The following is a 66,657-nucleotide window of genomic DNA, read 5'->3' on the forward strand; positions in this document are numbered from 1 at the left end:
CCTTTGCTACATCTCTTGAATATGCCTCCTTCTCTCCTCTGACACTACTATCATTCCAGTACATGCCCTCATCCTCTAATGCCTAAACTATTGTAATACCCTTCTGGTGTAACTGCCTGTCCCAAGTCTTTTCTCATTCCCACCTATCCTTTATTCAGCCACCAAAGTGATTTTCCTAAAGCACAGGTCACTACTATCACCCCACTCCCACTCAATATACTCCAGTGGCTCCCTGTTGCCTCTAGAACCAAATCCCTCATAACCTGTCCCCTTCCTATGTCTCCAGTTTGCTTACACTTCACTCCCTTCAATATACTCTTCAATCCAGTGATGCTGGGCCTCCTTGCTGTTCCATAAAAAGGCACACTCTACCTCTCCACTTTTGGAATTGTCTCTCTCATGCCTGGAATGTGCTGGCTTCCCTGGCTTCAAGTCTCAACTAAGATCCTATCTTCTAAAAGAAGACTCCACCAAAATCTCTTAAATCCAGTACCCTTCCCTCTGTTATTTTCTAGTTATCCTGTGTCTAGATTGTTTGTGTTTGTTTTCCCCATTAGATTGTGAGCTCCTTGAGGGTAGGGATTGTCTTTTTGTATCCCCACCACAGTACCTGGCACATAGTAGGTGCTTAATAAAAACTGACTGATTGAGAACGGATCTGATTCTTTCTCCCCCACAGCCATGCCTGCCAACCCAGCCCAGTTTCCAATTCAGGAGAGCTATTCTCCCAAAAGAACTTTCATGTTTGTTTTATTGTTTTTTAAAAAAATTCTTCAAAAGCCATCAGACCAACCACATTCAAATTTTGTAATGGCGGGAGAATCCACCAGCCACTTCCCATGCATCCTGGTGGGCAGTGTCTATGCATGGCCTGAGAAGGCCAGGGACCTTAAATTTCTGGGATACTCAAATGAGCATAGCTTCACCAAGGCCTGAAAAATGAGAGGTCAGCTTTTGCCCAAAGGTCTGCCATCTCAGGCCTGCCAAAGACAAATAATTGGCCAACTCTTCTTCTCCAGAAATGGCTTCTGGAAGGTTTTACTCCTAAAGCAACTGGGCCAGCTGGACTGGTTGTCTCTACACTGCAGGAAAAAGATATCCCCCCACTATCTGATTTGTTATCCATGCTAATTAAATGCTCTTACAGATGATAGAGGAAAACTACACCAGGGGATTAGCCTGAACCCAACGGTCTGCCCCTCTGCAGCTGGGCTGGCCCTATGTACAGCTACCTCTCGCCACCCTGTGGTGGCTCGGTGTCAGTGCCCCTAAGCAACAATTGCAGCAGTGAATCCAAGGCCAAACATATTTTTTGGAAAGCAAAACCAAACAGCTGGCACATTGGGAGTACATACATTAGAGAAGCCGAGGAGTGCACGCAGGTAATTCAAGCTAAACGTACATTATCAAAATGGTAAATTAATGCAATTACCCAGATCATTTCAGAGAAGAAGAAAAAAATTGTATTTTGCTCTCAAGCCACTAAATTATTTTGGAAGCATATTTGAGCCCAGGAAACCGCCTCCTGTGCTATTTAAACAAGTGAAAGCCATGTCTTAAGACTAGGACAGCAGCCCAAGTGTGGAGCAGGAGCAGTCAGTATACTTATTTCAGATGAAGTCTAAAAAACCAACCAGCAGATCTCAGCTGAAATGGACCACAACTGAGGCAGAAGCTCCATCAAAAAGTCAAGTGTCATTGCTGACTTCCAAAGAAAAAAGGCCACTGAGGATTGTTTTCTTCTCCAACAAGGAGGGTAATTTGTTCAAGAGCCTCAGGGCTCCAGGGTCTTTCTCTTCCATCCCTCCTCTGTCACTCAAGTAACAAGATGAGGTTCCATCTTCAAAGCTTTCCCCTAAGTCCAGTTTCAACTTCACTGGGACCCACCAAGGCTCTCAGCTTCAGTTCAGCAGTCTCAGGCAGTGTAATGAGTCAGCAGGGGATGGCTGGAAGAAGGGATGTATGCAGAAAGATACAAACACAGGAGGTGGGAGTGGGGAAGGGATAGGGAAAAAACTTTTCTTGAACAAAACCAGTTTTAAAGATAAGCCCCCTTGTTGAGGAAACAGCAGATTAGATGAGGAAAATGATGTCATCAGAGACCATGACCTGGTTATCATCTTGCATCTTGTTCAACGCAGCCTGGACCTCAGCTGGGGAAAAGGGCGATTCGTTGTCCTGGTTGATGGATTCTATAAGACGATTCATACCCACAGACTGGGCATGGGCTGCCCGGAACACTTCCAGGAGGGCAACCTTGAATTCCTTCAACCTGTCCAAGACAGAAGAAACCATTACTGTTGGAATGGGGATGGGTGGCATGGAGGAATGATTAAAGTGGATAGCTAAACTTCCCTCCTTTCTTTCCAGAAGCGGGAGACCAATGAATATGGAAAATTACATCTACTGTCAGACTTGGTAGATGTGCTGGTTATTTTTGATGAACTGCCTTTTTTTCCTCCTCTCTTTCTCATTCTCTGTTCCAAGGGAGAGACGGAGTAGCCTGGACTTGCAGCCAAAAAGGCCTGGGTCCCACCTTTGACACATACTAGCTGCAGGGTGAACACTCTCTCGGTTTCCTAGGCAACTCTAAAATGTAAAATTGGGAGATAAAGTGCTGGCCTGCATTTTCTCAGACAAATCACAGGTCCAGTCCCTATATCTGCAAACTCTCAAAGAAGGAGGGAAAGAGGTTTTGGAAATGAAGGTAATATAAAGACAAAAGAAATCAATAATACATTTTTAAAAAGTGTACAGCAGAGCCTCATTTCAGGAGAGCTGGCGAACTCTGGCTGCAGATTGTGGCATACAGATATAATCATCAGGGACTAGTTTTGCTTAATTGTTTTTCCTTCTTACCATGATAGGAATCACCAAGGACTAGGAGGTAAGGAGGGATTCATCATATCTATAAATGATTTATGATGGAGAGAATTGATTATGATGCAAAAAACAAAAAATAACAACATATTCTAGGGTAGCTTTCAACCCCAAAGGCATCAAAGCCAGATGTAGATCTGAGAGCATTAAGTCTGTTTGTCTCTCTTTGCCCCATCCTTTCTCTCTCTCTCTCTCCACTCATCACACTTGGCTGCCCCTAATAGCTAGGCCCCTAGTCACCTTCCTCTTTTAGGGGTATCTTTTGACTATTTTGTGCTACGATGAGTTTCCTGGTCACCCAGCAGAGCCAGCCCTGGTGAATCATTGGTTATTTCCAGCAGAGAGGGAGTTCTGACCCCAAGCAAGCTCTTCTCCCCACAAGTTGTTCCATCATCTCAAGGTGAAGGAACTAAAAACTTAGGAGACCCCCTGCTTGGACTATAATGACTATGTATCCCCATCTCAGGATGAGTTGGAATCCTTTAACAGCTTACAAAGCATCCAAGTATTCAAAGCTGGAAAAGAAGAACATCTAATCCAACCTCCTTATTTTACAGATGTGGAAACTGAAGCCGAGAGAGGTTAAGAGGCTATCTAGTCCAACGCCATTTTACAGATGAGGAAAAGTGAGGCTCAGAGGTCAAATGATTTGCCCAAGATCATAGTTACAGTAAAAGTCAAGAGGTAGCTCCAATATTTACCGCATGACCTTGAACAAATGCCTTACTCTTGATTTTTCTAACTGCAAAAAGAGGAGGTAAGGTATAGGAAGAATGGTACAGTAAGATAAGAACGCAGGACTTGGGAGACACAGGATTATAGATTTAAGATGGGAGGTCATCTAGACTAAGGAAAGAAGGAAACTGAGGCCTAAAGAGATTAGACACCAGCATCATCATGGAAGATCTGGGTGCAAATCTCACCTCTGATACTTTCTATCTATGTAACCCTAACATAACCTTCGTAATCCTCAGTGTCCTCACCTGGACAATAAAAGGTGGATCAAATGGCCTCCACGGTCCCTTTTCCAAGTCTAAGTCTATGATCCTGACTATAGGATTTGCCACCTTCCTTCTAGGTGTGATTTTCTGATAATCTACAATTCCAAGAAAGGATCATCACCTCAGTGAAATAAAGGATTTATTCACTGACTGACATAGACAACTCAGGAGAAGACATATGTGATGATTCCCTACAATCCCTCTCACCTGGATTCAGCCAACTCTGTCTTCTGGCCCTCTTTGGATTCTTGTGGTTCAGGCATCTTTGGGGTATGCACTGCAGGGGATGTGTAATTGGGGGGAGAGGAAAGATAACAAATTAAAGCCAAATTTATAACCAGGAGTTAAAAAGTCCATTCCACTTTCTCCAAACCCCAACTCATACAGAGGTCCAGCTGAATAGGCAAGAGGCCCCAATGCAGCAGGTATTTCCATGATATATGGCAGAACATAACAAAGGACCAAAGGAAATTCAGCTGAAAGGATGGAACAATGTCCAAGGTAGCAAGGAGGGGAAGATTTCTGCAAGAGGAAATCAAGGAAGACCAGCCAATTCCTGGGGTACTGAAAACAAGAGTCCATCCTGGGGTAAGGGATAGCTAAGGGTTTGCCCACCAGATGCAAGCACCTTGGTAACAAGGCCAAATCCAGACCACTTGGCCTCCACACTGTTGAAGGACACTCACCTTGAGGCATTTCCTCTTCTGTGTCACTGAAGTCATAAGGGTCATACGATTCTCCTTCTTTCACCCCTGAGGCATCGACCTTCCTCCTAGAGAAATGACACAGGTTAAAAGAATCATTTTCCAAAACTCACTAAATCCCCTGAGGAATTTACAGACTTTGATCATCACTCCTTGAAGCTTTTATCTTTTCAAAAAGTAACTGAAATTTCAAAAAGTCATCTCCCTCCAAGTGCAAAGGCACAGACAGTAGGATCTCCGCCCAGCCTGGGCGTGTCACTCCATTTCCTTGATACTCAAGGGATCTCAGCTATGGGCAAAGCTTATCAAAAGGAGTCCTTATTTTTTTCTTTCTCTGGGAAACTTGGCCTGAGATCCTACTGTGAATAGCCAAGCCCAGCTTTCTCCAAACAAAGAGAAGTAACAGGTATGGGAACACTCCCACTTGCCCACCCTTTTCCTCCTCCTATCCTCCCATCTCCTCTGCTCCACTCACTTCTTCTTCTTCTTCCTCCGCTCATGACCATCCTGCATTTGGTCCTCCTCGTCTTCCGTCTCCGACTCATCCTCATTTCGTTTCTTTCGCTTTTTCTCTTTCTCTAGGACCTAGGACCAAACCCAGAAATTAAAAGACAGATCAGATGCATGGATCCTACCAGTAGGAAAACAAAGAACTCGTACCCTACACTGCTCTGACCCTTAAATGGCCAGTCAATTAATCTCTTTGTGTCTCAGGGTCCTACTCTATACACAACAAGATAAAGTATGCTTATACTATGCCTAGCTCACAGAAAAGTTGTAAACAAATAAAATAATGCATATAAAATGCCTGAGAGTCCGCATGGTACAATGGACAGAGATCAAGCCTTAGCATGGAGAAGTCCTGGGTTCTAAGATCAGCTGTGACATTTAATGACTCTGTGATGAGGAATTTCCTACACTAATGAAGTCATATTCTAGCAAAAAACATTATATACACACGTATACAAACTGACATAATATATATATAATATGTATATATTAATATTTCAGGGCACATTGGATAGAATGCTGAGCTTGGAGTCCGGGAAGACCCAAGCTCAAATCCAGCCGTGGTCACTTCCTGACTGCCTGACCCCAGATAAGTAATTTAAACGTTTTGCCCAGTTTCCTCATCCATAAAATTAGAATCTTAACAGTACTTACCTCCAGGGGAGGTTGCTGGGAGGACCAAATGGGATGACAATAGTAAAGCACTTATCACAAGAAAGCACTCTAGAAATGTTTATTATTATTGCTGTTGTTATAATTTATGCAAATAATATACATATGCATGTGAATATGTACATATACACACATACATGTACAAATAATAGCATTTTGTATCACTTTAAAGATTTGCAAAAAGGACTTTGCAAATATCTCATTTGATCCTCACAATTTCTGGTGGTAGGAGCTATTTTTTAATCCTCATTTTACAGATAAGGAAACTGAGGTACAGAGAGGTTAAGTGTCTTGCCTGGGTCACACTGCTATTAAATGCCTGAGGTAGAACTGGAAACTCAGGTCTTCTTAACTCTAGATCTAAGAAGTCACAAAGGCTACGGAGTAGTGTACCAATGAGCTAGTCATATATATGTATGAATCTGTACATATGTATTTATATGTGCATGTGTGTTTAGACATATTTAACATATATTTCTACATGTTTATCATAATATAGTATAACTTTTTGTTTGCATATAGGTAGCTATGTTCGTATATGCAAACAAAAAGATATATAGATATATAGGTATGTGTATATATGCCTATGTGCATATGTATTCTACATGTGGGTGCAAGCATATTGTGGCTGCGTTATTTATTCTATGTGTGTGCATATGTAATCACAGATTCTCTTAAGGTTACAAAGAATTAATTTCACGTAAATTATCATTATAGTAATCATTTTTATGATCACAAATCCCTGACCCTTTGAGGTCAATGCCACGGAAGGCACCTACATGCTGCCCCTTCATGCCATGATTACAGACAGACTGCTCACCTACATGTAATCCCCATAGAGAAGAAAACAAGATCCAAACTCACAGGTGGCTCATGGTAAACAGAGATCAGGCACCAAGAGAAAAGGGTAGAGAGCCTGCCCACTAATAATAACCACACTTATTTCTTTGCCACAGCCCTGTGAAGTGGACAGTACAAGTATTACTGATTGCCACCTTACAAATGAGAAACCAGATGATCAGGGAGTTTAAGTAACTTCCCCATGGTCACACTGCTAGAGTTGGAGCTGAGATTCAAACCCAGGCTTCCCACCAGTAGGTCTGACCATGTTGGAGAAGGACACTGCTCTTCCTCTCAAACTGGATGTTTGACCTTGGGTAAAGTATTTCATTCTCTGGGCCATTTCCTTAGCTGTAAAATGAGGGCAGGCTGGCTCGGGTGATCATAGAATCCCAAAACGTCAGGGCCAGCAGGGTCACGAAAGGAAAAAGATCCCTAATCAATGCCTTGAGTGCTCTGCTCTGGATTGCCTTGCTAACCTTTAGCTATCATCATCAGGATAAGAAATAACTCTGGTTCAGTTAGAACATAGTCCCAGGTTAAAAAAAAAACCAAAACACTGTGTAACCAAACTATGATGTAGGCCCAGGGAAACTGCTGGTTAGTTACCCGAAGAGTGTAACTAAATCATTAGAAAGGGTGTACCTTAAGAATGTGACCGTAATAATCATACCTACGTACAATCTTTATATTAAAGCGATAAAGTAAGAAAACCCTGTAAAGGGTGAATTGAGACATCATGGAAAGAACAAAGTTAGGACAGTTAGGATGTAACGACCGGCAAATGCAATCGTGAATCAGACTCTAGAAGACTTGGGTGCACCATACATGAATCAAGAGACCTATCAATAACTGTGAATTTTGTATCTCGGGGTGTCAGCCACACAGTCAGGGGCTAAGTGCCAATTCCACTTTGTTTCTCTTAATAAAAGTTGGTTTCTTTGTCCAGGAAGGCTTCCTAGTTTCTTTTTTACAGAGTGGCATCTCATATGGGCCAGAGAAGGACCACTGCTTAGACTCTAGCTCCTAGGACTCTCTGGTGAATGCTCCAGGGACTGCAAACTTATTTCCTTCTCCAGCACATCCTGAACCTGGACTCCTCTCGCTCGCTGATCCCTTCCTCCCTGAGCTCAGGTAAACCTCCAGCCTTAGGAGGAACCTTTTTTTCTTTTCTGTTTCTCCTGCTAAGTTTTTCATCTTGATCTCCCTCTGGTTTCCACTTAAAGAAAAAGTTAAAAGCATGTAGAGAAAGAATTTGCAGTACCAGAAACCGGGTAACTGCTACTTCGTATAAGACATGTCCATTGCTCCTTAAAGGGCCTACTTGTGTAAGTCTCTTTCGTGTGCCATCCTTGCTCTGTGCTATTCCATAGCCAACAGATGTTTCACTTACGCCCTTTCTTTTGGCTTAATCAACCAAAAAGAAATAGGCTGTAAAAAACAAATTTTCAAAGTCTTCACAGAAGACAAATCTCTCTTTCCTCTATTTTCAATGCTGGTCACATTGGAAATTGCAGCGATAAAAGACAGATAACAAATATTTTGAGACCAAAATTTGTGATTGGAGATTCTGAAACTGCAATTTTAAAATTCCACATTTTGGTTTTATAATGTCCTTATGCCTTTTCTTTTGGCTTTCAAAAGGGAAAAGAAAATCTTAAAGCATTTCCTAAGATATAAAATTGATTAGAAACTAAATTTGCAAAAATTGAAAAAAATTGAATGTTTCACTCCTTGTTCTGTTTGTCTATCTGCTTTACTTGACTGGTACCAGATTTTCAGATTTCAGATGAGAATTTAGATTAGGATTCCTGAGTAAATCCTGTTGAAAAGGAAATCTTACTGGTCTGTGTAAAGAGACAGACATAGAGAAGTTAGCGCGAGTCTGTGCAGGGTACAACACACAAACAGAGACTGTTGAGGGCAGGTTAAGCCTCCAAAAAAGCCCAGATATAAGCCTCAGGGACCATACTTACAAGGTACTATAAGCTGCCTGGTTATACCTGTGGTTAGGCCAGTTAGTATTTTGTCACAACAGTAAGTAGAATTTAAGAGTAGTGATCTAGTTAGAACCCTCTGTTGTAGGTGAGAGGTGTAGCAAGGAGACTGCCAGACACTAAGCTACAGTAGTAGCTGATAATATCTTGGCATCAAAAGCAGTTGTGCTTCCATAGAGACATAAAGGAGGAGATCCAAAAGAACGTTGTAGAATTGCTAAGCAGTGCTACCATTAGTGCTACAATTTACTCAACTGAGGTAGACAACAGCTTAGTTAGATTGGGGATATTTAGATAGGGTTTTAAAACTGGGATTGACCTTTGTTAATTGTTCTGTGTGTCAAGTTCAGTCAGTCACAAGCTCAAAGCAGTTTAGCTGTCTGCTGAGAGTCGGTAAATGCCAAGAAAGATTTCGTGAAAGGATTTAAGACGTGGGTCCTTGTTTATTGTCTACAGTGTCTGTATGTTTTGTCCTAATTAAAGTTCTTGTTTCTACACTTGTCTTATTCTTTAACTAGATATTCAAACAACGGATTGGTGAAAAAGAACAGTTGGCATAAATAACTTCTGTAAAAAAAGAATAGCTGGTGAATTTATTTCCTCTGTTCTCAATTGTCTGTGATTATATTTTGTACACTAAGAAACTTTTTAGATTATTAGTTGCTTAAGCCAAAAATATATAATAACATTTTTTTTCTACTTAGAAACATTTAGGTTAATAACTAAAGCTGAAAATCTTTTAGAAATCATTCTTAAATGTATTCTCTTTTCTTACCTCCTCAGGTGTTTTTTGATCACAATATTCATCTCTTTGTTCTGTTGTGGTAACAGGATGTCCAAGGAAACTGAACCTATCATCTCTTTCTTTTGTTTGCATGTTAGAGAACTACTTGGATTAGCTACTCAAGTCACAAATTTATTAGAATTAATTAATAATTTTTCTTCTCAAGTACTAAGTGAACTTTCTTCTCAAGGTTTTGAAAAACAGGAAGCTACACTCAGCTTTCCTCCACACCCCTAAACCGGAGAAGACAGGAAACAGCGAGTGAAAAAACAGTCAAGCTGGGGGGACTGCCCACTACCTTCCCTGGAATACAATCTGACCCAGACCCCTAAGCTTTAGGAAAATCTGTACCCTAAACCTTCCTATAGATGAGAATAGACTGGTTTAAGCAAAAGAGGCTCTGAAAGAATTTTAGCAAGTTTTGGGAAATTAGGCAAGAAAAGAAAGAGACCCCAAATCAGTTCCATGACCATCTCTGCAAAGGAGCTAAGTTATGGTAGACTTGATCTGATTAACCATAAGGATGCTCAAATAATTAATACAGCTTTTGTAAATCAGATATCCTCACAAATCAGAGTTTTTCATGAATAATTGCCCTCAGTGGCATCAAAGGCTCAAAGCCCTATTTTTGAAAGGAATAAGGACAAAAAAAAGAGAAACTGAGTAAGCAGGACCCTAAGATTCTTGCAATAACACCTACACTTGAGTCCAAACCAGACAAAAGCAAACCCTTAGATTTTTTTTTTTTTTTACCGTGGGAAAAAGCATCACTGTGGTAGAAATTGTTGAAACAGGTAGATCAGAAGCAGAGAAACCTCAGGACCAGCCCAAGACAGGTTAAGTTTTCACCCAGTCCTGTGCCATGAAGAAACTGCAGTACCTCTCAGAATGAAGTACGTAGGTATTGGTGAGGAAAAGGATGGTCTACAAACATGAAACTGAAAAATGTGGGCTTCCTGATTCTAACTAACTTGTGATCCTTTAATAACAATGTCATTTGCTGCTGTTCATGCCAAACAGTTAACATCACTGAAAGAGATTTGTAGAGATACTACTGACCACTCACCTCATTTTCTCTCTGTATTTACAACAACCCCTATTACTTATGCCACCACTAAGCAGATTCTATTACCTCTGAATTAGCCTGGGCTGCTTTCTCTAATAATGATCTAATAATAAGATCAAGCGCTACCTGCTCCTTTGAGATAAAAGGTGACTCTCCTCCATCTAAACCACGTTTATCTTTAAAATTTTAACTTGGACATTTTAAAAATCATTGTTGTTTAATTGGCAGAGTTAATGATCTTTGTGTAAAATTATTACCATCTACCACTTCTGAAATTATAATTTGGATATTGTCAAAAGTGCTGTTGTTTTCTCTTTTAATGTTCCTTTTATAAAATTATCACCATTAGTTATTACTTCTGTTTTCCATATAAAAGACCCCCATAGTTAAATCAGTAAAGAACTTTCCTCTGGACCTTCTAGGATTGATAAAGAGAATCTAAATCAGCCTGTGATGACACCTCTCTAGTGTTCTCTACGTAAGATCTCCATGCTAGTAAGATCTCCATGCTATTAATTTCTATCCTATTCTGAGGTACCTAATCTGGACACCACTCTCTCCACCACTCCTGATACAGCTAAATTGATTTACATTTACTAAACGATCCTCAGTCTCTTCAGTTTTCCAATCAGTGGATCTGTCCAGTACCTGTTTGCATTCACCTGGAAGGAAACTCAATATAGCCCAAATGAAGACAAAAGAAACACCATACTTGGAGCTGTAAGTTACTGTGGACACTATGTTCCATCCTTTGGTGAAACTGTTAAACCATTAACTGCTCTAACTGAAAACTCTGTTCCAGAACCTCTGCCTCTGTTGCCTGAACATCTGGCAACAGTGTCAAAGATCTCTCTTCTCAGCACCAGCTCTGAGCCTTCCAGATGATAATAAGCCTTTTTCCTCTCTGCCCATGAGAAGAAGTGGGTGGTATCTGAGGTGTTCATCCAGTACCTCAGACCATCCCTTTGGCCCACTGTCTATGACACCTGACACCTGTCAACTAGCTGCTGTCTCCTCCATGCCCTCAAATCACAGCAGCTGCTACTCTCTCTTAGAGGATGAGTTTTGTGGTCTGGTTCTTGGCTTCCAATGTACCATGCTGTGCCCTCATGAGATAGTTGTTAGACTTGTTACACATTAGAAAATGTTGCCATCAAGAAACAAAGACAACTGCAAGAAAGAAACTGAAGTTCCCTGAGAAGATGTGCAATGAGAAACAGGTATCTGGGGTATGGATGGAACTGGTATGGTTCACTGACAATGGTAAGCCATTAAGAGACTTTACCATTAAACTTGCCTTTCAACTCATTAAAAGGAAGCATTTTGGGATCAGTGGTGTAAGTAAGGTGGATTTTACTGTATGTAAGGTGTATTTTTGTTTTTTTCCTTAAGAGTTTAGTTTCCCAGGATCCATGGCCAAAATGATCTCTATTTCCCAGGATAGTGACTTGTACACATCTCCACTATACTTGCGCAGCCTTAAATAATGATTAATAATATAAACATCTGTGCTTAAGTTGTAAATATCTACTGTGACTGTGCAATGAAACAAAATGGTGAGAGAATGTAAGCTTGTGAGGCTATCCCTGGCAACATGCCTTGTCTGTTGCCCTATAAAGCAAGTGGGCAATGGTCAGTGAGTGGTGAACCCCTAAGAGTTGAATACATAGCCAGAATGCTACGTATGCCTTGAGGGACCCCATCAAGGCTTTGGGGAGGAATCTGTGTTTGCCTCAACCAGCCTCCATTGAGGCTTGAGAAGATTTAGGGGAAGGCATAAGCTGTGCCTGTCTCAACTATCCCCAATCAAGATGTAAGGGTAGTTGCCCTTCCCCCTCCCTTCTTGTTGACCCCTGCAAGAAGGGTGATTAGAGAATGCTGCAGGAGTTGGTGCTCCCATTGTTAGCAAACCTTCTCTTGTGAGAAGACTAGACTAGAATAAAGCAAAATTATTAACCCCTCCAAAGCAGTCTTCCTGTCTGATCAGATCAAGAGTGAGCCTGCGCTAGCAGCCCTCCTGTGTGTTAGTGTTTACCTGTCTTACAGGAGGACACAATCAATCAAACATGGGTGGCCCCAGGTATCTCCTCTGTGGCCAATACCTAATTTGGGTATGTTAACAGAGTCAATTGGAGATGTTCAAATGGGGTGTAGGCCATCTGACACCCTCCAAAACAACTTACCTAAAAGCATACTGGTTATAAGACTGACATGTATGACAGGAAAGCACAAAACGAAAACCAAAATACAATTTAAAGAAGAGTTTCCACAACTCCATATGCAGGTTCCAGGTACAGATTGAAGCCCTGAGGACTACATAACTCTTGGTCCTTGCCCCACTCATCTCCATCCCACCCCTGGTTCTCACCTTCTTGAAGTAAGCATACTGGACCAGCTCCACAGCATCTTCTGCATCCTGCAGCTCAACAGTCTTGCTCATCCGGGCCTTGGCATGGGCAGTGGCCAATCGGATGAGAGTCTCCAGTGTCCGGGCTGTGACTGGGGATGTCTGGGAGAAAAAGAGAAAAGGTCACTATGCTCCCGAGATCTGAGCGGGTGGTTATCATTCCCAGTGTACAGCTGTAAGAACGGAGGTGAGTTAATGAAGGTTTGCTTGAAAACCCATGAGAAGCCTGTAGCAGATTCCAACAGAGAATTCAGAATTCTGCATGGGTGAATGAAGGCATCAACATGAGAAAACAAAGTTCACTTAGAAACAAGAGTGGTTTTGGGTGAAGAGAGTCTAAGAAAAAATTAACTAAAAACTGTAACAGTAAGCACCCCAACATACACAGGGGGCCTGCTATCACAGGTTCTTAGATCTGCCTTCATAAAAGGAAAGGCAACTTTCAAGGGATTAACAATCACTTGAATCAAGCACATGAATCATTCCTTTAATCAAGCATATATATTATTCACCTAGTTCAGGGGAGTCAGCACCCTGAACTTCAAAGAAAATACAGAGAAATCAAAGATCAACAGACATGGCTTCCTCTGCCTGAATTCAACAGGAGGTCCATCGTTACCAGAGAGGGAAGCACTGACATCTGGGTTTTCAAAGTCAGGGGCTCCTTAAAGCAGCTTCCCAGAATTCTTGTCTGGTATGGAAACCTTCTTACAAAAACTAAGCCCCGAAATAAAACCTCACCCTCAGAGTATCTGTACACTTTTTAGAGCCAGAGGGCATAACCCTCTGACCCAGGGCCTCAATAGAAAAGACAAAAGGTACTTGGAACCCTCCTACAAAATGGACAGGCCCATCAATGGGTGGGAAAGATATTCTTTAATCACATTATTCAATCAGAGGCACTTTTAGTAAAACAAAAACAGCAAAAGATCCTAATTTGATTGTCATCACAAAAACCTAAGAGTTCCATTGACCTCCATAAAACTGAAGGGTAAACAATACGAGGACCTATTTGTACAAAACTATGTAGTGGCAAAGAATTGGAAACTGAGGAAATTCCCAACAACTGGAGAATGGCTGAATAAGTTGTGGCATATGACTGTGATGGAGTACTATTGTGCTGTAAGAAGTGACAAGGAGGCTGGTTTCAGAAAAACCTAAGAATATTTTTATGACGATGCAAACTCAAGGAAGAACATTGTACACAGTAACTACAATACTGTAACAATGACCAACTATGAAAGATTTAGCTAATCTTACTTATCAAGACAATTCCACATTGTCTTACTATCCTCCTCCTGAGAGAGAATTAGTACAAACTGAAATGTAATTTTTTTCACTTTTTGCAACATATCTAAAATGGAAATGCTTTACATGCTTTCACATATACATGTGAAACTGATATTATATTGCCTGTCTTCTCAATGGTGGGGGAGAGATGGAAGGGAGGAAGAATTTGGAACTCAAAAAAAATTTTAAATGAATGTTAAATAATAAAATTTTAGAAATATTTACTCCAATTTTATGATTTTATGCCACACACACACAAAAAATGGGGGTAGTTAGCCTTAAGTTTTTTTGGAACTCAAAATACCCTGGTTAGAATACGAGAGGTTCCTAAAAGAAGCAAAGTATATTTAGGGATTGCCCTTAGCCTGCCACACTATGTCACTGGTACCAACTCGCTGTGAAAAACTAGGTTAAACAGAACAAGGCTTTGACTCAGGATGCCATTACCCTAAAAAAAGAGAAACAGAAACTATATACTATAACATGAAGTCCTTCAAACCTTCAGGAACAAAAGGCCAGGGAAATAAAAATATTTAGGTTACAGATACCATCCCTAACCCACTTATACCCTCTGCCCCCCAAAGCAGTCCTATCTACTATTCACACACCCCCTCCAAGTGGGCTCACTCACCCTGGCAACATCAGAGCTCATGCTGTCTTGGCTTCGTAGGCGTGAATATTCATCAGCAATGTGGCTGGCTGCCTCCTTCGTCAGGACAGGTTTGATGATTTTGGCCACGTGAATGTACTTCTTCATGAATGCTGCACTCACTGTCTTCTCCCTGGGTCACCACAAAAACATCAATGAGTCAACCCCCACTCTTACTCATGGAGGCCAGAGATTCTTACCTTGGTGGTCCAAGGACCCTTAAAGAGGGTCCATGAAAGTGGTGACCTCGGATGGGGAAAAATACTTATTCCTTTATTTTTATTAACTATGGTTTCCTTTGCCATTTCTATGTACTTTATTTTATGAATTTAAAGCCATATTTGAGGAAGGGACACATAGGCTTCACCAGACTGCCGGCTTCACCAGACTGCCAAGGAGGTCCATGAAACAAAAAAAGATTAAGAATGAACCCTAACTTTGCCTACAAATGCACTTCTCAACCCGTGCCTATTATTCCTCACAATGCTTTAGAAAAGTGCCTTGGTGGCAGATTCACCAACCTCATAAAAGGATCTGACCAGCCAGGATCACTGATCAGAGCACCACCAAGATTCAAGATTACAGATCTCTAGGTTTGGAAAGTATCATGTACCCTCTACTACTCAAATGGACTTGTATGAACTAGACAGCCAAAGGGTCCTACACTTCATCCTTTGAGCCAGGATTTGATTTATGAATGACTTAGAGGTATCTACTTTAGCCCTCAAATGATCTGAGTCCAGTTTGAACATTCACATAAAGCAGAATTCAAAGAATCAATTTGTACTCCAAAGCAGGTTTCTAGTGGAGTGCCCCAAGGATCCATGCTTAACTCAACATACGTAACCCTAGAACAGCAGAGCCTTCCTGGTCCACACAGACAATGGGCCTTAAATATCTGCTGCTTATTTTCCATAGGTTATGCACAACAAATTCAGCACATGGCAAAAACATGCTCTGTACAATCAGTCATATTTGGGCTTCAAGTCTCATAACTCACAAAGAGCTGTTTGGCCATAGTAGACAGCAGTCACAACAGTTAGTCAAAGCAAAAGACCCTAAAATTTGTTTCTAACAACTATGGAAGGTAAGAAGAAATGTAATGTGATCCCCAGATCACATGTGTTCCTGTCAGTACCACACAGTATTCATGTAAATATACAATCCAAAATGGTCTCTGTTCTAGGTAATAAAAGTCAAAGGGCTAGAGGAATCCTTATTTACTTTCCAGGTTGTATGCTCCCTGAAAGTAGAAAATATGGGCTTCCAGGAACAAATCAGAAAAAGGAAGCAAAAAGGAAAAGCAAAGGTATCATCTGTGGCAAGAAAGGGGAGGGTAGAAGGGCGTAGAAGAGAATGGAAAGAGGAAAGATGACTGATAGAGACCAATACAAATTATGAGACTCTGCCTGTAGACCAGGGGTTCTTTTGACCATTTTGGCGTTGGATCAGGAATCTAAGTGAAAAACAAGATAGCATTTGAATGAGGATTAACTTAGGTAGAATGCAAACAAGACACAACACTGTGGTTGAGGTATATTAAAGACCAAAAAAGGAATTAATTAGATGAAGAGTTTTGAAAATACATCACAAATATGGCATGGACTTGTGATTTCATTAGCATAGAAATCTCTCAGGTGAGGAAACCACTTCTCCCAATGCATATTGTGATGGCAATCAAATTAGGATCTTTTGCTGTTTGTATACTACTTATACTAAGAAGTATAATGCATCTATTTGAATATGATTAAAGGAAGATCTTTCCCACCCATTGTTGGGCCTGCACATGGAGCGAAGCTTGATCAGGGAAGCTGTTTTGTAGGAGGGTCCCAAGTACCTTTTGTTTCTTCTATTGAGGCACTGGGTCAGAGGGTCATGCCCTCTGGCTCTGAAAAGTGTATAAATATTCTGAGGGTGAGGTTCTACTTTGGAGCTTAATTTTTGGAAGAAGGTTTGAGTGCCAGATGAGTCTGGGAAGTCGCTAATGTTGACCTGAAAACTTTGTTAGAGAAAAGGCAACATGGCTAAATGCATACATTTTGTGATTTAATTAATTAATTGATCAATTCCCTGTAAAGAAAACAGTTACATAGCACTATGGAGTCAGAGGTGACTCTGACTATCTAGTACAGAAATCATCTGTCTTAAGTACATTTTGCCATGAGAAAGAAACTCTCCTAATTAAGCAAATCATAAATTCAGTAAGACAGGACAATTAACAAAGCAATGTTAGTCAGGCCTTGAGATTCCAAGCTGGGTAAGCATATGTCTCGGTGATAAGGAAAGAAACCCCACCACTAGTAAGTGGCAGGCTTTCTCCCTTAAACAGATAATTGACATAGGAAAGGGTAAACAATGTTCAATAGAAATTATGATCTAAGATGTCTATATTTTCTTTATCATTAATACGCCATGACATAGTATATGTCTATAGATCAAAGGAAAGTCCCATTAGTCATAACATAGTATGTGTCTATAGATAATAAGATTCATCAAAGGAAAGTCTCATTATTCATCAAAGGAAAGTCTTATTATTCAAGATATAGTGTCTTAGGTTAAAGGTCTCCTTAAGGAGTGTAGAGTCGGCCTTGGCTGGCTTTTGCTGACATAGGAAGAGGCACTCTCTGAGTTTACTTCAGAGAGAACAAAGAGATTATTCCAAAATTTTATATTAAACATTATCATTCCCTCCTTTTGGTCAAAGGCAAGCCGAAGGCTTCGCCTGTAGACCAACAAAGATATGAAAAAAACCTCTAAATAACCAGTAGTGTGAGAGTTTACTCTTCATGCAAGTCTGGTCCAGGCTCTTGGGAAAGTTGTCTATGTCTGATGGCATCTTCTTCAGGCCTCTTCAAAATTGGAGGGCACAGTCCACTCAGGAGCAGGGGCAATGGAGGTGACAGATGGATCCAAGAGTCTATACAGAAAACTTGACAGGGTCTCCCAGAAAACATGATTTGATAATTGAAATGAAACAATACAACATAGTTAACATGGCTAAAGGCACTTAGCAATAGTTCAGTTTCCCAGCAATGCAGGGCTAGGTTCAAACAACACAGTGAAGTTTTTTTACAATTCACAAATTATATTTTTACATTAAGTCAGGTACAGATTAAAACTTAGATGGCTCACAATAGACTAGTTTTGAAAGGGAGATTTACATGTCACCAATATAAACAAGAAAATTAAACATGAATCATACAAATCAATGCAATTATTATTTCAATGTTAATTAACATTAAGTTCCTTGTATCCCAGTAATGCATTCTTAATTTTCATTTAAACAAAACTTTTTGAGTCCCAGATTTCTCATGTAGTTATCTGATACCTAGATATCTTTTCTTTGACAATAAGTTTTATTCTTGGGACAGTTCAAAAAAAAGAGAATTCTGCTTTTCTGGTTCAGATCTAGAAGTTCCCAGATACTTCTGACAATATAAATTAGTACAATTACTTAAAATTTGTTCTCCACTTTTGAAATTTCAGAAAATTTCAGTTCACATTATTTACTGTTTCTATCTTTACCTAACTCTTGTACCTGGAATAAGAATCTTTCAAAATGTGAGGGTTCAACTATATAATGAACTCATCTGCCTTTTAACTTATTGGACAGATATTTTAACGGAGAAGAAATAATTTCACTTACTTTTACTACTATCCTATACAAATTTTATGCAAAAATCTAAATTTGAGGTGTTATTATCAAAAGTATGACAAATTTTAGAAGCCAATCATATGCATTTGCATATAATTCTTAGAGGAATCAGGCTGATCCTGTTATTTTTACTCAAAATTTGCTACTCTATTTAATTAGACATTTATCACATTACATCTTTGCCTTATTACCTGATCTAATCATTTCCTTGATGTTATCTCTATATCATATTTATTTATTTGGCCAGGAATATAGGTTAAAGTTGTAAGCTATTCATTCCTGCACCCCATTATAATAATTCAGAGATGCTCCAAATTCCATTTATTATAGAATTAGTATTGTACTTGCAGAACTTCTTAATTATAAAGATTTGCTATAAAAGAGAAAGAGGGACAATGTTAACAGAAGGAAAGGATCTCCTTAGTTCTGGTTGATTCCAGGAATAAGCCATTATCTGACATGTAATCATGAGGTTACCAGGTGCTGAAAGCAGGGCTTAGAGGTAATCAGGTGGGGAATTTCCTTTCTCAGAAAGGAACTAGCACATTTGGGAAATAGAGTTAGGAAGATCCTACCTAGGCCGTGTCCAAGGTGGTCTTCAAAACCTTTCCAAGCATCCACCATTAGCCTGCAGCACATGTCAATTGGCTTTATGATAACTTAGACAAGCATTCCTGTAATCAGAGCTTCAAACAATAGTAAATTGCAGTCCCAGTCTTATATAGCAAATCAATATTGGCTGGTATCCCTCAGATAAAATACTTCCTCACTCTTTAAACCATCTGAAACTGACACAAAAGTATCCAGAACAACTATCTAGGAGCAAGAGGAGTTTGGATAACCCATATTTATTCCCAAATCTTGTCTACTTTTCATAGTTTCAATCAGAACTTAATTTACCTTTCCAAATCTCTCAATCCTATTATCCAGATTATTCCATTTGCTTTTACATTTTAGCCATAAGACAAGATAGCTCCTAAGTTATTACTTTTTACTAGAAAACTGTACTGGAATACTATTCCAGCTTAAACAAAGCAAAGAGGTTAATGACTAAACTTATAGTTTGATGGAATTACGTCTTTGTTTCACAAGTTGTTATTCTTCCCTAATTATACTCACTCGGGAAGAATGAGATACTTCAGGAATTAAATCTTTTACATAATAAATTCAAACGCAAACTTTAACTCTGACTTAGGCCATAGAATGACTACATATTCAGATCAAAACAGCTTAATTTTAATAGTATATTATTTTGAAGTTTTAGTAGGCCTTCTAAGAATCATCCATGATTTTTCAAAACATTTCTTCTAAAAGTATTTCCCTTCTTTAAAAACAGTTTAAAATTTACTCTAATGTTCACTAAACTCTTATGAAGAAAATTAGTTGGAAACTTTTAAAATGCTTGATATCTTTTTTTTTAAGCAAAAATAAACCTTTAAAACTGAAATTCATTAAAGCTGAGTTGTTACAAAAATGTACTTAAGTAATATGAATTTCCAAAGTATTATAACAAACTGAATTCTTAATTATTGCAGTATTCTTAGATATAAATGACTGACTCACAGAAAAACACTGTTGCTTTTAAAATCCTTTTAAACAATGGGAACATCTTAAGATGAGTCTTAAGTAGTTTACATAAACTTCTGCATATATTCTAATTTCAGATAAAAATAATATTAGATTTCCCAGTAAGATTACACAAAAGGCTCACATTTTTGCTGGTCACTTGTTATTGACCACAGAAATCTGCTAAAGAAGGAAAAAGCAGGGACATGTGACATACCAAATATGACAGGATAAGACATCCTTTACTCTGTTTGAATTCAGATAGGAGTGAAATTCTCCAATCATGCAGTATCTGTTTCATAGCCAGACTCAGGAATAGTCAGGTGAAAAACATTCCTTTTTAAAGGAACACAATAGGGAAACTGAGCCGGGGGATCCCATCCTAGATTGAGTTGAGAATTGTCCCCTCAGTGTTTAGTCAGGTGAGAAATATTCCTTTGTGGCATGTGTCTCAGATACTGATTTAATGCAGACAACTATACCCAAATTCAAACTCAAAACAAAAATAATTATGGTCCCAAATGCCTTCTTCCTTAAACAGCAAGTCTCACTAATCACAACTTAGAGTCAGATAACAGTTATTTCCACTCTCTTGGAGTTACAATAAACAATAAAGATTTACCAGGACACACACATAAGGGATTCCATTTAACATCTTTCCTTCTCAAATTTAAAACTTTCCTGATGTAAAAGCCAATTATTAAAAATTTTCTCTATTACAACTTCTGCGCAAGTAATATTCATTGTTTAGAATCTGCATTAACCAACCAAATTCCTTTACTAAGACTGATGATCTTACCCACAGGAATGGGAGGACTGTTCTGAATGAACAGAAGGAATTTAAATAAAGCTTTCCCTCCATTCCCTCCTTTCCATACATAGGAATCATTTAACAGCATTAAAACAGTAATCCCAAATAACTTAGTTAACAATCCTACAACTTCATAGAAGAGAGCCAAATTGTTTAGCTTTAACTTTTTTTTTTTTAATGGATAAAGGTGAAAATAACTGATTTTCCTAAATGGCAATTACAAAACATCATAAGACAAAGTTAGCAGGACTGATAAAGTAACATAACTGGTGTTACACAATTTTCCCAACATCTTTTAGTTTCAACAAAATTCAAATTAAAAATTGCTTTGTCTAACATTATTTTTAGATTACAGTGGTCACACAATTTTCACAATCTAAGAGAAATTCAGAAATACAATCCTAGAAATACAGTTTTAACACAACAATAACTGCAGATGGTATAATTTGCATTTCCAGAAATTATTAATCTTATTACTTTTAGCAATTAAAACCACTTCAAAGTTAACAATTACATTAGAGATAATAATGTTGTATGCAACATATACCAGTCATTACGTTAAGCATTTTACAATCATTTTGATCCCATAACAACAAGCATAATTATTTTTACAAATCAGAAAATGGGTCAAACAGAGATAAGATACTTTTTGCAACTAGAACAAAGAAGTGAAGCTTACCAAGAGCAGAGAAACTGATGTCCCAGTGGTGACTTTCGCAGGCAGAGTTTAGAGAATGCTCACTACAGGCCTGATTCATCCATCTTTTCCAATCCCCCCCCAAAGCAGCAGAATTTACTGAGCCCAAGGCGGTATGCAGCTGCTGGGACAGTGTGGGAGGAATGTCTAGGACATTTCCAAGATTTACCTAGAAAGGTGGACTACTCACAATCTTAGGAGTTATTTCAAATGATCAGTTCCCAAAATATTTCTGATTAACTTCACAACATACAAATCTGCTAAAATGATTTTCCCTAAGATGATCTACCTTTCCATTGTAATTCCAGGTTGGCCAGACCAGAATGACAAGGAAAGGTCTCAAAGTTTTGTTTGTTTATTTCCCTAGCTGCAGCCCTTGAAGTGCGGCTGCTTGCATTTAAATCTTACAAGATAACACACTCATTCACAGCACACATGATACGGACAGGGACATACACCAACAGACAAACTGACAACAGGACAAATACAAATGTAGCTCACAAAAAAAAACAACCCAGAGAGAGAAGGCAATTAGAAGCTTGCTAGAAATCCCCATCATGAATTGGCTATTATCATTCTGAGGAAAGGATGTTGCAAGAATCCAAGGTCTGATAATAAAGGGAAATCCTGTAGCCTTTGCTCAGAGCACCCCTGTGGTCTCTGGAGGGGTGGGGAGCCTTGGTGCCCCAAAGTTTCTGACTGTCTTAAAGAAACAGGCCCCATGGGAATAGGTTCAGGCCTTTAGTTCTTAGGTGGATTGTAACTGTCCTCTTCAGGACCAGAGCCCTTATGGGAAAGCGGGGAAGGGGAATGGGGAGGAGGGAGGCAACGGAGGCTTGAACAGAGGCTGCCTTCCTCAGGTCTAAGGTAGGGGAAGCCGAGGGGGAAAGATTGCATCTAAGTGCTATCAGTTTCCCCAGATCAGAGGCCTTCAAGGGGAAGGGGAGGGAGGAAAGGGGTGAGGAATAGGACGGAGGGAGTGAAGGGAAGGACAGACTGGAGCCCCTGAAGAAGAAAAGATTTTTTTTGCCAGGATACGGCTAGGTGCTGAAGCAGCTCCCAGCCCTATAGGGAAGAGGCTACCTGTCTTTTGTTCTCGTTCAGCCAATTCAGCAAGCCCAGGATGAAACATTCTCGCTGCTGGCTAGTTGTTTTGTTGGCCTTTCTTAATTTGGTTGTAAGATAAAGTAACTTTGACCGGTCCAAAAGAGCCCTGTGGTGGCCAACGTAATTTAGGGCTGTCTTTAGTTGATTGACACTAGTGCTAGCAATACCTGTACTAATTTTCCTGAGATCGATCGCCAGAGGAGACCTAAGTAATACAGAGCGATTTAACGCGACTTGGTCTCCGGTCCCCAGTTTCCTTTAAAGGGAATTTAAAGTGAGAGTTCTTTGGAAGCTGGGAATGGAAGGACTTACCCCGACCCCGTCAAGGCCCAGGACTCTAGGAAAAATAGTTCCTACTGGCGCCGGAGTCCTGGCATTGGCGAGATGAGGCAATGCCCCTTCAGTTCCTCAGTTCCAATCCACGTTTGGGCGCCATAACTGTTGACCTGAAAACTTTGTTAGAGAAAAGGCAACATGGCTAAATGCATACATTTTGTGATTTAATTAATTAATTGATCAATTCCCTGTAAAGAAAACAGTTACATAGCACTATGGAGTCAGAGGTGACTCTGACTATCTAGTACAGAAATCATCTGTCTTAAGTACATTTTGCCATGAGAAAGAAACTCTCCTAATTAAGCAAATCATAAATTCAGTAAGACAGGACAATTAACAAAGCAATGTTAGTCAGGCCTTGAGATTCCAAGCTGGGTAAGCATATGTCTCGGTGATAAGGAAAGAAACCCCACCACTAGTAAGTGGCAGGCTTTCTCCCTTAAACAGATAATTGACATAGGAAAGGGTAAACAATGTTCAATAGAAATTATGATCTAAGATGTCTATATTTTCTTTATCATTAATACGCCATGACATAGTATATGTCTATAGATCAAAGGAAAGTCCCATTAGTCATAACATAGTATGTGTCTATAGATAATAAGATTCATCAAAGGAAAGTCTCATTATTCATCAAAGGAAAGTCTTATTATTCAAGATATAGTGTCTTAGGTTAAAGGTCTCCTTAAGGAGTGTAGAGTCGGCCTTGGCTGGCTTTTGCTGACATAGGAAGAGGCACTCTCTGAGTTTACTTCAGAGAGAACAAAGAGATTATTCCAAAATTTTATATTAAACATTATCACTAAGCAGTGCCCCCAGCTTTGAAAACCCAGATGCTGGTAAAGATGTATATATGCTAATGGTCAGGCAGTTTGGAAGCACTGTCTATTGATTTTTGATTTCTCCTATATTTTGATTTTCTCTGATTAAAGTGATTGTTAACCCCTCAGAAGCTGCCTTTCCTTTGAGAGAAGATCAAAGAAGCTGTGGTAGCAAGCTCCCCGTGTATGTTAGAGTGCTTATTGATACACATATGGGAACCCTCTCTAAAAGTTGTAGTTCTAAAAGAGGTGTTTTAGGCATTGTGGCTTGCCCAGAGTCATCCAGACAATACACGTGAGGGCTTTTAAATTCAGGTCTTGGCTTTGAGGTCAGCTCTCTGTTCTCTGGGTAAGTCACTTAACCTCTGTTTGCCTCAGTTTCCTCATCTGTAACATGGGAATAATAACAGTACCTACCTCCCAGTGCTGTTGTGAATATCAAATGAGATAATTATTATAAAGTACTCAGGACAGTGCCGGACACATACTAAGTACTATATAAATATGTTGGTTATGACTGTTGTTGTTACTGTTATCGTCACCATCATCATCATCATCCTCATCACCATCATTATCATCACTATCATCATCATCACCACCATCACCACCAGCATCATCATCACCATCCTCATCCCCATCATTACCATCATCATCATCATCCTCATCCCCATCATTATCATCACTATCATCATCATCATCATCACCATCAGCATCATCATCACCACCATCACCATCATCATCATCATCACCATCCTCATCCCCATCATTACCATCATCATCATCATCCTCATCCCCATCATTATCATCACTATCATCATCATCATCATCACCATCAGCATCATCATCACCATCCTCATCCCCATCATTACCATCATCATCATCATCCTCATCACCATCACTGTCACCACCACCATCATTGTCATCACCACCATCATCATCACTATCATCACCACCATCACCATCATCATCACCACCATCATCACCATCATCATCGTCATTCTTGTGTTGTTGTTCACTATGCCATGCTGCTTCTGATTACAGTGATGAGGGCTTCAATCACACAGACACCTGATGGCATCCTCTCTCTGCCAAAAGCAGACGGGCTGCTAAGTATAATTTCTCTTAAAAACAATTATGCCCTTTAAAAGGCAGAGGCAGGGAATGAAGGGATTGCTATCTTTGACTTGGATTATGAATAAAAAGAGAGGAAACTGGTTGATGAAGTAGAAATTTCAAAGACTTGGTACGCAAGTGTAAAGTTTCTTGATAGTAGGGACTGTTTCCCTCTTTACATCTGCATTCCCAGCATCTGGCACACAGAAAACACTTAATAAACACTTATTGGTTGGTTGACTTCTTTGTCACCAAAATCGCAATACCAAAAGAGAGGAAAGCCATCAGAGCTGAAGATGAGAGCAAAAATTTAGTTGGACAAATACAACAGCCTAGTACTGTGAGGGAAAATTCAGCCCTAAAAAATGAGAAGCTCTCAAGAATGAAACAGACCTAACGTGAAATGATGAAGATGAGGAGGAAAAAAGATTGATGCTGCACTCACTAACAAATTCACATTGAGAACTATAGATGTCAAGAAACAAAGACACAGTAGAGAGCAAATACAAAAGAGTGATATGGCCCTGTAAGAATCAGAACTCTGAAGCTCAGGGAGCTGAGGCTGAAAGTGGGTGCCAAGGACAAGAAACGACTTCCTTTCTTTAAGGCTCTGTCAGGACTAAGAAGAGAATCAAGGAAAGGGAAAGGGTAATGACCCTGGGGGAAGGGCTGATGATACAGGACAAGACTGGGAAGGCAAAAACACTCAACTCCTTTTCTACTTCTCAGAAGAATGATCTTTAAACTAGGAATGATAGAACAAAACTAGTTATTTAAGCCTTGGATGGCAGTCTGGAGCCAAAAAGATCTATCTCAACAGGCAAGGTTGAATGATAAAGTGAATCATAGATTAAATTTAAGATAGATAACTATAAACAGGGTTAAAAGAGGGTAGAAATAACACTTGGGTTAAACCCTACACCTGAATTTTTTTTAAAAAACCATCTTCTCAAACAGAAGATAAAAAGGAATAATGCCTCAGTAAAAGTTTCTATGAAAAAGATCTGACGGCTTTACTCGAATGAAAGTTCCATGGGTCAACTACAAGACAATGAGGGGTCCAAAAAACTAATGCCATCTTAAGCTTCATTAAGGGAGGTATAGTATCTAGGATGAAGGAGACAAACATGTGATACACTCTGACCTGGTCAGGCCATCTTGAGGGTTGCTGACCACCATATTATAGGAAAGATATAGACAAACTGAAGTATGTCCACCCAGGGAAGCCCAAGGTAGTGAAAGAAGATGCCATATGAGGATCAACTAAAGGAACTGGAGTGGATTAGCCTGAAAAATTTAAATATTAAAATTTTTATATATTTATATATATTATATGTTTACTTATACATTATATACCTAGCATACTGTATTATATATTTGTGTTTACATATAATTAAATATCTTTAAATAATTTACATATACTTTACATATAATTTACATACAAATAGTCTGCATATAATTTAAAACTCTTTAAATATCTGATAAGCTATCATGTAGAAGAGCTTGGCCCCAGGGAGCAATACTAGGGACACTGGGTGCATGGTACAAAGTCAGATTAGGTTTAGCTTAAATAATAGTGTGCTAACAACCAGGGCTATCAGAAAGTAGAATAACCCAGTATATATACGAGGCAGAGTTCCCCTCCCTTGGGTTCTTCAAACAAAGGCTAGAACAGAGGTTCTAAACCCTTTTTGTGTGTGTCATGGACCCCTTGCACAGATGGGTGAAACCTATGGACCCCTTCTCAGAGTCATGTTTTTAAATGTATAAAATAAAATATATAGAATTACAAAGGAAATAAGTTTTCCTTTCTTTCAGAAAGCAAGTTCACAAACCCCAGATTAATGATAAGGACAATAAATACAGCTGGGATTCACAGCAGTTTTAAGGCATGCCAAGCCCTTTACAACTATTACCCTCACAACAACTCTGGGAGAAAGGTTTTTTTATTATTCCCATTTTACAGATGAGGAAATAGAGGCAGACAGAAGAGAAATGTCCTGCCCGGGATCACACAGCTAGTTAACTGTCTGAGGCTAGATTTGAACTTGGAAATTCTTGTTCAGATATGAACTCATTTTTTGAAGCCCATTCCAGGTCTGAGATTCTGTGATTTTCTATCCTCCAGAGGACAGAACATCAGGAGGCCATCCACTCCCAGTTAAATTTTCAGTAGTAGGGATGGTTTCACCTTTAGCCATCCATACTTTTTCCCAACTCCTTTTTTGACTACGGCACATTATCTGTGAGAAGCTGACTAGGAGGAAGAGTATAATCCACAGCCTTTAAAAAGAAAAAAAAAAAAAGCAAATCTAATTGGCCTATAACCACAGCCTCATGAAAATGATGCCCTAACCCAAAGATGTCACCAGCGCCATGCTGGCACCCTAGTAATACTGCAAACATCTCTCTCTCAGGGGACATAACTGAGATAAGGCAGCGAGGTGGTACAGTGAATAGACCACTGGGCCCAGAGTCAAGAATATCTGAGTATAAATCCAGTCTCAGACACCTCCTAGCTATGTAAGCAGAGAAGTCATTTAACCTCTGTTTGCCTCAGTTTCCTCCTCCGTAAAATGGGGATAATAATAGCACCTACTTCCAGGATTGTTCTGAGGACCAAATGAGATATTTGTAGAGTGCTGAGCATGGTGCCCAGCACACAGGTGGCACTATATAAATGCTCGCTATTATTGGTATTGACGCTGTTGGAGTTATTAATCTAGGGAGCAAAGATTAACAATAGCACTCACTTCTTCTTCTTGGTTCCATGCAGGAGGTTGTCATGCTTCTCATAAATCGGGGTCTCCTGCTGGTCCTCCAGGACAAAGTTGGGATCATCTGTGGCAAGAATATCCACAGCACTACCCAAGGGCATGGCTGGAAAATCCAGAAAATGAGTTTAACAATTAGGCAACTATGTCCATAAAGTCACTAAACTGTTCATGCCCTTTGACCCAGCAATCCTAACCCAAGTCAAAAAAAAAAAAAAAAAAGACCTTTATGCACAAAATGATTTAAAGCAGTATTTTATTTCTGTTAAAGTAAAGAACTGGAAACAAAGAAGGTGTCCATCTATTGGGGAATGGTTGAATGAATCATGGAATTTAATTGTAATAGAATATTACTGGGGCACAAGAAAGGATGAAAAGGACATCATTAGAAAAATGCTGGGGTTGGAAGCTCAATTCCATGTGGACAGTCTCGGGTGGGTAAAGGTGGGAACTTCTAAATCTTAGAGTTCTCACGAGACCCCCCAGGAAACGACTGGGAATCGAGGTGAACCGAGCTATCTCGTGTATTTCCGCCTCTTCCCGTGAGAAACGTGATGGGAGAGAGCTCTCCCTGCCCTCGAGATTGTCCCGGATCTGGGCACACCTAACAGGCACGGTATTCAGATGCAAACCATGCGACTGGAGAACTTAAGTAGGATCAGGAAAGCCTGAAAGCTCTTGGGCGGAGGGGCGTGGAGCGTACGGGACACAAGGCTCCGCTTTTCCTCTCTCCCCTCCCCCTCTCTCCCCACTTATACTTCTACTTCCAATCTCTTATTGTAAGATCTTTGCCTCCTTGGGAGATCTTTCTCTTTCCCTCCTAAGGAAGAATTCCCCTGCACTTGTAACCAGACCCTGAAATAAAGCTCAACCCTTGTTCAACTCTGGAACGTCCTTTCTCTCATACAAGCATCCGGTTTGGCCAACCGAAGACCTCCGATAGAGGTAAGGGAAGACTCGGGTAGCCCTGAGGCCTCTAGGCCTGGCAGAAAAACCCTGGAAGATGTGTGTGAACTGATGCAATGAAGTGAACAGAACCAGGAGAACGATTTATACAATAACAACAGCACCGAAAAAGCAAACAGCTTGGGAAGATTTAGGAATTCTCATCATATATGACTGGCAGCAGCAACACAACATGAAGATATGGATGGAAAGGATAGTTTTGGTGCCACAAAAGGAGAAAGGGGGACCTTGCCAGAGACAAAGAGGCTCACTAGGTAATGACATCAGACAGATGAGATCCATGGGTAAGAAGGGCATGAAGCATCTAGGTGGGGCAGTGAATAGATTACAGGCCCTGGAATTCAAATCCAGCCTCACACACTTAACACTTACAAACTATGTGACCTCGGGCAAGTCACTTAACCCCAATTGCCTTGCCTTCCCCCTTCCAAAAAAAACAAACAAAAAATACAAGGAGAAAGGCAGCAACAGAGTAATTTACAACTTCAGTTAAGTAGGAGTAAATTGATTGGTAGACCCTAAGGTCTTAACCATAAGCCTTAGCCAGGAAGGTCCAAGGTGGGAAGGCAGATACCCTCCCTTTCAATTCAACCCCCAAACCACTCACTGACTGTTCCTGGCCTCCCTCATTCCCTAATGTGTAGAAGGAGACAGAAGACAGGGCCCTGACTCACCATCACCATCCTGTTCCCCAGCTGCCCGGTATCGATGCATCCTGAGAACGTGGTCTGAGATCTCCCGGTCCTGCTCAGGGTCCATCTGATCCAGCATGATGAAAAGCAAGTCAAATCGGGAGAGTAAAGAATCCTGCAGTCCGATGTTCTCCATGGGTGTCTTATACTGATCGTACTGGGAAAAAGAAAAACAGGAGAGGAATATGTCACTGGGAGAACCACAGGATCAGACTTAGGAACTAGAAGGGATCTGAGAATCGCATCTAGTCCAATCCTCTTATTTTACAGACGAAGAGACAGAAACCCAGAACTTCAGGGACTTGTCCAAGTTCACAGTTACTAACTAGCAGATGAGGCTTTCAACGTAGGGTCTCTGACTTCAAATTCAGCATATTTTCCACCCTATTATATCATCTCTCAGGGCAACAGGCTCAGATATCTTCACCACTTCTCTATATGTGCTGTCTTCTCCAACTATATTATTATATAATATTACATTAATATATGGTGTGTGATATATGAGCTTCCTGGGGGCAGGGACTGTCTTATTTTTTGTATTTATATCCCCGGCACATGAAAAGGGCTGACTAAATGATTTTTCATTCATCTTTTCAACTATCCATCCATAACCCATTGTAGAATGAATGGCAGACACCAGTAGTAGAAATAACATTAGTCCTAAAATGAAAACATCCAAGTTCCAGTCTTGACTCTGACACTAGCCATGTGACCTTGGGCAAGTCCCTTAACCTCTAAGCCTCAGTTTACTTTTGTATAAAAGAGAAAAATAATGCTTCTACTAACTATATCATGGGTTAATGGGAAGGACTGTAGTAAATCTTCCAAAGTTTTACAAATATGAACTCTCATTATTTATTACTGCATATAAAAATGGGAGATCTTAGAAATCAGATAGTATTTCTTTGAGTTCAGGGCCCCGCAATCCATCCTACCATATTTTTGGCCTGGTTAATAACAGCAATAAAAGGTAGCATTTACATATCACTCTAAGTTTGAAAAGCACTTTACAAGTATCTCATTTGATCACCACAACTCTGAGAGGTAGGTGTTATGCCCACCATCAAACAGCTAGTAAGTGAATGAGAGAGATAGGATTTGAATTCAGATTTCCCTCAGAGTTCTATCCACTACACCGCTTAGTTGAGGGGGAGGTTATCACAGATTTCAGAAAGACTGTGTTAAGGCAGTCTTGCAAATAATTACTATTACCTATGACAAGCTGAGAGGATGCGTGGCACACTGAATAGATAGAGGTTGATTTGGAGTCACTAAGACTTAGATACCAGTCCTGACTCTAACACACACTGGCTGTGTGACCCTGGGCAAACCACTTAACCCCTCAGTAGTTGAGGCTCTAACACTTTAACGGACAGAGTTAATTTACAGAGCGGTGGCTAATCTACATTACTGGAGGGAGTTACCATATTTGGAAGTTTCCCACACCAACAGAATCACAGGTCTGATCAAAAATGATTACTGAATCACAGAAAGTCTCAATCCCTGCTACCTTCTCATCCTTATATACAAAACTTGCTATTGTCCCTTTACCCAAATGCACTGATAAACACACATTCCTATTTAAGATATGAACTGGGTTTCATTTCTCAAAATGTTGCTCTGGCCCCCTCGAAATGAGCTATTTTCCATAGCTATCCAAAGCTAATTAGAAAGGAAGCTCTTTGAAAGAAGGGAGTATTCATTTATTATTCACATTCCTTTAGCCTAGTTGCACATAGTAGGTGCTTAGGAGACACTTCTTGATTGATGACTGAGAAATTCCTTACCCTGCTTTGAGGCAGCTAGATGACACAGTGGCCCTAGAATCAGGAAGACCTCAATTCAAATCCAGCCTCAGGCACGTTCTAGCTGTGTGAGGAAGGGGCAAGTCACCTGAACTTTATTTGCCTCAGTATCCTCGACTGTAAAATGAGTATAACAGCACCTATCACCCAGAGTAATTCTGAGGCCCAAATGAGACAGTATTTGTAAAGCACGTAATACAGAGCCTGGCACATAGTAGGCCCTTAATCAATGCTTATTTCCTTCCTTCTAACTTAAGATGTCCTAAGACCTTCCTACTCACCCTGCCATAGACGGGGTTAGCAGCTGCCAGCACACTGCAGCGGGCATTCAGGCGAGCATGGATGCCAGCCTTGGAGATGGTGACCCTTCCCTGCTCCATCACCTCATGGATCGCCGTACGATCAATGTCAGACATCTTGTCAAATTCATCAATGCAGACAACCCCTCGGTCAGCCAGCACCATGGCCCCCGCTTCCAGGCGGCGTTCTCCTGAACAGGAAAAGAGGAGAAAAAATCAGCACCAAGTTTTGAGGAATGGAGGAAAGTAGCAACCAGGAAACAAAGGGGATAAAGTATGTCCTTCCTTAGAATCTACTAGACACTTACCACCAAACTGTTTGGGAAGCAACTAAGTAGTCTAGGGAATCTATCTCCAATAACTAAAGAGCTTCCCACCAAAAGCCTAGCCCTTCTCCGCTATCTCGACACTATTCTTCTTGGCCTTGTTGGAAAAAACTCTGTTTATGTTTTGCATGACTACACATGTATAACCTATGTCAAATTGCTGCTTGCCTTCTCAATGAGGGAGAGGTGTACAGGGAGAGAGTGAATTTGGAATTCAAAATTTTAAAAACAAGTGTTAAAAATTATATTTACATGTAACTGGGGAAAAATACTAATTTTTTTTTTTAAAAAGAGTCTCATTCCACACTGTTGACTTCCTAAGATTTTCACTCCTCCATCATCATCAGTGATCTAAAGGTGTTTTTTAAATCAGAAAAAACTGAGGGAGGTGAAAGGAATTGGGAAAAACTATCTTTTTCTGATCAGTTAAGTATCTTAATTATACTAGAGGAAAAACTGTCCACTAAATGAAAAATTATTGAGACAAAATTAATAAGATCTGATCACACAAAAATAAAAGGATTTTGTAGGATAAACAAATTTCTATGTTCCAAATTGAAAAGGAGAAACAATTTAAGAGCAAAATCTTCCAGAAAATGTGGCTGATAAAAGTCTGATATCCCAGCTGACTTCTCATTGTCCTGAACAGTTCTCTAAGACTGTAGGTTGCAAAGCAGATGACAAGCTGCATTGGTTGAGTATATTAATGAAATCACAGGTCTGGTCCAAATCCTAAACCTGTCCTCTTCTCTCACTCCTCTTGCTTTACTAGTCTTTAAATCTCCAATAGTCTTCTCCTTTGATTTTCTTCTTCTGTCAAGCTTCTTCCAAACACTCCTCAAAATGTTTTTCCAAGGCCACCAACTCGTCTATTCTAAAGGTAAAACTAATTCATTTATTGCAACTGCTCAATCATAAGACTTGGTCTACCATGATAGGGTCCAAACCTGCCTGTTCAACCTTCTGTACCTGTACTCTTCTCACATAAACTTCCTTCTTAAGAAAGATCAATCCACACTACTCCCCAAGCTGTTACTCTGCCCCTCATTTTATGCACTTTTGCTAAGCACTTTTGCCCAGGCCTTACCTGTCTCTTGGTCTGTGGTGACAGCAGCTGTCAGACCAACCCCAGAAGAACCCCGGCCAGTGGTGGGGATTGCCCGGGGAGCTGTGCAAAGTACATAACGCAGAAGCTGAGACTTGGCGACTGATGGGTCTCCTGAAATAAAAATGGAGCAAGAGGTGAATCCTAGGGAGCTATTAAAATAGAATCCCATGTAGCAAAGAAAAGGAAACAAACTGGAGGCCCATCAATTAAGGAATGACTAAACAAATTATGATACACGAATGGAATGTCACTATGCTATAAGAAATGACAAAAATTCAGAGATGGATGGAGAGAGGCACAGAAAGACTTGTATGATCTGCTGTAAAGTCTAAGCAGAGTTAGGAAAATATATACACAATGACAATAACAACGTAAAAGGAAATAACCACGAAACGATCAAAACTGCATGTTGTGAAATCGTGAGAACAAGACAGACCCCAAAGAAGAGATACAAGAAGACACCTCCCTCTACTCTTTTGCAAAGGAAAGAGGGAATGTTGCTGTTGAACACTGCATATAAAGTAAGATTTTTTTGGATGTGTTCATTAGTTTTTGTCTTATTTTTTTCTTTTCCTCTTACAAAATTTTTATCATAAAGGATATGAAATATAGGTGACATAAAAACAAAAGATATCAATAAAAACCCATTTTTCAAAAAAAAATGTAACCTCATATCCCAACAATTTCCCTTTTTCTTCCATTGTTGCACTGGATTGTTAGAGTCCCCTAAATACCAAGGACCCTCCACTAGTCATCAACATGTCATCATTTTATATGCTGGTACGACCTCTCTCAGGGCCAAGCAGCCCTAATTCACTGATTCTCATTATAGTCCCATAAGGAAGTAGAAATTAAAAGATGGCTGCCATAAACCTTATTCCTGTAATTCCTATCTTCATAGCATGGATAGGGCACTGGACATAGAGTCATAAAGACCTGGGTTCACACTCCACCTCAGAATCTTAGTAGTTGTACGACTGGGCAAGTCATTGCTAACCTATCTGTGCTTCAGTTTTCTCATCTGTAAAATGAGTTGGGTGGACTCAATGGGCTGGATTTCAGCTCTCTTCATCATTAACATTGCACACCCTGCATTGTCTATTTTACTGCTCAGTTAATATGTTCATTAAGCCACAGAACCTTGACTCTGCAAAGGATCCACACTGGCAAAGATCACAATATAGCAACCTCATTGTTTCAAGTGTTCCTTGTGGTCTCATAGCCCAGGATGGGTCTACTCATTAAAGTCCAGTTTTTGGAACTGCAAAAAAACCCAAGCAAAGGGTTGGGAACTAAGTATGTCCAAGTCTGAGCTCAGCCAGTAAAAAGTGTCATCCCAACTCTACAGATGCCCAAAGGCCACCACATCCACAGAGAAAAGGGTAACCCTAAAGGCAACTCCATCACTATCCCTTTTCCCCTCCCCCAGCCCCTTTATTTACCTATTATATATTGTTATGTTACATTATATAACATATGTAGTACTACTTGTAGAATCTTATTTGTGCTTCACAACCCTGTGCAATTTACCTAAGAGATGTTAAATAACTTAATTACTTTTTATTTCTAAATTTTTTATTTAATATTTAACATTTGTATATTTATTTTATTTTTTTTTTAAATTTTATAATTTAATTAATTACTTACCTTAAATAACTATCAGAGCAGGAGCTTGAACCAGGGTCCTCCTCACTCCCTAATTTACCAGGCCTCTTCTCCTTATACTATGGTGCCTCTTAAGAACCTTATCATTCACATGACATGCAGAGCCCCACCAAAAGGGAAGCCCACACGCAGTGTACTATTCCTACAGTCAAGATTTAACTGTTTTTGTCATTTGACTTTCCACATTTTTCCTCCATCATCATTCACTTTTCTTTCAGGGGCCATTATGAAGGGGGCACATCAGTTCTAAAACACTACAGCAGCCATCCTGACAAAGCACTGGATGGGGATTCAGGATTTGAAACTGACCTCTGCTTCAACCCAAGTAAGAGGCAACTAGATGGCACAAGGAAAAAGAAATGAAACTGGAACAGGGAGCCCTGAGATCCAATCTAGCCACAGACACTTATTAGCTGCATGACCCTGGTCAAGTCACTTCACTTCTGTCTGCCTCAGTTCCCTCATCTGTAAAATAAGGATAATAAGAGCAACTCCCTCCCAAGGCAGATATGAGAATCAAATGAGAAAATATTTGTAAAGAACTCTGTAACCTTAAAACACTAAATAAATATAAATGCTAATTTTACTACTACTATTACTACTACTACTACTACTATTACCTGTGTGACTTTGAACTTGCCACCCACCCCACCCCTCTAGAGCCTCAGCTATAAAATGACAGGTTTGGACTAGATCTCTAAGGTCCCTTCCAGACATATATCCCATGTACTTATTACAACTCAGAATTACAAGAGTACTCATTGATAAGGGAGTAGCAATAAAGCAACATTCACTTGGAGAGGGGGGAGGAAAGTAGCTTGGTGTAGAGCACCATCTATCATGAATCTACAAATTGCAAGGATTCTCTGTTATGGGAACCAAGCATATTATGCTCAGAGAATTGCTAGTGTAAGAGGATCCCTTACCTATCAGAAGAACGTTGATGTCCCCACGGATGCGACTCCCATTCTCTAGGACCTTCTCAACTCCTCCAAGGAGCATGCACAGGATTGCTTTCTTGATGTATTCATGTCCATGGATGCTAGGAGCCAGCGACCTAGACAACTGATCAAAGATATCCTAGGGGAGAGACATATGGAGTTACCTTTGTATTCCCAGCACCTACCACAAAGTAAACACTTAATAAATGTTTCATTGATCCGTAATAGATTTTATTGGGTATCTTTTGGTTCCTTGGTGTTGAGTTATATGCTTAAAGAAAAACAGAGATTAAGAAATGGTTCCTGACCTCATGGTATTCTGCTCTAAAAGTAAGTGCACACAAAAAAAATTAAATTAAGTGCACAGATCAGAATATACGACAAGAAAACAAGAGATGAGCTCTTCTCTCCATGCTCTACCCTTCAAAAAGTTCACATAAAATTCAAGGAAAACATGTCATTTACAAAGGTAACTTTAATATAGTCTTAAAAGAAGTCTAGAAATTATAGGGATTTTGAGAGGTAACTAATTTCATCTATCTCCCTGCCTCAGGTAAAATGTCAAATAACCACACTAAAGTTCTTCTGTAACCTCCCTCAGCTATTCATCCCAGTTCATGAAAAGGCTCACTACAGAAATCATGTTATTCTCCAACATAATGACATTAAAAGTCATTGAAATTGACTTTGAGAGATGAAAGCAGAATTAATAAAAGGTAAAACTTACCTTTCCTTTCTTAAAATGAAAGGACAAACAAAAATGTTGGCCAAAAACAAAGTTAAATTATTAAACAGGAGATTTTAAATAGTAATGAATCAGCACATATTAAACTATCAATGGGCTACTTTGCAAGATTCAATAAGGCTATCATAAAATTAAGGTGAAAAAAGGCCACATCATTAAAAGCAACTTTTCTTTCTTTTTCTATATGAGAAGCTTAACACAAAGACAAAGATTCTGAAAAGAAGACTTTTTTGTTGGTCAAAGAAAAAGATGCTACTATCAAAATATCTGACTTTGAATTAAGGGAACGTGGCCATGTCCACTCTTCTTATGAGGAAGAAACATATAGCGACCATATGAGGAAGGGCTATGCGCATAGCAGAGATGCCATGTCCTGCAGAGACCAGTGACAGTGGTACAGAGGCAATGTCAGAAAAGCAGCAATCCCACAGCATCAGAAGCATATGAGATGCCTTCCAACTTTGTGAGGTCTGGCCATGCACGTTCCATCTTTGATTTGTGCATTTGTGACAGTGTGGTCCAGATTTATAAGGCAAATGTTAGATGGTTACTTTTCTTAATGTACCACTTCGTTAAATGCCTAAGCTTTCAATTATTTTTAAGCAATTACTTTTTTTAATTAAAGAGGGCCTCATGCTAACAGAGTTCAAAATATACTATAAAAACTGTCTTACTAGACTACAATTTAAAAAAAAGATCACTGTAATTAGAACAGAAAATCCAGAAATAGAAATTAGTATAAATAAAGAACTTGCAATTGATAAACCTAGGACTAAAAACATTAGAACAAGGAATTATTATGCTGTTAAAATGGTTGGTAAAACAGCAAAGCAAAATGGAAAAGAAAAAATAGAGATACACAACACACCATCTATTATGATAAAACCAGTCTGATAAGGAAGCATGTGACTCTCCCAAATCTGGTGAGGGAAAAACATTTTTCTATTGGACAAGCTCCTAGTTAGGAAGAGATGCTTCATTCTTTGGACTTTTATCCCTAGTGCCCAGACAAGTTAGTGCCTGGCACATAGTAGGTGGTTAACAAATTTTTGTTAATTGGCTAACTGAAACAAAATTGGAGTGGAGTACACAAAAATAAAAATTCTGAACAATAAATAACTGATGTTTCCAAAACAAAGAGAAACAGATGAGAGAAGGGAAAGAGCTTTTATGATAAACAGCTGACATTCAAAATCTAATCTTATAAGGATAATATCCATTCCCCATTAGAATGCCTAAAACACTAGCTACATGACTCCATATCTAAGGTCCTATCCAGATCTAAATCTAAGATTCAGCAAAATGGTCAAAAGACACGCATAATTCAGTTATACAATATTATAATTGTGTAATAATTCAAAGAGGAAAGCAAAATTGCTAATAACCACGAGAAAAGTTACTCAAATTCTCTAAGGATCAGAAATGTAATTAAAATAACTTGGGATATGATATTATATCAAGCACAAAATGGCAAAATCAGCTGAAAATTATAAAATGTTCATGTTGGCAGCCCTTCAGGGAAACAAGCACTTTCACATTGTCAGTAAGACTATAAATTGATACAAGCTCTTTGGAAAGCAACCTAGCATCATGCAATGAGAATTACTAAACTGATCAAATGCCACACTGCTGGAACTAGATGCCAAGGATTTTAATCAAATTTAAAAAGGATTTGTCTGTACAAAAATATTCAAACTCATTTCATTTGTAATGGCAAAAAAAAGGCAAGTTATCATTAGTCCAATGACTGGAGAATAACTGAATTATAGTCTATCAATGATGCAATGGAATGCTACTGAACCACCAAATGGTAAAATACAAAAGGAGGTGATATAAAGCAAAGAGTATAAAATAGCTTATACACAGAAAATGTAATTACACAGCGGGGAGGGGGGAACCAAGGACATCAAAATGGATAGAAAAAGAGATAGCTAAAGGGCAAAGATCAAATAAATTGTTAGTGTTATTTAAAGAGACCTGGTCTCAAGAGCTTTTCAAAAAAACCTGGATTCAAGTCCTGACACAAACTGACAGTATGACCCTGGGCAAATCAAACACCTTCCCAGAGCCGCAAGTCAATACTCTAAGACAACTGCAAAGGCGAAGACTTTTTAAATAACATAATATCTAACATTTACATAGCACTTTAAGTATGCAAGAACTATAAATGTTATTTCATTTGATCCTCAAAACAACCCCAAAAAGCAAAGTGCTATTCATCAATCCCATCTGACAAATGAAGACACTAAAGTCACATAGGCTAAGTAACCGTAGCAGCAAGCACCCCGGCATATGCAGGAGGGCCCGCTGCATAGGTTCTTAGATCTGCTTTTCTAAAAGGAAAGGCAACCTGTGAGGAGCCAACAATCTTCTTTAATTACATATGCCAACAAAGAAAATACAAGCAGAGAAAATAAAGACCAACAGACAGGGCTTCTAACTGTCTCACTATAGGCAATATGTACATCGCAGATCAACAGACAGATCCAACTGTCTGACCATTACATATATACATAGTTACCAGAGACAGAAGCGCCAACACCTAGGTTTTCAAAGGAGGTAGGGGGGGAAAGACCCTGCTTAACTGGCTATCCACAGTCTCATCTGCCACACATGAACCTTCTTCCAAGCCCCCAAAGCAAATCCTCACCTCAGAGTATATACACTTTTCAGAGTCTGAGGTAGGACCCTCGTGACCCAGTGCCTCATTAATTAACAAAAGATGTGGGCATTCCTATAAAAAAAGCCTCCCCTAATCAAGCTCCCCTAAGTGGGCTCCAAGTGAGGCTTATTAATGGGTGGGGAAGATCTTTAACTCTAATTAACATTACAGTGACTTTTCTCAGAGTCACATAGGTTGGGAGGATCCAACTCCATACACCAAGTTGTTTGAGATACTATAGAAGTTAGGTTCCTCACCATGAACTCCCCACTGAATGGACTTTGCTAGTTCAAAAAAATTTTTTTATAAAAACTTAGTATTTTAATCTAAATGTAAATATTTTCTATTCTCAATTCCATACTGTTCGCTTATTTATATTCAATGAAAAACAATTTGCAATTTTAAGGATGTTTTTTAAAAAATAGTAGGAACTGGGTAAGAACTTCTATTCACCCACCTTTAAAAAAAAAATTATACACAAAGAAAACTTTTTTATGCGTTTTCTAGGCTTCCTCAGCATTTCTTTAATTGTCACCTACCTACCCTACCATCCTCTGGCCTTCTCCAAATCCAAGAAAAGGCAACTATTTTCATAAAAGAAATGGAAAATATTAGAACCAAATCAAAGGACCCAGAAAAATAGAGTTGGTTCCTCTTCATCTCCCAAGGAAAGGTCCCACCCCAAAAGCCTTTCCCACCCAAAATCCCCTCCTATATCTTTCCCTCAAAAACACCTAAGGTGTTTCCTACCTTAGAACGAGATTTGCTGAACTTCTTAATCTTGGCTACATCTTCAGCAGAAAACATAGGCTGAACCTCCTTGCTCATAAATTTCACATGGCAGGCAATCAGAATAGTCCTACAGAGAAGAGAATAATTAGGACAGTAATTATCAATACTGTGCATTCAGCAGCATCTTCTACTCACATCTACCGGCTGGTCAGTTCAATCAGCAGTATTCCTGGGGAGAAGATGGCAGACTTCATGCCTCAACCTAGGAAACTGCCTGGGACCACCCTGATCTCAGAGAGCATGAAGGTCTGGGTTCTGTACCAGTAAGATCTAAATTCAAATCCTGCCTCAGACAAGAGCTGCGTGGCTCTGGGCAAATCACTTAACCCCTCTAAGTCCTGTAAAATGAGAGGGATGAACTCAGCAGCCTCTATGGTCCCTTCCAACTCTAAGTCACTGATCCTCTGATGTCTGGATTCAGAAATTATTCTCTAGCCATTTCTGTCTCCCACAGGCCAACTACCTCCACATGTATACCATGGAATACGTCTTTCCTTTTGGGATAATTAATCATGCTAACAATTTATATAGTGTTTTAAAGGTTAAAAAACACTTTACACATATTTCCTTTGATAAAGTAGGCTTTAGTGTGGATGGAGGAAGCACCTGAAAGTGGATAAACCATTTTACAACCCTTCTTAATTCTAGCGCCTGTTCATTATTTCCTATATATACTGTATATATTTATATCTATCATTTGCATGTTGTTTCCCCATTAGGTAGCAGACTCCTTGAGAGTCTCTTTTTGTATCCTCTGGGACACAGGAAGCACTTAATAAATGCTGATTAATTGACTGATTGACTAACAGGAAGGACTTTGCTCAGTGACTTGAGTTGGTCTGCCCTTGGCATGAATGTGCACAGCTATAGGCTTAGTCTTCTCTCAGACTGATGGGGAGAACGTGTTCTTTAAGCTCAAGAGATCCTCCCTCCAAGTCAGAGATGGAACCAAGAGTCAAGAAAAAGCCAGGTCTCCTGACATTCAGATTCTTCCAGTGTTCTACCTGTGAGATAGTATCACAGATACTATCTCATTTGGGAGGATTACAAAAAGCAGAAGGCTGCAAACCCCAACATGCCCAAAACCTTTGAGAGTCTCCCAGGGTGCTACCTGAATGTGCCTGAAGTGTATCCTCCTTTCTTTCCTGGAAGGCAGCGGTAAGTCCCCACCACCTGAATCCTGTCGCCTGGCTTCACTTTATCTACTAAGTCATCATCCAGGATAACGTCAACAGAGCGCGGCAGCTGGCCAGCAGGGGCCTTCTCTGGCATCTCCTGAATAGTGATGGTCTGGTGGTCTTTATACACTGAAAGACCGTACTCTGTCTCCAGAGGGTTATTCTCCTCATCCTAGAAAACAAAGGGAAAAGGCACAATTACTTAGTCATGCCCCCAGACATTCTAGACGTATCTGCCCTTAAGAGAATAAAGTTTGTAAATTATCAGGACATCATAACTTCCCACCACCCCCTGCAAAAAAGAAAAAAAAATCCTAGCGTTTTCCACTCTTACCCATGTGTTTATGATTGTACAATTAACAGAAGAAAGGACCAGCAGGCTGACAGAAGTAGAGCACCAATGCTGCTTACTGAGACAATTAAATAGTTTCAGCAAAGTCTCTGGCTACAAAATAAATCCACAAAAAGCAACAGCGTTTCCAAGAGGTGATAACAGAAAGGGAGATCTCAATCAAAATAGCTACAAAATGAATGAAATATTTGGGAGTCCATCTATCAAAGAACATTAAATCCTTCTATAGATTCAACTACAAAGTGTTCCCTCAAGAAACAAGGAACAAGTTAAGAGATTAAGGAGATGGAGGAACATTCAGTGCTCATGGCTGGGTCAAACCACTACAATAAAAATAACAAAACTACTAAAATAAACTTATTGCTATGATAGAGGTAGCTGGGCGTTGCAATGGATAGAACCCTGGGTCTTAAGTCAGAAAGACCTGAATTCATATCCAGTCTCAAACACTATCTGTGACCCTGGGCAAATCGCTCTGGTTGCCTCAGTTTCCTCATCTGTAAAATAGGGACAACAACTCCAAGGGCTGTTGTGAGGAACAAAAAAGATAATATTTGTAAAGTTCTTAGCATAGTGCCTGGCACATAATGAGATCTTAATAAATGCTTCTTCCACTAGTGTGCTATAAAAAATAATGAACAGGATGCTTCCGGAAAAGCCTGGAAGGACTTACATGAACTGATGCAAACTGAAGTGAGCAGAACCAGGAGAACAATGTACACAGTAATAACAATAATGTAAAATGATCAACTGTGAATGATGCAGCTATTTTCAGCAATAAAATAATCTAAGACAGTTTGAAAGGACTCAGGAAAAATGCTATACAACTCCAGAGAAAGGACTGATGGAGTATGAGTACAGATCAAAACATTCTTTTTAAAAATTTTTCTTGATGGTTTTTTTGGGGGGAGAGTCTATATTTTTGTTCACAACATGACTAATACAGAAATATTTTGCATCACTACGCATGTACAAGCTGTATCAAATTGCTTGCCTTCTCAATGAGAAGATAGGGAGGGTGGGAAGAAAACTGAAATTCAAAAAAATTTTTTAATGAATGTTAAAAATTATTTTTACAAGCAAATAGAAAAAATAATAGATTAAAAATTTAAATAAGAAAAATGCAAACAAAAAAAATGCTTATTTCCTCCCTCCAATGTTATACCAAACTTGATAAAATAATAACAAAATTTATCTGGAGGTACAAAAGATCTAGAATACTATGGGAAATAATGGAAAAAAAGTAGAAATGAAGAAAGAATGGCACTTCCAGAATTCAAACTGTATTAGAAAGTGGCAGTCATCACAATCATCTGGTTCTAGTTAAAAAAACAGAAAAAAATCAGTGAGATGAGGGAGAATCAGAAATAATGGAACTCAATAACTTAGTGTTCATGAAACCAGAAAACAGGAAAAAATTTCCTGCTTGATAAGAAGTGCTACATAAAAACCGTTCAAGTTAAAGGCTCAAGGTATGTCCAGCAGTCTGTTTTCCTCTGGATTGATTCCTTTTTATCACCCAGTTGATTTCTGGAGATAAAACCTCAAATTTTCTTTCTCTTTTTCTTCTTTTCTTTCTCCTTCCTCTTTTCTTTCTCTTCCTCCTTTTTCTTCCCTCTCTTTCTCTGTCTCTGTCTCTTATCAGCCCTGCAATCCCATTAGGAAAACAAGCTATCACTGAAACAACTCTCAGCTAATGCACATCACCACCTGTTCTACAATTTGTAATCTTCAAGAATTGTCTGAGCTCACAGACAGGCTAACTAACTTGCCCACGGTCACCCAGCTAGTATGTGTTCAGAAAAGGGAGGGACTCAGCTCTCCCTGCTTCATAGGCTACTTTTCTCTATGGGCCTCTCTGGTACCACTTAACACCAGATGAGAGGAGACATCTGTGACCTCCACTCTCCAGAAGAGACAGTCAACTCAGGCCCCTTACCTTGGTGGGGTAGACAGAGCTGGAAGGAAAGGGCACCAGTGTGGTGAGATCAGAGTAGTTTCTCTCTAGGGTCTTCTTGGTGGCAGGACAATAGTGGACACTACGGACAACCTTGGGACGAATCAGGGAACCTGAAAAGAGAGAAGACATATATAGGAAAGAGGGCAGTATCTCCCCTATCACTAAATGGATGGGAAATTCATCTCCTTTTCTTACAGTGTGACTTCAACATCCCAACTCAAACTCATTATTTCTTTCTCTTCACCACCTACCCTCTGAACCAGCTCCTAAAGAGATGAGGAAAAACAGAGCAAAGGAGGTGGATCTCACTCGAAATAGTGATCTAAATACAAGTTAGCCAACTCATCCCAACCTCATATTCCCTGAAGTTCTATCCAAGGATTATGGCTTTCACACATATAAAGTCCCCTGAGAGTTTTCCGAATGTCTGATACACTAAGGAAACTACTGTCTAGTTCAAGAATATGGTCCCAGGAAAGTTCCCCGATGCCTTACTTTCAGTGCCTCCCACATTAATTATTTCCTATTTATCCTGTACACAGCTTACTTCAGAAGAGACATGTTTACATGTTCTCTCCCCTATTACACTGGGGCAGGAGTTGTCTTTTGCTTCCTTTTGTATAGTCAGCACTTAGCCCAGTGCTCAGCACAAGAGAAGTACTTAATGAATATTTGAAATAGCAGTTAATAGCAGCTAACATCTATAAAATAAGGTTCACAAAGCAGTTCACGTTTATTAACATTTGGTCCTTACAATAATTCTGCAGGGATAGATGAGATTATTCTTATTTTCCAGATGATCTGAAGTTGCATGAGGGTAAGTGATTTGCCCAAGGTCACAGAAGCTATTGTCTGTGGCAGGATCTGAACTCAGGTCTCCGACTCCTAGCCAGAGAAGTGAACTGATTTGCCCAAATTCATACAGGTAGGAAATATCAGAGGCAGGATTTGAATCCAGGTCCACTGAACCACCTAGCTACTTCATAAGAGGGGGCACAATGCAAAATCATCCATTCTACTAGAAAAATAATAACAATAGCTAACATTTACATAGGGCTCACTATATGCCAAGCACTGTGTTTAAGTATTACTGTTACTTCATTCAATCCTCACAACAACCCTGGAAGGTAAGTACTATTATTATCCTCATTTTACAGCTGAGGAAACTGAGGTAAAGAGGGAGTTAAATGACTTGCCAGGGTCACACAGCAAGAAAGGGTCTGAGACAGAATTTGAACTCAGGTCTTCCTGACTCCAAGCCAGGCGCTTTTTCTACTGCCTCACCTAGCTTCCCTATATAATGCACAACACATGGCTTACAGATGATCAGATCACTAACATCATTTTCAAAGAAAAAATTTTGTTTGGGTCTTGACCTGTGATTTTACCAGGAGAGGAAATTTCCAGTGTGGAAATTCCTTCCACTTAGGCAGTTCAGCCAATTCCTGTGTAAGTGGAAATCTTAAGAGAGTTGCCTAGGTCACTGACAGATTCAGTGACTTGGTGGGACTTGAACCCCTATTTTCCCTGACTCCAGGGATGGTCCTTCTATCCACTCTGCTACACTGCCTCCATATAGGAAGAAGAACAGTTTTTAAAATGAGGCTTCTTAGCCTACTATTTAGCCTAGGATTTCTCCCAATCATTTTTACTTCCCTGTTCCAAGTCCTCAAAATTCTAGGTCCTCAAGCTGTCTAGCTATGCTTTCCCCACCCTGCACAGCCCTCCATCATTCCTACAGTGCCCACAAGAAGTCCCCTCTATTCTGACAACGCTATTCACCCCCCTCACATTTGGTGACGATGCCTTCCACACAGACGATGCAACTGAGGAAGCAGGAGGTGAGGGTCCGAGGAGAAACATGCTTGGAGCCAAAGCTGCCCTCCAAACCAATGTAGAATTCCTCATACTGCTTAGCATAGGTGGCATCAATGGAGGCCACAAAGTCCTTCAGGGCACGCTGGAAGGCGAGGAGTTCCTCAAAGGCATTGTTAAGGAGCCTGCAGATGGCACAAGAAGGGGGAAAAAAATTAACTGAGAAAGGGAGAAACAATCTCTCTAGTAAAATAGGGATCCAAATCCCAAGTAAAACATTAACCCAAATGTGACCCGAAAGGATCAAAACAAGATCACAGATTTATAGCTAAAAGGAACTTTAGAGATCACCCAGTGTAAACCCTTTATTTTATGAGTAAGCAAACCGAGGCCAAGCGAGGTCAAGTCACTCATCCAGGATCACACAGCTAGTAAGTGTCTGAAGAAGCATCTGATCCCAAGTCTTCCTGACTCCAAAGGCAATGCTCTACATCCATCCATACACTCTGCTGCCTCTCAAGGACTTCCTCCAATCCCACTCATCTCACCAACGAGAACAGTGAGAGTCAAGTCAAGAAAAATGGAGCATGAATGGAGGAGGCCTCCTCTGAACTTCACTGGTCAAAGGTTCTCCTAGTACCCCATGCCTGCCAGAGACTTATTACCAAAAGTTTTTTTAACATGTCCATTGAAAGTCAGAAGAACTTCAATCCCTCTCAGTTTAACGGATTTTATTTAATTATTTATTAAGCACCTCAATGCTTATCAGGCATTGGGTAAGGTGCTGGGGACATAGGAAAGAGGAGAGAAGCAAGAAAAAAGATGAGAAGAGAAAGAAGAGATAAGAAAAAAAGAGAGAAAAGAGGAAGAAGAGAGGAGAGGAAAGGAGAGGAGAGGAAAGAGAAGGAAATAGTTCCTTCCTTCAAGAATTTTATATTTCACTGCTACTGCGGAGAACTCATGAAAGAAAACCTTGAATCTAATTTCTAAAAGCAAGGCAGGAAATGTGAACTCTGTGCCATACTAGAAAGAACCCCACTGACTGGTAAATGACTTCTTGTTTCTAGAAAACCAAATTTCTACTCTTGGTATCAAAGGGTGAAAATCAAGAGATCAGGCAATGGAAAAATAGAAAGTCCAAGCATATTATAGTCACAGGTTCAAGGAATCGTAGATCTAAAGCTAGAAGACACCTCAAAGATCATCTAGTCCAACCCTTTCATTTTCACATTGACTCGCCCAAAAATATAGAGGCGGTAAACTTCAGGAATGAATTTGTACTCCTGTCCTCTGACTCCAGGGTCAACACGATGAATACTGTCTCCACTTAGGTATCAGTGCAGCTCCCTGGTTGGGAGATTATGACTCTGCTCCAGCAAATAGAAAGGGGAATAGGAAAGGTTTCCATTTGTACTCATTTCCCCCCTCAGCAACCCTAGTACTTACCGAATGGCTCTCTTCTCATTCTTCCTACGTAGATCATTCACATTGACAATCAGACGGTGCTGGTTATCACTAATCAGCTCTCGAACTTTGCTCTGATAAATTCCCTGGTCTTCCTACAAAATAGCCAGAATTCATTAATAGGCCTAGTCAAAAGGTTTATGTTTTAAAGCGATTCGAAATGAATACAAGAAAACGACTCCTCTCTCCCTTTACAGGAGAGGTGGGTGACTAAATGTTGGAAACGTTACATACACTGTCAGATTGAGTTTGATGCACTGTCTGGTCTTAATAACCACAGTAAATGTTTAACAACAAGCTCTCTGGGGGAGAAAACATCTCCAAGACACATTTTTTAAGATTAATCTCTCTCCTTTTCAGTCTGAAACCTTTCCTTTATAAAGAAGAGAGCAATATATTAACAATAATCAACTGTAAAAGACTTAGCTTCTCCAAGACCAACACCCAAAACAATCCCAAAGGACCCATGATAAATGCTATCCACCTCCGGAGAACTGATAAACTCCGAGTACAAACTGAAGCATACTTTTTTCAACTTTCCTTACTTTTCTTAAGGATTTTTGTGTTTTCTTTCACAATATGGCTAATACGGAAAATGTGTGGCATGACTTCATATGTATAATCAATATACTGCTTGCCTTTTCAAGAGGTGGAGGAAGGTTAAGATGATTGGAATTGGATGAAGTCTCTATGAAGGAGGCAATTTTTAAAAATCTCTGCTCTAGGACCAGCTTTAATCATTATGTTATATAGCATTCAGTTTCTTTTTTTATTATCTCTTACTTTTATTTTATTATCTTTCTTCCCATTTACACCATTACACTATATATAAATAGATATAGAGGTTGTTTTCCTGGTTCTGCTTTATCTCATTCTGGAACCTTAACCTTCTCATTCTTCAAATCACACTTCTTACATGTCCACATTTTATTACATTCATCATACAACAATTTGTTTAGCCAATCCCTACTTGATGATTATCTACTTTCTATGTTTTTGGTATATGTGCTTTTCTATCACTGACATCAGAGTATGTACCCAGGAGGTTCTCAAAGGGTAGGAATATTTCAGTCACTTTCTTTGAATTCCAGATTACTTTATTGAACAGTTTGACCCATATATAGTTCCATAAAAAAAGGTATTAATGTGCCCAGCTTCATGGACTATTTGCATCTTCTGTGATCTTTGCCAATTTCCTGGGTGAAGTGAAATTTGAGTTGCTTTCACTTTCATCTCTCTTGTTATTAATGACTTGAAATAATCTTTCACAAGTTCATTAACAGCTTGTAAATCTTCTAAGAACTGTTCATATTCTTTGATCATATCGAATGATAAATGATTCTTGGCCTGACGTACTTGCATTGGTTCTTTGTATATCCAGGACCCTTAGAGATCTCTATAGGTAATGCAAAGGCTTTTCCCCCAATCCAACACTTTCCTTTTTACCCAAGTTACATGGATTTTCTTTGTGAAAAAGGTTTTATCTATTTTATGTTATATGATCACCTGTATACTCCTTCCATGTTTGGTGGGGGGGGGGGGGAAGATCTTCTTATCCTAGTCACAGAAGTGAAATGAACTTAACCTGTCATCTAAATTTTTATATCACCTTTCATTTGCCTTTTAGAGTATTACCTTTCATTCAAGTTGCACATTCATTTTTACCTTATTATTGTCTAAGATGGTGCTCTAGATTTAATTTCTGCCAATCTGCTTTCCAGTTTTCCCAACAATTCTTTCAAATATGGAATTCTTTATCAAGTAATTTATCTCTTCTGGGTTATTAAGTTCAATTGTTTTTCATTCTTCTTTTTTCAATTTGTTCTATCAATCTACTTTTCTAATTTTTTTAACCAATACCAAATAGTTTCAATGATTACTGCTTCACAGCAAAACCAAAGGTCTAGAAGTAATACCCTTCACTCTTATTTTTTTCATTATTTCCTTTGAGATTCTGAATCTTTCATTCCTCCAAATGATTTTTATTATTATTTTGCCTACCTCTGTCAAGTATCCCCTTGGTAATTGATTTGGCAAAGTATTAAGTCTGCAAATTAATTTAGATAATATCATCCTTTATCTTCTGACCTAACATGGAATAAGGAAAAGTTTCTGTGTTTTCCCATTGCAAATGATTTTAGAAATGATTTCATTATTAAAAATAACCCTTCAAGGTCTATGACGTAGAATTTTTAGCATAAATAAATGATACACTTCCTCAAAGGCTTTTCCTGCATCTATTCATACAATCCTGTAGTTTACAGTGGTTTTGTTTTTAATATGAACGACTATTAATTGCTTTTCTAATTCTGTATCATCCTTGCATCCATAGTAGAATGCTAACTTGTTCACAATGACTAATTTTTTTATATAGTACCACTTTTTTTGCTAAAAATTTTTAAAATTATAACCAATACTCATTAACGATACTGATGTATAGTTCTCTTTACTTTATCCTCCCCTGGTTTAAGTATTAGGGCCAGGCTATCCCCTTAGGGATCTTCATGTACTGATTCCCAACTTACTGAGAAATCAGATAGACCCCGTTATTTACAGGAAGACAGTCTTCGTCAACCAGCACTGCCTAGGTGGGGGAGCCATCTCGACAGGACAAGCTAATCCACTTGACAGATAAACATGATTTCTTATTTATCTGGATTAAGTAAACACAACACCCAGGACAAGCATCTTCTCCTCCACCCTGCCTCCCTGCCAAAAACAAAACAAACACCAGCCTGGAAAAGCACACCAGCGTCTGGGAGGTCTGTGCTCCCTCTCTTTAGATGGTGATGTTCACAGCTGTCTATGCCAAAAACAAAAAAATGCCACGAGAAATTTTTCAAGAACTATTTCCATTCGACACGAGTCACTACGCACGTGTCTGGTGCCAGAAGCTCCAGACTAGTTTTGGCTACAACAAAGATCGCAGACAAGAACTTTTCCCAGGTGGACCCTACCCAGCCCCACCCCCTGTCCGGCCCCACCCCCGAGAGAACAAAGCCTGGAGCATCCCGGCACCCCGAATCCAACAGAAGCCCACGGTTTCACTCTAACCCACGCTAGCTTTTGGGGGGTCACACGGTCCGGGACAGGGGGCGTGAAGGGCTCCTGGCGAGCCCTCCCACCCACCCCCACCCGCCTGGGCTCGCACCTACGGCCCGGACCCCGCTCCCTCCAACCAAGCCGGCCGAGAGGAAGACAGAAGGACCCTCCTCTTCCTCGGGCCTCTTCCCTGCCCAGCGCCCGCCTCCGCCGGAGCCAACGGCCACACGGCCTTCCCCTGACCCCCTCCTCCCCCAACACGCACGCACACACGCGGAGCCCTCACCTCGTCGTCCAGGAAGTCCAGGTAATCTCTCTGCGCCTCCCGCAGCTCCACATCGTCTATCACGGTGGTGGCAGCCATGCTTCCAGACTGCAGAATGGACTCCGCTTCTTCGCTCCCCCAGCGCTGACTCCTCCCCAGGCGCGAAAGTTACTTCACTTTTCCCGCCACCCAAAGTTACTTCCTAGGCGGCTGCGGAAGCAGGTTGGATTCTGATTGGCTGCAACTTCCGCGGGCGGAAGAACGTGTGCCCAATGGGCAGCTCCTTCCTCCCCTTGGCGTTCCGATACGTCCTCATGGCGGGAAACTTACAGATGTCTATTTGCCCCTCCCCTCCCCTGCGCCCTTAAGTCAAGAAGAACGTAACTGGCCAATCCAGAGGGCGCGATGGGCGGAGCTTGTGACTTTCAGCTCCCGAGGGTTGGGACTGCAACGAAAATACGTCGCGTTGCTTTCTGGGAATTGTAGTCCATATGATAGAAATCTAGTAGTCTGGGTGGTTGGTGCTACCTTGCTTTCAAGCTGTTTCCCTTCTGGGTAACGTACAAAAACATTATCTGTGTCGAGTCGTCCAGTCTCACCTGCGCCTTTGTGTTCACTTTGTGACCGGGAAAGTCAATCCCTTGTTCTGCGCCTTCTTTTATAACAGTTTGGGAATGATGTTATATTACATTGGAGAGGGGGTATCAAGGGACATAAAAAAAGTGACGATCATTGATTAATTTTGTTTTAATCAGGTAGACACGGCCAGAGATGTGCTGGAGCGAGCTCCTTACCCGCAGAACTGGCTGCTGAATAACTTGGAAATCGGCAAATGCTCCAGATGAAGGACTTGATCTGTTTTATTGATTGTCTAGAATTCAAGACAGAGATGAAGGAATGTTAACGATGCATTTTTTAAAAATTATTTTGTTTTCAGTTTTGTACAGTCAAACAATGCAGATTTAAAAATAATAATAAATAAATAATATTTGTTTATTTAATAATAATAAATAAATGATGAGCACATTACACACCCGCACACACACACACACGCACACACGCACACGCACACGCACAGTTAAACACAGTTCAACATTTACCAACACACTCGGGAGATTTCACAGGTCCGCAGAACTGCCCTCACGGATAATCGGGCAACATTTCTGTAATGTGCACTCAGCCTGGGCACCGAGAGTTAAAGTGGTCTTCCCACATTTCTGCAGCCGATACGAATGAAAGGCAGAAATTCCTCTCTCTCTATCACAAGACTGATTCAGTATAAGAATCGATGAAAAGCAAATATCTTCTCACATCCATCACGCAGCTGCTCTCCGTGGTGTCGGAGATAGAGTGCTAGAGCTGGAATGAGGAAGACGGGGGTTCAAATTCAGTCTATGTAACCTGAGGCAAAGCACAAATTCTCTAAACCTCTGTTTCCTCATTTTTAAAATAAAGGGATTGGACAAAGTCTCCAAGGTCCCTTCCAGTTCTAAGTAGTGGCAGGCAGGTGGCGCATTTGGATAGGGTCAGGTAGAACCTGATACATACGATCTGTGTGACCCTGGGACAAATCACTTAACTTCTGCCTGCCTCAGTTTCCCCATCTGTCAAATAAGCTGGAGAAGGAAATGGCAAACCACCCCCAGTATCTCTGCCAAGAAAACTCCAAAGGGAGTCACAAAGAGTCCACATGACTGAACAACAACGTGTTTCTAAAGCGCAGTGCCCGAAACATAGTAGGCACTACGTAAACTTTAGTGATGAGGATGATGATGATAGCGGATGTTTTAAATACCTGGATACATTATTAATATGTGCTCTGTAAGCTTCATGCTATTTATCCCTATAAGTTGAGGAGATTAAGATTGATCCTGTCTTATTTTCTTATTGATCCTATTTACAATTAATTGATTTTGTCCCCTAAGTGCTTCAATCATGGTTCTTTGTCTCTGAACTGAATTCAGCGTTCAGCTGGTCTGTAACAGATTAGCTTTAAAAATACAGCTCTCCTGCCTCAAGGAACTTAACTGATCTTGGTGAATGTGTGAGAATGCAAGGAAGTTTGGGCTTGACACTCTTACTCCACCAAGCTTTCCTTCAAGGATGTCTAGTTTGCTGAGCCACTATCCCACACCTGCACTCAGACAATAAACACCTCTTAGTATCATGAGAGGAGAAGAGGGGTCAATGCTAGCCCCCATTACCAAATTTCCTACCAATCATGTTGTTCCCTGTGCCTCAACTCTTTGACCAATCATGATCCCAAGATGTCATCTACCCTCCTCTTTGTAATTTCCAAAACCTTGTATTAAGAAGATCTGTCCTCTTGCTCCAGGTGTTTGGCATTAATGGAGGCAATCCACTGACCCATTTATTGACAGGTAACATGACCTTGCTCTGAGATCTACCTCAGTTTACCCTTTCATTAAAATTCAATTTCTACAGTTATATAACAATAAATACTTTTGTCCTTCAAAGTTCAAACATGAAGGATACTAGAATTAAGTCCTTGCTCGGCTACTCACTATCTGTTCCTTCCTAACTAAACTAATTCCAAGTACACTTTCCTCATCTCAGAGGGATTGAGAGCTATGTAACCTGTAGCTCAAAGGCTATTTGCATAAAACTCTACAAAATGGCCTTTGAACAGTAGATTATATCTATTGTACCTCATGGGGTTGTTGTAAAGATCATTTGAGCTAATTTCTATGAAATATTTAAAAACCTATCTGTATGATTGCATATTTAAGGTCTTATTGATTAGCTGTAAGACTATGGTTTGAAAGCCTAATATCTGATTACTGTCTGATTTCTACATTTGCAATCTGGAGAACAAAAACCAATTCATGAATCAAGATCCTGTTTACAGTTTTATACAAGATGAGATATGAATAAATGAATGAAAAGATCAGTAAATGGTTACTATGTACCAGGAACAGAGCTAAGCATTAGTGATACAAATATATAAAAAGTGAAATAGCTTCTTTTCTCAAGGAGTTTATATTCCAACACAGCAGGTATTCTTAATTTGAGGTCCACCAATTCCTATAGGATCCATAAATGGATTTCACGGGATCTGAAAATTTGGATGAGAAAAATTATAACTTTTCTTCAGTGTAATTGGTTTCCTTTATAATCCCGTGTATTTTAATATATTAAAAAACATTCTGAGAAGAGGTCAATAAATTTTCACCAATCTGTCAAAGGTGTCTATGATACAAAAAAGGTCTAGAATTCCTGTGATAGGGTGAAACAATACACATAGGAGAATGGTAGCCAAGGGATGTTTTGGTCAGGAAAGTGGTCTCAGGGATATTGAGTTGATCTTTAGGGCAATTAACTAGTTCATTCTTTCCAGAGGCAATGCTGCTGTTGCTGCTGCTGTTACTACTGCTACTACCAGCATTTATAGATCACTTTAAGGTTTGTAGTGTTTTACAAATATTGTCTTATTTTAACTTCACAACAATCCTAGGTCCTATTGATGAAATTTGGAGTGCTAGGACCCTAAAAATGCCTAGGCAGGGTTGCCTGGAATGAATTCACACACTCAAGCCATCCTTCGGTTGAGGCAGTTTATTGTAATACCAATAGAAGTGGGCAGAGTTCCTTTAAAGAATTTACAACCTAATGGGGGTGAATCTAGAGCTTATATAGAAAAGGGGCATGGGAAAGGAATAATTATGTAATGCAAAGGGTCCAAGTGTCATGGGAGCAGGCGTCAGTAATCTATGGAAAATGTAGGGAGTTTTTCAGAGATAATTTTGTTGATACCAGACATTGAGGGAGCTGTTAGAGGCATGGACCTTGGGGATCTGACATGAGGGAGAGTGCTTGGGTCAGGCACCCCTGTATCTGTTGTTTATCTAAGGAATTACAGGGTGAACTCTGTCTGTATCTGTAATAAGAAGAGAATTTTCTCATGGATGGGAGAGGAGGGGCTGGGTTGCTTTCAGAGACATGGTGGTAGGGCTTTTTGGGATCTAGGTCCCACCACCCCATCACTGTTATTATCCCTATTTTACAGATGAGGAAACTGAGGCTGGCAGAAATGAATTTTATTTACTGTTGATCTGATTACTATGTTCAAAGAAAAGGGAGGGACAATAAAATATGTTGCTACGTATCCCGATTTCCATTTTTATTCATATTTATGATCTCTCATCACCTGGTATATTTCAAGGCCAATCCAACTTCAGGCTCACAATACTGAGCAGGTAGAGAAGATCTTGGATACTGTGAAAACTGGTGATAATGTAACGCTTTGTTTTTCAGCATTCCCAGGGAAAGAGAAAGCATGGAGGTAGTTTATTTATTTAGTTTCCCAGATAAGGAGAATAATCTTAGGTACTTTCTTTACAACTTCCAATCTTGGAAGTTGCCTAGAGGAAGGAGAAAGTATAGAGATAAGGACTAGATCAGTATAGTTCTCTGATTTGCCCAGAGTTACATAGTCCATGTCTATTTTTATTTTTTTTAAGCTGGCACAATTTATTTTTTTTTTTATGGTTTCTTGAAATATATCTGTGAAAAAACAGGCTTTAAAAAAAAAAACAACATTGTGTTTCAAATGGAGCTGGGCCCAGGGTCATACCTGAATTCAAATTCAGCCTCAAATACTTGCTGTGTGATCTTGGGTAAGTCACTTAACCTCTGTTTACCTCAGTTTTCTCATCTGCAAAATGGAAATAATAATAGCACCTACCTCCCATGGTTGTTGTGAGAATCAAAAGAGATAATAATTGTAAAGTGTTTAGCATAGTGCCTGGCATAGAGTAAGTACCATATAAATATTTTTTACTATACTATAAATATATTGTATATAGTAATATACATACTATATATTAGTATACATAATATACTAATATATTACTATATATAAGACACTAATATATTAGTATATATAGTATACTAATATATAGATGTTATCATTACTACTAGCTGTATGACTTTGAACACTTAACTTCTGTTTGCCTCAGTTTCCTCAACTGTAAAATTATTATTAGCTATCCCAAAGTGGAGTGGGCTGATGTAGCAGGTCATGGGTTCCCCCTTTTGAAAGTCTTCAAGCAAAAGCTGTTGGATTACATGTTGGGGATGTCACAGTAGGAGCTCTAATTTGGGTTTGAATTGGACTAGATGGTTTTGGATTCTCTTCCAGCCCTGAGATTCTGTAATACCGTAACTTCATTCTCTGTGCCCCGTGGCTGCCCATTGTTAGCTGCTTAAACTGTTATGAAGACTTTCCTGATATCAAGCCCACATTGGATGCTTTATCATTTCCACCCATTCATTGCTCCTAATTCTGCTTTCTTGGGACAAGCATAACAAGTCTAATTAATCCCTTTTCCAAGGGAACCACTAAGTGGCATAGTGGATAGAGAACCTGGCCTGGAGTCACGAAGACCTGAGTTCAAATATGCCGTTAGGTGCTTATTAACTTATTAATCTCTGTTTGCCTCAGTTTCCTTAACTACAAAAAGAAAATAATAATAATAACACCCACCTCTCAGGGTATTGTGAGACTCAAAGGGGATAATCATTGCAAAATTCTTAGCACAGTGCCTGGCACATAGTATAAACACCAAATAAATGTTAGCGATTGATATTGTTCCACACGACAGCCCTTCGGTACTTGAACATAGCAATTATGTGTATCCTAAGTCTCTTCTCCAAGCTAAACATCCCCAGTTCCTTCAGCCAGTTCTTGGACGGCATGATATTCAGTTCCTTCACCTTCCTCTTCTGGACAATTCCTAGATCATCCATATCCTTCTAAAAGCAAAGCATTCAGCACTGAATACAATAATCCAGAATGATCTGACCAGGGTGGTACATGGTAGGAATATCACCTCCCTAATCTTGGACACCATGTCTTTTTTAACGTGGCCAAAGACCACATTAGCTTTTTTGGTGACCATATCCCATTGGTGATTCATATTGAGTTCAAGGCCTAGAATGCTTTTCTCCCCACTCCTTATAATACCTTGGTTATTTAAGGACTCATCTCATGAAACCTCTCTTAATCCCCTACCTGATTCCTCAACTGATCTCATTCCCCACCCCTTTACACCACTACAAAAGCTCTGGGAGGACAGGGACAGGGACAGTCCCTTGTGTTCAATGAGTATGTTTATGAACTTTTCCGTTCCTTAAGGTCTCATGGATCACACTCTATAACTTCTATGAGATGGGGATGCAATTTTTGAACCTTAACTAGAAGGTCCAAATGCTTTGTCAAGGCTCATCTCTGAAGTATGATAAACCAAATTTTTGAAAGTTTGGAAAACACTTTTCATTTCTAAACTTTACTTTTAAACTAACTGCCCTAATCTTACATGGAGAGATTGGAATAAAAAACTTTACAAATAGTTCACAATTGTATCCACAGTGCGTAACATATGTTGTTCAGTCATTTTTCGGTTGTGAACAATTCTTCATGACCCCGTATGAGGTTTTTTTTAGCAGAGACACTGGAATGGTTTGCCATTTCCTTCTCCAGCTCATTTTACAGATTAGGAAACTGAGGCAAATAGGATTAAGTGACTGGCCCAGCATCACCCGGTTACTGTCTAAGACTAGATTTGAACTTAGAAAGATGAGTCTTCCAGACTCCAGGCCCAGTCCTCTATCTACTGTGCCACTTGGCTGCCCAACTAGCACATAGTAGGTATTTAATAAATGCTTGTTGAATGACTGACTGATCTTTAGTTTCTGCTGAAAAACCTCAGATCTTTTCTAAAAAAAAACCAAAACAAAAAAAAAAACTGCCATGTAGCTATGCCTCCCTTATCTTTTAGTTTTGAAGTTGATTTTATAAATCTAAGTTTAAGACTCAATATCCAGAGAATATGAGCGCTGGCAACACCTTTCTCCCTTGTCAACTACACTGTCAACCTCTGTAAACAACCCCATCAGGGTTAGGGTCTCCTGTCCCACTGAGAGGACTTGCCATATATCACTAAACGTATCATGGTCACAGGTTGTCAGGCTCTATATCAGGCCACACAATGGCTTAAGGCTGCCCTCTCTCCGCATTGCTCTTTGCCCACCTCAGTCATGATTGAGAAGGTCATAATTCAGAAGGTCATTCTACAACTATTTGTCAATGACAAATCTTTTGGTGGTTCAGGCTCAGCATTAAAGCAAAATGAGACAATGGTCGATCACAAAACCTTTAACAAAAGGAACTTTATTCAATAATAGAATGGAAAGGGTATTTATTCACAGTGTTGATTCATGGCTGATACAGATTGGTTCAGTTGGCTACAGCTTCCTTTGCTTCCATATTTGTCATAATGGCAGGCCTGGTCAAAAAGGGTGCAAGGAAGTAGTAAATCTGTCAATCTAAGGAGCCCTGACTTTTCCTAACCTGGGCTTTTATGTCTTGGGTGGTCATGAAGCAAATATCAATTAACTGTATCTAAGTCCCCTGGATCATTTAAGTCTCATGAATGGTTTAATTGCTTTTTGAGGGAAAAACTAGCATCTTAGTCCCTTGGACCATTTAAGTTTCAAGGATGGTTTAATTGCTTTTTAAGGAAAAAAAATAGCCTATATGGTAGGGACCATCTAGTCTGCTTAGACCATGAGTGATGAATTTCTAGTTATGGGATTGACTACTACAGGCCCTAACCAAATTAGCAAAGGATGTTACTGTTACCCAACAAGCTCTGGCTACCAGTCATGGAGATAGATAAGAAGGAAGGGAAATACACATTTATGAAATGCCTACTGTGTGACAAGTGAGTAGCTAGATGGTACAGTAGATAGAGTGCCAGGCCTGAAGTCAGGAAGACATCTTCCTGAGTTCAAATCTGGCCTCAGACACTGGGAAAGTCACTTAACCACATTTGCCTTAGTTTTCTTATCTGGAAAATGAGCTAGAGAAGAAAATGGCAAACCACTCCAGAATCTTTGCCAAGAAAACCCCATAAGGAGTCATAAAGACACTACTAAAACAATTGAACAATAACAAATGTGCCCAGCACGGTGTTAAGCACTTTTTACAAATATTATCTCATTTGATCCTTACAGTAACCTACAAGATATGAGACCCTGGGCAAGTCACTTAACCTTTATTTGCCTCAGTTTCCTCATTCTGTAAAATGGGGATAATAGCAACTACCTCCCAGGGTTATTGTGAGCATCAAACAACATAATAATTGTAAATAATTGTAAAGTACTTAGTGTACCTGGAATATAGTAAAAGCTACATAAATATTAGTCATTATTATTAGACTTGAGGAAACTGAGGCAGAAATTAAGTGATTTGCCCAAGGTCACACAACTAGTGAGGGTGATTTGAACTTGAGTCTTCCTGATTCCAGGGCCAGGGTTCTACCCACTGTACTGCAGCTGCCTCTGACCAAGTAGGTGCGACTAGCATTCATGTCCTTCGACAGAGGCAGAAGATGTGTCCTTTACTCACAGAGTCAAGCAGACAGGCCTAGCTGCACAGGAGTTTCTCCACTCCAGAAGATCTAGAAGTTCCCATGATCATCCCTATTAACATTTACAATCAGGTAAAGGGTAAAAATTTGACATCTAGCTTAAATTTATGTCCAGGGCTATATAGCATAGTTAAAGAACATCTATTGTATTAAGATTTATTCTTTTAAACCAGGAACACAAAGCAGAAGGAAAAAAATCATGAGTTTGCATCCATTTCTTTTGGTGCAGTAGCTGAGAATGTATTTGATGATCTGGATAGAATATTCATGTTAATTGGACTCTGATCCCAAAGTGGCTCTGTGCCATCTGTCTCAGAGGTCTATATCCATGTCTATAATGCTATAATCCAATGTCTATAATACTAGGAGGCATCTTGGGAAAGGCAGGTTTTGGTGGGGGGCTTCATCGCTGTCTTCACTGCTCACTAAGCATTTGACAGCACAGATGCTAATGGAGGAGTTTGGGATGGGTTGAAATCTCTAGATCTCAGTATTTTCCTGTATAGGATATATAATATATAATATGATATAATATATAATACTATAATATAGTATTATAATTATATATATATAGGATATATATATAGGTTCAGTTGCCCCGAACCCAACTTTTCCACTTTCCATACCATTGCCTTTTAACATTACATGTTGGTCTGGATCTAGGGATGCATAGATTGGCAATGACAAAAAGTTATATTATACTTTTTGGAGAAATAGGATAGGACTTCTGTGCCCCCCCCAGTCCTTGGTGACTGCTCCACCTGGCCCACTATCTTAGGTAGTCCCAACCTCACTTCCTATTCCTTAGCCATCTCACTGGCCACCAAGGAATCATGCATGCCCTTGCATCTTATTCTCCAAACCTCCCTCTGGTTTTGGAATCAAATCAACTTTGTCATGGCTCTGGGAAGGGATTTCTCAACCTACTGTACTATGGTCCTTCTCAACATCCTTGTAAATTTCAGGACCAGAATGTCCATTCCTGGCCACAAGTCACCTATGTATGTTGTTTCTTCCTATTGGAAATAAGTTCCTAGAGCAGAAGGATGATCTTTACTTTCCTATGCTTATCTCCAGCACTTAGCACAGTGCTTAGTACCTTCTAAGAGAATGCTAAGCGGCAGTGGATAAATAGAGTACTGGGCCTGGGCCTGGAGTCAGGAAGACCTTAGTCAAATCTGGCCTTAGACACATAATAGCCGTGTGACCCTGGGCAAGTCACTTTATCCTGTTTTCCTCAGTTTCCTCATCTGTAAAATGCACTGGAGAAGGAAATGACAAATGATACCAGTATCTTCACCAAAAAAACCGCAAATGGAATCAGAAAGATTTGGATAAGACAGAAAAATGACTAAACAACAACAAACAGCCTCTATTTACACCACAAAGGGCCATAGTACACAGCCTGGAGGGCTAAACATTGAATGTTTATCTGTTTTCCAAAGTATTTAACTGCTTTTTTTATGTGGCACTAAACTAAAAAAAAGTCTTTGATCTAACGCTGACTTCATATGGAACATTTTCTTGGCTTTTATCCATCTTGTGTCTTTCTGAGCTGGCAGGAGAAAGAATCACATAGGGAAGGGGCATTTATGAATAGTCATTTATTATTACTTTCTGCCAACCTCCAAAGCCACCTTGTTCATTTAAAATCAAAGAGACCTCCAGAATGACCAAAGCATAACTGAGCATCTAGTTGTCTGGTGAAATAGCCCTTGTTTCAAATGCTTTACTATAATATTGTAAAGTGATAAGTATTTAAGGAATTTTTAACAGACTAAATATGTGTATAGATATATATTTATAGTGTTTTGTACTCCCCAAAGCACTTTTATATACTTTATATTAATAGCAACTTTCATTTATGTTGTTTTTAGAATTTAAAAGTACTCACAAATACATTATCTCACAATATACTTCCAACAATTGTGATAAGTAGAAGTATTATTCTCCCCATTTTAAAGATGAGGAAACTAGGATAAGTGATTTATCCATATTTGTTTAGGTAGTGTCAGGATTTGAACCCAGCTCTTTTCACTATGTAGTTGCTACCACCCAATCATTATGGTATTGATAGAAGTGATGGTAGCTGTGGAAGTGAAGATAATGTGGTTTTTGATAAAACACTTAACTTCTGTATACCTGGATTTTACTACCTGTAATATATGTGCAACACCACTCTGAACATACTGTTCCAATCCACATGCACTAGCTGATTCCCAGAACTTGAGTTCCCAGAACAAGGTCAGCTGCACCTCACTCTCAAAAGCTCGATGGTGGACCTGAGGGGTTGAGTGTGTTTCTAATGCTATCTGCTTGAGCCCTCATTCTGTCGTGTTCTCCACAATATCAACCACCAATTACAGTTATCATTTCCCTTATATCATCAATACTCTCCAGCGATTAGTACTCCAGTATCACTTAATCAATTAAAATCAATTAGCTTTCACAGAGGTATACTTCCTGAGAAGACTTATAAAGAACAGAAGTACAAACCATTTCTCTGAAATAGGCAGAGCAGAGTCGAGCACACTCTCCTTTATAGTTCTTCAGTCCCTGGAGACAGTAGGATCAAAGGTAAAGAAGGTGCTACAAAGCAAATTGACTTGCAAGTACAATAACACAGCCAGTGGATAACCTGATGTCACCGCCTCTTGGCTACCTCCAACCCATTACTCTGCTGGGTCAAGCTGCTGTGTGCCTTTCTCCTCTGGGCAAAATCTGGCAGGGATTTCCATCCCTGGACCTTTGGCAGCTCACTCTTCCAAATTTTTGAAGTTCACAAGGTCACAGCCTAGTCCTTCATACTCCTTCACCTAAGGGAAGAAACAGGTTAACCCGAGTGAGGAAAATGCTGCTGGTGTAAGATCTTCCCCATCCAGAGGATTAGAAAGGTCTTTGCCTCCTCAATTTAATATAACCAGGAAGGAGGAGAGAGGGGGACAGAAAGAGAGGGAGAGAAGAGGGAAATGGAGACTGAGAGAAAAAGGGTGAGGAGAAGAAGAAGTACAAAGAAAGAAGAGGAAGGTGAAGAGGAAGGGAAAATGTAAAGGAGGAAGGGAGAGAAAAGAGGACAGGGAGAAGGATGGGAAAGGGAAAGGAGAAAGAGAGAGGGAAAGGAAATGGGGAAAAGGAAGGAGGGAGGGAAAGAGGGAGAAGAAGGGAAGAGGAGAGGGAAGAAAGTAAGAAAAAGAGAGGAAGGGAAGAGAGGGAAGGAAGGGAAAGGAAGGGAAAAGAGACAGAGGGATGGAGGAAGGGAAAAGAGGGAGAAGGGGAAAGAGGAAAGGAAGGGAGTGAGAAAGGCAGAGAAAAGTCCTTTTCTTCAATTTGCAGTGATCATAATTAGTAGTCATTGTTGCATGTGTTCTGAAGTGGAGAAGTAGGTCTCTTCATTTAATCATTTCAGAACTTCCAGAAACAAGGTCACCAAACCTCTCCTCAAGGTTTAATCACAGGCAGAGCACATGGTCCATGCTTGGTCTATGGACCTCCCATTGTCTAACCCCATTACATGTGGCTCATAATTTTGATGTTCTCACTCTCAAATCCAAAGTATTGTTAAGTGAGCTCTGTTAGGTGATCTCTGCTCCCTCGCACATGTGGAAATGTAAGCTCTTTGAGAGAAGTAATCATTTTCCGCTTGGATTTCATATCTCCAGTACCTAGCACACTGCTATGCCAAAGCAGATCGCATCCCATGCCCACCCATCTTGTGTGGTTCTTGTCCACATCCTCCTCTAAACTTGTCCCTGGGGGTCCACCCAAAGTTCTTAGGGTTTTATTATATTCTCTTAACATGGAGAGGATACCAATGGAGCAAGTAAGAGATCCATTTGAGGGGGTTCAGACTCTGGGAACCTCCTTGAACTCTCCTTGAATCTTCCCACTTAATCTGGCCTTTTCTTACTCAAATCTAATCTTCCCATTTGATCCAGCAAGCCCATGGGCTTTTCATTATTGCTGTGCCCAGGTCTCTGCTGCACTCCCCACCCTTGATCCTATCAAAACCCCATTCCCCAGGCTGCTGACCACTTTCATCAAGATCTTCCCTAGTTTCGATCTGTACTCACCCCAAGGTACTGGTCATTCCCATATGGCCCCTATCAAGATCATCCCTGGGGCCCCAGACTACTTGGTGACACCTGGGTTCTTCCCTCAGTCTTTTCTGTGTTTAAGTTCCATCTCTCCTCCATGAAGGCACTCAGATTCAATCCAGCTCACACTCTGTCTAGCTGAGATTCTATCTGGCCGGCTTGTGAATACAAGCGTTACAAATGCTTAGGCTCCTTAAGAGCCAACCCAATATGGAGAATCTTTAATAAACTTTGTTTTTCTTTGACTGTAAGAAGGCTTGAGTCGAATTCATTCGAGTAGGACCCGATGTGTCAGTATTTCAAGGTCCCCAGCACCCCTGAACCTCAACACATTGGCTATTCCTCACTTTCTCTCTGTGACTGACCCATCTTTTTCTATCAGATATTTCTTTGATGATATCCTTTATGCCATTTTTCTTGACCACTTCTTTATTTAAGAGAGCTAGATAATGTAGTGGATAAAATGGCTGGACTTGAAGTCAGGAAGACCTGAGCTGGAATCTTGCTTCAGGCACTTAGTAGCTGTGTGACCCCGCCCCCCCCCAAAAGGTCACTTAGTTTTCATTTATCTCAGTTTTCTCAGGTGTAAAATGGGGAGAGTAATAGTACTTTCCTCCCAAGGACAGAATTGTTGAGACGATCATATGAGATAATGTTGAGGTTTGAGGGGTGCTAGGGAACCCCAAAATACTGACACTCCATGTCCTGCTCAAATGAATTCAACACAAGCCTTCTTAAAGTCAAAGAAAACAAAGTTTATTAAAGATTTGCCATACTGGGTTGACTCTCAAGGAACCTAACCTTTCATAACGCTGAAGGAAGAATCCAAGTGTCACCAAGTAGTCTGGGGTCCCAGGGATGGTCTTGATAGATTAAATCCAGGGAGAATCCTGATGGGATTGGCTGGTAATAGAATCAAAGGGAGAGATATCAAAGAATGCTAAATAGAAGATAGGGAGTAATTTAGGTTGGGAGAAATGGAAGGGGAATCCAAGGAATGCCCCCCACCCCCCAGGCCAGACTTTCCCCGGGGCCCTTCAGACAAATGGGACAAAAGCCTTCCCAATCCAAAAAAGGTCTTGGTTTGGGTTTATACCTCATCAGTGCTTTGAAAACTTTAAATTGATATGCAAATGTTAGCTCTAGTAAATCTTACTCAAAGTGAGAATGCTATAAGACTTTAGCCTGAAAGGGCCAGGGTCTCCCATTGCATTCTGGACCATCTCCAGTTGTCCTGATCAGGCCATTGGACCCAGATGGCTCAGGAGAAGAAAGTGAGGCTGGTGACCTTGCATAGCCCTCCCTCACTCAAATCAAACTGCAAGTCACATCATCATCCTGATGTCATGGTCTTCTGAGAACAGAGGACAAACACAACAACAATATTGCCAGCTCAGTCCTGCTATGTGCCTCTTTGTTCTTCTATGGGTAGTCCTCAAATTCAGTTCTTCAGAGATTATATAGTATTCCTTGACTCACATTTATAAAATATCACCTGAAGAAAATTAGTGTTAAAAAAATGGTTCAGAGGGGATTCTGGGAAGATTGCAGAGTAGGTCAGAAAATTCCAGGCTCTCAAGATTCTCCCCCATAAAAGCATTAAAATAGCACCTTTGGGTGAACAAAGAGTGGGCTGAAATAACTAAGAATGGGGGCACAACCAGGGTCTTCCTAAGACAATTTGACAAGATTGGGAAGAAAAATCCCAGGACCAGCTTTGGTCCCTGTGAAGAGTAAACATCTCCAGGCTAGAGTCCGTTTTAACAACCTGTCCCAAGCCCCAGGATTAGTGGGTTTGAGAGGCTGCCTCAGCCCCAGTCACAGAAACTCACCCCTAGGATAGTGAGGGGAGTTGGGTGTTTGAGCCTGGGAAGATTGAGGGAACCTCTGCTGATAAGGAATGCCAGATCCAGCTGTGCTGCACAGAGCAGCTGGGCAAGAAGGAACCAGCACATGCCTGGTGAATGCAGAAGCAGTGAGCAGAAAGCCTCTGGTTTCAGGCATTTATAGGAGGCAGAAGGTTTGATTTTGGTTCCAAGCTAGAGGGGAGAATTGAAGATCTGGGGTATGAGGCACCATTTCCCATAACCCAGGGCTAGAGATGATTACAAAAATTAACTATTACCACAAAAAATGCACGGGCAAAGGAGAAAGAATCCAACCACCGAAAGCTATTACCGGAATAGAGATGACCGGGGTTCATCTTCAGAGAAGGATATTGAAGTAAAGAAACCCCAAAGAGTAGCATCAAATGGCCACCTGCCCAAAAAGAATTCAGAGAAGATCTTAAAAAAGGACTTCAAAAATCTAATGACAGAGATGGAGGAAAAACTAACAAAAAAAAGTGCACAGCAGAGAACAAAACAACTCACAAGGAAGCAAAAAAAAATGGACAATTTTCAACACAAGTATTATTTATCATACAGGCTTTCTTGAAATGAAATTTTATTGTTACATAATTTGAATCCTCTCATGTTCTGCTATGCACGTGACATGCTTTTTTTTCTTTTTAACTTTGTATTTAAGTTTCAATATTTAAGATTATGATATGTTATTAGTTCTTTTGTCTATTCTGTATTTGTGTTCTGACATTTGAGTCTAAAATAAAATTTGAAAAAAAAAAAAAGATGGTCCTTGCTTCAGAGAAAATCTTAGGAGCATTACAAAGAGCTTCATCATTCCCCAGAGGCAATCCAATCCAATTTCTTCCTCCTGTTCTTTTCTGGGACTCACTGCCTATGTACAATAATGAACAAATTCTATAAGCTATTCATCCAATAATATATCATCATTTAGATATTTCTCATCCACTTAGTGTTCTCTGTGTGGATGTTTAGATCAAATACTTTTCATAGACTTAGAGCTTCAAGGGACCCTAGAGGTCATTTAGTCCAATACACTCATTTAAAACATGAGGATCCCAAAGCCCAAACAAGTCAAATGATTTACCCAAGGTCACCTGCAGGAGAGCCAGAATTAAAGCCCAGGTTCTTTCTCTCCCTCCGAATCAACATCTTTTTCACTATATCACACATGACTGTGACTCTCATTTAGGAAATTCTGCAATATCCTGGGACTTGATATAACTAACACAATAGGAGTATCTAGAGATCCTCACCATCTTTCATGATTTCCTTGTTTGACTTGGACCCTATGTTCTACCTTCTTCACGACAGTTGGGAACATTTTTCTTGATTATCCATGTCCCTATTTTATGTCCCACTTGATATAAAAAATTTAAGTCATCAGAAAAGGATCTCTACTGTTATATCTTTGAAGGAATCTCATTTAATTTTAATACATGAATGGGAGATGCCTTATTGGAGTAGTTTGCCCTACTGCATCAAATGCTTTTTTATAATCAGGAAAAAAAAAAACAGTCCTTTGTATTCTCTACATCTTTCAATCAGTTGTATGGTGGTAAAAGAAATGGTCTGCTGTGGGACATCACTTTCAAAAGCCTTCATAAGATTTCTATCTAATACCCTCATCAAAAATGTCTAGTGTGCATGTAAAGAATATTTTCATAAAAATTTATAAAGATTACAAAGTAGGCCAAGGGTCAATAATTAATATTCTTTCAATCACTGGGTATTTTTGGTAAGAACACTGAGGTTTTTTTCTTCACATCTTTGATAGTTTCCCCTCTTTCACAGACGTTGAGAATCAGTCCCTCAACACCATCATCTACAGCACTATAGCAACTTCTCTGTATAGACTTAATCCAGTCCAGTTGCTTTTTCCATCTCTGCTTTCTTCAAAGCTTTTTCTTTTTCCTCAAGAATATTGATGTTAATTACTAGATTAATTAACAATTAATATATATAATATATAATTTATAATTAATAATTAGAGCCCAAATGTGGTGGCTCCACTCATTTTGCTGTGATAACATTTATACATTTTTTACATCTTTTATATGCTTGTTGTCTCCCTTCCAATCTCATCTTAAACGCTCCCAGGATGACCTCATGTCTCACTCCAAGCTTTATCTGATCGTTCTGCATTCTTTTTTTTTACCCCTACCTGATTCCCGGTTCACTGGTTGGGTGAACCTCATCACAGGCCTAAGACATTGGTCTTTATGGTCTCTTGTCCTATAAGTAAGACTCTCACCTTCACCTGTGGGACACTGGCCTGGATCTCATGATATGATGTTGGGACAAGCCTTGATATTTGTTTGTAGGCCTACTATATGGACAGAGGCAACACTGGCCCATTTAGGGACTGTTGTGGCCTGGGAGTATTTTGGAAAAGGCCCTCTTGGAGTACCACAAGGGTCCTGGAATGGCTCTCTATTTGTTCTGTGGCAGCCCTGGCAGAGAAACAGAGGGTGACAGGAGTCAGGACTGT

General features: G+C 39.9%; 1 protein-coding gene across 2 annotated transcripts; it reads right to left on the reverse strand.

Moving 5' to 3' along the window:
• Positions 1-733: 733 nt before the first annotated feature.
• Positions 734-50,091, reverse strand: MCM3 (minichromosome maintenance complex component 3). Of its 2 annotated transcripts, XM_072642441.1 has the most exons (17): positions 49,779-50,091; positions 46,433-46,545; positions 44,963-45,171; positions 43,151-43,281; positions 40,793-41,031; positions 39,640-39,748; positions 35,468-35,621; positions 32,856-32,987; positions 31,425-31,633; positions 29,321-29,495; positions 27,660-27,786; positions 14,783-14,933; positions 12,823-12,963; positions 5,061-5,170; positions 4,568-4,653; positions 4,089-4,158; positions 734-2,272 (listed from the first exon to the last, which is right to left on the reverse strand). In XM_072642441.1, exons 1-17 carry the CDS (start codon positions 49,854-49,856, stop codon positions 2,074-2,076), a joined length of 2,433 nt encoding a protein of 810 aa, XP_072498542.1. In that variant the 5' UTR covers positions 49,857-50,091; the 3' UTR covers positions 734-2,073. The 2 variants fall into 2 exon arrangements, with proteins under 2 accessions (XP_072498542.1, XP_072498543.1); XM_072642442.1 differs by lacking the exon at positions 46,433-46,545 and having other exon boundaries at positions 49,779-49,925.
• Between the last annotated feature and the right edge of the window lie 16,566 nt (positions 50,092-66,657).

This window comes from Notamacropus eugenii, chromosome 2, assembly GCF_028372415.1.
Source record: "Notamacropus eugenii isolate mMacEug1 chromosome 2, mMacEug1.pri_v2, whole genome shotgun sequence".
In the NCBI taxonomy this organism is placed as follows: domain Eukaryota; kingdom Metazoa; phylum Chordata; class Mammalia; order Diprotodontia; family Macropodidae; genus Notamacropus; species Notamacropus eugenii.

Excerpts from the sequence above, each read along its gene's own strand:
- MCM3 (XM_072642441.1), bottom strand. The coding sequence starts at position 49,856 with ATGGCTGCCACCACCGTGATAGACGATGTGGAGCTGCGGGAGGCGCAG. Across the intron at positions 45,172-46,432 it reads AATGAGAAGAGAGCCATTCG|GCTCCTTAACAATGCCTTTG; the intron begins GTAAGTACTAGG and ends TGCCATCTGCAG. Across the intron at positions 2,273-4,088 it reads ACAGAGTTGGCTGAATCCAG|GTTGAAGGAATTCAAGGTTG; the intron begins GTGAGAGGGATT and ends TGTCTTGGACAG.